The following is a 72,089-nucleotide window of genomic DNA, read 5'->3' as shown; positions in this document are numbered from 1 at the left end:
ACTACCAAAGATTACGATAAAGAAGTTGAAGAGTTTTGCCAGACTCTTAAATCTGAAATCGATCCAACATGTCATCAAGATGCATTAATGATTAGTAGTTGGAATGTAAAGCTGAAAACAAAGAGGAAGAATAATAGTTTGTAACTGACCTTGGTGATAGAAAAGGAATTGCAGGGTTGAATGACAGAATTTGTAAGACCAACAACCTCTTCATCAAAAATACCTTTTTCCAACCACATAAAAATACAGGAAAGAAAGAAAAGATCAAAGTGGATGTCAAAGAAACTTATTCTAAATCATAGAGGAGCTAAGGCACATGGAAGAAATGATGAAGTCAAAGCGTTGAATAGAAAATTTCAAAGGGCTGCTTGAGAAGACAAAGTAAAATAATATAATGAAATGAACAAAAACCCAGAGTTCCATAATCAAAAAAGAATAATACACTCAGCATATCATAAACTGAAAGAACTCAAAAAAAAATTCAAGTCTCAAGTTGCAATATGAAAAACTCTCTGGGCAAAATATTAAGTGATACAGGAAGTATCACAAGGAGATGGAAAGAATATTCAGAGTCACTGCATCACTGTATCACAAAGAACTGGTCAACACTGAGAACCTTTGTCTTACAAAATGGTAGTGTAGGAAGAAGTCCAAGCTGCACCGAAAGCCTTAGCCAAAAACAAGGCTTCAAGAATTGATGGAATACCAACAGAAATATTTCAATTAGCTGATGAAGCACTGGAAGCACTCACTCGTCAAGGCCAGGAAATTTGGAAGACAGCCACTTGGCCAACTGACTGGAAGTGATCCATGTTTGCACCCATTCCAAAGAAAGGTGACCTAGCATAAGGCTCAAGTTATAGAACAATATCATTGATATCACATGCAAGTAAAATTGTGCTGAAAATCATCCAGCCGTGGTTGTAGCAGTACATTGACAGGGATTCAGAAGAGAATGTGGAACACAGTATATCATTGCTGATGTCATACAGATCTTGTCTGAAAGCAGAGAAAACCAGAAAGATATTTACTTGTGTTTTCTTGACCATGCTAAATCATTTAACTGTGTGGGCTATAACAACACTGGATATCCTTACGAGGAACCCTACATTGTTCTGCAGAACCCTTGCATGGAACAAGAAGTCGTTGTGCAAACAGAAGAAGGGACTACTGCATGGTTTAAAAGGAAAAGTTGCAGCCTCTCACCGTACTTATTCAATCTGTATGCTGAGCAAATCATCATGGATTATACAAGGAATAACTCAGCATCAGAATTAACGGGAGATTTATAAAAAACCTGGGATATGCAGATGACACAACCTTGCTTGCTAAAAGTGAGGGTACTCGAAGCACGTGAAGATCAGAGATCGCAGCTTTTAGTGTGGATTACACCTCAGTACCAAGAAGATTAAATCCTCACAACTAGACCACTAGGTAACATGTGATAAACACACAAAAGATTGAAATTGTCACGGATTTTGTTATGCTTGGATCGACAGTCTATGCTCATGGAAACAGCAGATAAGAGATCAAACGACACAGTGCATTGGGTAAATCTGCTACACAAGACCTCTTTGAAGTGTTAAAAAGTAATGAAATTACTTTAATTACGAAGGTGCACTCAAGTCATAGTATTTTCAATTGCCTCATATGGATGTGAAAGTTACACATAGATTAAGAATGACAAAGAAGAACTGATGCATATTAACTATGGTTCTGGCAAAGAATATTGAAGGTACTATGGACTGCCAAAAGAACAAACAAATCTGTTTTAGAAGTATTCCAAAATGCTCCTTGGAGGGAAGGCTGGCAAGACATCCTCTCATATCTGTGGACATGTTGTCAGGAGAGACCAATCCATGGAGACAGACATCATGCTTGGTAAAATAGAAAACCCAAAACAAAACTCACTGCCATGGAGTCAATGATGACTCAGAGATCCTATAGGACAGCGTAGAATTGCCCCTGTGAGTTTCTGAGACAAACTTTTTACAGGAGTAGAAAACCTGGTAAAGCAGAGGGGCAGTGAAAAAGAAGAAAATCTTCAACAAGACGGACTAACACAGTGGCTATATCGATGGGCTCACACGTAAAAACAAATTCGAGGATGGCACAGGACCAGGGAGAGTTTCATTCTGTTGTACATAGGATTGCTATGAATCAGAACTAGAGATAGCCAATGAGACTTCTGTGGGCATGGTCTTCTCCTGAGAATTCTGGGGAATCTGGTACTTCTTCCCTGGAGGTGGAAGACCCCTCTCTCTCTCTCTGCAACTCCCTGGAGACATTGCAGAAGACAAGCCACATGGACCCAACCAGACCTCTAAAGCCGGAGAAGCCACAGAGACCCCTGCCAGCACTGAGATGCTTACAACGCCACTGGACCCAAAAACTTTCTACCCACTGGCTTGTGATCGTCCTGCATTTGGCTTCATTGGATGTGTTTTGTGAGTCTGAAGAAGACATTATAGATTGGTATCAGACATATTGGGCTAATATCAGACTTATGGCCTTGGACTGGATTGGGTTGGGATGTTTTCTCACTGTTCAGTTGCTCTTGTATATAGGTCTCTTTCTTATACACATGTGTCTATGGATTTGTTTCTCTAGTCTACCCAGATACCAAGAATGGGATACTGGAAAGTAGATGTTTGTTTGACTTCTGCCTCATAGTAGTGTTTCTTCTTTGGCTAGCCAGAAGTCAGATATATCCTTGCAGTTTTCTAGAAATAATTGGGAAGATAAAGCATTGATTATTTTGTTAGTTTGTAGTTTTGTATGAAATGGCAAAAATGAATGTTTTAATATGTTTTGAGCTCAGGTATAGAGACCGCCATTTGAATTTCTCAGAAACCATACTGCTTAAGGAAAATGGCTAACAGAAGGTCAATCTGACTGACTGAAAGCATGGATCTGTTTTGATGCCTTCAGAGATCTAATCCCATATTTTTGTATGCATAGAAGTGTTTAGATAAGGATTTAGATAAGCAAAATAAGGATTGAACTTGATTGTTTTAAGAATTGAGTTTAGTATCTGTAAGGAAGTCCAGAGGCGCTAGAGACCAAATCAGTCGAATTAGAGCAAACAGACTTTATTGGGGAGAAAGACCCAGCCTGGGAGAAGTCCCAAGGTCCACAGTGTTTGGGCCGGAGGAGTCGCACTGCAGGCTACAGGGGTGATGTTTATATATGGACAGGTATGTCCGGGTTTCTGGAATGTAACGTGTCTTCCTGGTTCCGGATGTATTCGTGCTGGGTGCAGAGCAGTGGGCAAGAACAAAGCAGGCACTGAGCTAAACGGGCCCTGCTGGTGCCGGGTGCAGAGTGGTGGCCTGCGAACAAAGCGGGCACTGAGTCAAATGGGCCGTGAACAAAACGGGCCATGAGTAAAAGAAGGGAAAAAACTTGCAGAGCTGCTGACAGGTTACATAGCCAGCTCTGGTCAGCTCCGCAGGTGTGTGTGGGAGAGTCAAGGCCACGTGCTGCTAGTTGTGTCAGCCAGCTCTGGTCAGCTCCACAGGTGTGTGTGGGAGAGTCAAGGCCACGTGCTGCTAGTTGTGTCAGCCAGCTCTGGTCAGCTCCGCAGGTGTGTGTGGGAGAGTCAAGGCCACGTGCTGCTAGTTGTGTCAGCCAGCTCTGTCAGCTCCACAGGTGTGTGTGGGAGATTCAAGGCCACTTGCTGCTAGAAGCCAGCCTGGCATTGATGCAGCGATACAGTATTTGATTCTATGTTGTTTATACTGCTTTCTTATGCTTATTATTGTAGATAGAAGGATGTATTCAAATGATTTGGGGCAAGTATGAAAATAGGGCTGTCAGTCCACTTGCCTGGAGCCATTAATAATCATTAGGTGGATTTAGGACCCACCAGCAGGGAAGTCTCTGAAAAGATAAGCCCCACCCAGTACTTCTGAGTACTCAGGGCATTTGCATTCCAAGAGACTTGCCTGGGGGCTAGCTTGACAGATTAAAGATAAAAAGAAACCCTTTGGAGGTGAAGTTTGAACTCTAGTGGTCTTTTGTCAGAAGCTGGAAAAAACCTGGAACCATGAAGAAAAGTCCTCTCTGGGACTGAATGTTAAAGGGAGCCTGTGGGCAGGCTGATACTTGCTAGGTGACCACCTGGCTCTACTTGTTGAGTGGAAGTGGGAGAAATGCAGCGATAAAGAGATGGGTTGAAAAAAAAAAAAAAGAGATGGGTTGAGTCTGGCCACTGACACCCGTGGACTTGGTCCACAGTAGCTACAGGAGAAAATGAGAATGGGTTGACTGGTCTGAAGTTCATGACCTAGCCCAAGGGGGCTAGGGTTGTTGAGAATTTGTGATGGGGCCATGGTCTAAGGCAGGCAACCAATGGACACCCTGGTGAAGCTAAGAGAGGCAGCCTACATTAAGTTGACCAGAGCCGGACCAGATGAAGAGATTTTTGTGAACTGGAGCATATTGCTGTTGATTTTATGGATGGCCTGTTCTGATTTGACTTTGGTTATGGATACAGATTTCACAAGGTTCCAACTGGAAAGAAGATTCTTCATGTTGTAGAGTATGATTGTCTCCTGAGAGCACTGGGTTGATGTAAGTGGGTAATTTAGAAATTGGAGGCACCGGGAGGGAAGAGAAGGGAAAAATAAAAAAGAAATTGGATACCCAAAATTGGGGGAATAAAGACATGAAGTGGTTGGCTTACAAACTTTCATAGGTGGGGGAATATATTCATAGGATTATAGGACTAAGGGATAGGTGTCACTTCACTGCAATTGTTAGGCATAGATATTTGTGTTTTGTTCACTTATAGAATATTATGTTTAACTCCGGATAGGGCAAGATATGACAAAATAACGAGGTATAAATTACCAAGGGCACATGAGGGAGGGGGGAAAGGGGAGGGAGGGGAAAAAAAAGAGGACCTGATGCAAGGGGCTTAAGTGGGGAGCAAGTGCTTTGAGAATGATTGGGGCAGGGAATGTATGGATGTGCTTTATACAATTGATGTATGTATATGTATGGATGGTGATAAGAGTTGTATGGGTCCCTAATAAAATGTAAAAAAAGAAAAGAGGAGAAAAAAATGATTAGGGCAGGGACTGTACAGATGTGCTTTATACAATTGATGTATATATATGTATGAACTGTGATAAGAATTGTATGAGCCCCTAATAAATTGTTTAAATTAAAAAAAAAAGAATATTATGTTTAAATGAGGGTGGCACATACTGAATTGTAAGCATTTTAGTTTTATCCTGTTAGGTACAGATACGATTTTATTATTGTTTGGAAATGATATATGGCTAAAGAGTTATGTGAAAGTGTTAAGTTGACAAGGGGTGGCTGTGGTAGTCACCTAATCTGGTGTCAATTTAAGGATTAAGAGAGGCTGTCAATCTGGAGATAGCCAATGAGACTTCGTGTGGGCATGGCCTTCTCCTGGGAAATCTGGTACTTTCTCCTTGGAGGCGGCAGACACCTCTCTCTCTCTCTCTCTCTCTCTCTCTCTCTCTCTCTCTCTCTCTCTCTCTCTCTGCTACTCCCTGGGAGACATTGCAGAAGACAAGTCACATGAACTCAACTAGACCTCTAAAGCAGAGAAGCCACAGAGAGACCCCTGCCAGCACTGAGATGCTTACAATGCCACTGGACCCAAAGACTTCCTACCCACTGGCTTGTGATCGTCCTGCATTTGGCTTCATTGCTGACTCTGTTTTGTGAGTCTGAAGAGGACTTTATAGATTGGTATTGGACATATGGGCTAATATCAGACTTATGGCCTTGGACTGGACTGGGTTGGGATGTTTTCTCAATGTTCAGTTACTCTTGTATATAAATCTCTTTCTTATACACATATGTGTGTCTATGGATTTGTTTCTCCAGTCTACCCAGACTAACACACTGGTACAATAACAAATACATGGATCAACAGAACAAAATTGAAAACCTAGTAATAAATCCATTCATCTACACACAGCTGATATTTGACAAAGGGCCAAAACACATGAAAAGGGGAAGAAAATAGGCTCTTTAAAAAATGATGCTGGCAAAACTGGATTTCCATTTACACAAGATTGAAGCAAGACCTATATCTCACACCATATTAAAAAAAACAAACCTCAAAATGACTAGAAGACATAAATCTGTGGTTCTCAATCCTCCTAATGCTGCGACCCTTTAATACAGTTCCTCACGTTGTGGTGACCCCCTAACCATAAAATTATTTTTGTTGCTACTTCATAACTGTAATTTTGCTACTGTTTTGAATCATCATGTAAATCATAAAGTATTTTCTGATGATCTTAGGCAGCCCCTGTGAAAGGCTTGTTCGACCCCCAAAGGGGTCGCGACCCATAGGTTGAGAACTGCTGGACTAGAGGAAAGTTGTGTTTTGTTGGTGCTATACTGCACCCTGACTGGCTGTCTCTTCCTCATGACCCTTCTGCAAAGGGAAGTCCAATTGTCTATAGATTGGCTTTGGAAGACATCTCACTCTGCCCTCCCCCTCATTCACATGGACATGATGTTTTTGTTTTGGGTCTTTGATGCTTGATACTTGATCCCATCAACACCAGTTATGGTTACACAGGCTGGTGTGCTTCTTCCATATGGGCTTTGCTGCTTCTTAACTAGATGGCCGCTTGTTTATCTTCAAGCCTTTAAGACCCCAGATGCTCTATCTTTTGATAGCTGGACACCATCAACTTTCTTTTGCTTCGCCACATTTGCTTATGTCCCCATTTTGTCTTTGGCAATCATGTCAGGGAAGGTGAGCAACATGGAATGCCAGATTATTAGAACAAAGTATTGTGTTGAGAGAGTGCTTGAGTGGAGGCCCAGTGTTTGTCTGCTGCCTTAATACTTAACAAATAAATATGTGTACATAGATCTATTTCCCTATCGTTGTATATGAATGTATTTACATATGTGCATGCCTGCACTGAGACCTGTAGGGATGTTGTTTGCCTCCTAATTCATTCCTCGATTTCCTTTTCCTTTCCTCTTGTCCCACTCTCATGTTCGGCCTTCATTCGGGTTTCAGTCATTTGTCTTGATTACATTGCCCTTGATCAAGGCCCAACAGGTATCCTATGCCCTTCTCACCATTGATTTTTAGACCACGTGTTCCCTTGTCCCTGGATTTGTTGGCACATCCCTTCCTTTCCTCTGCCTCTCCCCCTCACATGTCCCCCTGGAACAGCTGGTCCCATTGTTGTCTCCTCCAGACTGTCTATCCCACCTATCTTATCTAGATAGACCATAAATGTACCATTAAATATAATTTTTAAAATATACAAGCACAGAAGACAAAGTAGAGTAACTGAGTACTCCTGAATATTAGACACTTGTGTACATCAAGAGATTTTACAAAAAAAAAATTAAATAAAAGTGTTTACCAAAAGAATGAACAAAAGAGCGCACAGACTAAGTAAAAAAATTTTGGCAATGACATATCAGACAAGGGGCTAATCTAAAAACTGTATAGAAAAACTCAATACCTGAACAGGAAAAGACAAATAATCCAATTTGAAAAATAGACAGAGGTCATGAACAGACCATCAAAGAAGATGATGTTCAGGTAGTCAATAAACATAAGGCATGTGCAAGATCATGCAAATCAAAACAACAATGAAATATTATGTCACCCCAGTATTAATAGCAAAATTCAAAAAACTTCAGAAAACATCTTGCAGTAGACACCGAAGTCAATTGGCATAATTTGGTTCACTAAGACAATGTTCTCCATCCTACTTTGGTGAGTAGCAACTGGGGTCTTAAAAGTTTGTGAGCCTCTCCCGACACAACGGCTGGAGCCAAAGTGGGTGAACAAGTAAATGTGGTGAAGAAAGCTGATGGTGCCCGGCTATCAAAAGAGATAGTGACTGGGGTCTTAAAGGCTTGAAGATAAACAAGCGGCCATCTAGCTCAGAAGCAACAAAGTCCACATGGAAGAACACACCAGCCTGTGTGATCGAGTGGTCCAAAGGGATCAGTTACCAGGCATCAAAGAACAAAAAATCATATCATTGACTGCACACCTCCATGATAGGATCGCTGAAGACAAATGGGTGCATAAGCAAATGTGGTGAAGAAAGCTGATGGTGCCCGGCTATCAAAAGAGATAGTGTCTGGGGTCTTAAAGGCTTGAAGGTGAACAAGCGGCCATCTAGCTCAGAAGCAAAAAAGCCCACATGGAAGAAGCACACCGGCCAGTGCGATCACGAGGTGCCAAGGGACCAGGTATAAGGCATCATGCAAAAAAAAAAACAACAACGATATAAGTGTGTGTATGTATGTGTATATATGTGTATACGTATATGTATATATATACCATTATTAAATGAAGGGGGAAGTGCAGAGTGGAGACCCAAGGCCCAAGTGTCGGCCAATGGAGATCCCTTCATAGAGGCGTTTAGGAGAGGAGATGGGTTAATTAGGGTGCGAGGTAGTACCGATGAAGAACACAGCTTTCCCCCAGATCCTGGATGCTTCCTCCCCCCAACTACCATGATCCGAATTCTACCTTGCAGGCCTGGATAGGACAGAGGCTGTACACTGGTACATATGAGGGCTGGAGGTACAGGGAATCCAGGGTGGATGATACCTTCAGGACCAAGGGTGTGAGGGACGATGCTGGGAGAGTGGAGGGTGAGTGGGTTGGAAAGGGGGAACTGATTACAAGGATCCACATGTGACCTCTTCCCTGGGAGAGGGACAGCAGAGAAGGGGGGAAGGGAGACTCCGGATAGGGCAAGATATGACAAAATAATGAGGTATAAATTACCAAGGGCACATGAGGGAGGGGGGAAAGGGGAGGGAGGGGAAAAAAAAAAGAGGACCTGATGCAAGGGGCTTAAGTGGAGAGCAAATGCCTTGAGAATGATTGGGGCAGGGAATGTATGGATGTGCTTTATACAATTGATGTACATATATGTATGGATGGTGATAAGAGTTGTATGAGTCCCTAATAAAATGTAAAAATGAAAAGAGGAGAAAAAAATAATTAGGGCAAAGACTGTACAGATGTGCTTTATACAATTGATGTATGTATATGTATGAACTGTGATAAGAATTGTATGAGCCCCTAATAAATTGTTAAAATTAAAAAAAAAAACTCCAAAAAAAAAAAGTTTGTGAGCAGCCAGCTAAGGTACAACTTAGACGACCACTCTTCATTCGGAATCCACAAAACACCTCCTACGATGGATGAACCAGAGGACATGACACGGAGTGAAATCAGTCAATCACAAAAGGACAAATATTGTCTGAGACCACTATTATGCAAAGCCAAGAAAAGGTTTTCACGCGCATTTTCAAATGATTAATAGTGACAGGAATGAAAGGGAGTCAGGACTAGTGTGTAGACTCTAGTTACACTCTAGAAATGTTAACTTGGATGAAAGAAAACCATGATACAATCAGATGGAGGTCGGGAAGACAGGGAGAGGTTCTAAGGGACACTACCAAATTCAAATATAACCACACTTAGGAAGACACATTTCGTAAGAAACACGTCAACCAGATGAGGGAGCCCATCAACAGGAGGCCACAAAGGTGTGCAGAAGCTCAGCCACATAAATAGGATATGGGGAACAAAGGAAGCCGTCATAAGATCATCATTGGTGGCAAACACATCCTGAGCACAGATGGAGAGCAAGCAGGCTTACGAGCCAATAGAAACTAGTTGAACCCCTAAGACTAAGGCTCTGTGTCACCCTTCAGGGCTGGAACTGAACTCCCCTCCGTGTTAGAAAAATCAACCACGAAAAATCATAAGGGCAGTGTTTATCCAGGGACAACCTTTAGAGGATTAGGAAAGTTGGAGGGTTGGAAACAGGAAACCCAAGGAGGAAGGGGGATGAGTGATGGAACATTGAGGTATTGAATGAGTGGATTGAAACAAAATGTGTATGAATTGTTAAATGTAAAACTCTACCCTGCTCTGTAAATATTCACCTCATTCATAATAAAAAGTTTAAAAATAAAAGGCAGTGGAAAATGTTTCAAGTCCTGACTTAGGCCAAGTTTGCTTATTTGTATGTCACACAAAAGAAAAAAAATCACAAAGCATACATAGAGCTACAGTTCTTTCAAAGACACTGCTGTAAGGTGACCAGACGTCCTGCTTTTGGTGGGACAGTCCCAATTTTTAGCAATTTGTCCTGTGTCCGGCGTTTTTAAAAAGTCCCGATTTTTGGAAAGAATGCACGACAAGCTAGGGAACGGCGGGAGAACGGGAAGGGAATAGACGGTTTTTGGCTGCCATGTGGCGATTTCGCCTGGATATGAGTTTTATATTATTTTTGTTAATTTTATAATGTTAAACTTTAATAATAAGAAATAATTATTGAGAACTGATTATCAAAGTTTGCATTGTTGATCAGTTGTTAGAATTCGACCACCATTGTTTGGACTTAATGGACAATGGCATTTTTTGGCATTGGCAACAACGAAACATTTTGTAACTGTCTCTCAGACGATACACATTGTACTGCGTGCTAGTGCTAGTTAAACAAGTGATGCCAACAAATCAGCTATTCAGATCATTTAGGTTGTTTATTTATTTCATAAATACATAAATTTTCTTGAATTTAGCAGACAGTACTCTTATTATTTATATTTTATAGTGGCGGCAAAAAGTCTAGGGCCGGCCTTGAAAGTGACAGTACTTACGTTATGGCAAATTCAGAGAAAAAATAATACAAGTTAGTATTGTTTATTATTTAGAAAGAAATATAGGATTAAATTGATATAATTTTAAATATATAGTTACTTTATAACAATTTAATTTATAAACTAACAATAAAATATGTTCATGTAATTTTGTACCTATTTGCTGTGTTTTTAAACAATATGTATAAAATAATTTATAATATAATTTTAAATTATTTTCTTTAGATTTTTAACATAATAAGTAAGAAAAGAGGATGCAAAATGATGATCTAAGAAGTGAATTTCCTTTTATTAAAAAAACCAAAAGTGATTACATGGTAAAATGTGAAAAATGTAACGGTGAACTTTCTATTTCACATGGCGGGAATAATGATATTTCAAAGCACTTGGGGACACAGAAGCATAAAAGACATTCAAATACTGCTGCATCTTCGTCCTAAATACAGGAATTTTTTCGGAAAACAACTTATGGAGATGAAGAAAATAAATTAGCATTAACAGAAGGACTTATAGGTCTTTTCATGCTATTAATCACAATCTTTCCTTCGGATCTATGGACTGTATATCATAAGTTGTCAAAAAGTTAATCAACCAAAAATTTGCCTGTGCTAGCACAAAATCCGAGGCAATTGTGTGTAATGTGCTTTCCCCTTAAGCATTTTCAGAATTAAACATCTAGAAAAAAATTAAGTTTATATCCATATATTCTGACTTATCTAATCATAAGTATATAAAGTTATTTCCAACCATTATTAGATTTTTTGATTCGGAAACTGGAATAAAAATTAGAATTTTAGATTTCGTTTCTGTGCCTGGCGAAACTTCTGAAATAATTTTCAGGTCCATTATTAATATTTTGGAAAAAAACAATTTAAAACATAAAATGATTGCATATTGTGCAGACAACACGAATGCAAATTTTGGAGGGAAAGCAAGAAGAGGTACAAATAATATTTTTTATAAATTAAACAAAAACCTTAATCAAAACATCATTGGTGTTGGTTGTGCAGCACAAATAATACATAACGCCATTCAAACAGCTGCTGATTTGTTGCCTATGGATGTGGAAAATATTGTTATTAAAATATATTCTTATTTCTATATATACACAGTGCGCGTTGAAATGCTTAAAGAATTTTGTGAAACTGCGGAAGTCGAATATCAGAAAATACTTGGATACAGTAAAACGCGCTGGTTAGCTCTTTTGCCAGCTGTTGAAAGAATTTTGAAAATATACGATGCTTTGAAATCCTACTTTCTATCACAGGATAAATGTCCTAGAATTTTGGACGAGTTTTTTGAAAAAGAATCTTCAAAAATTTGGCTAGAGTTTGTACACAATCAGGCAGCAATTTTTCAAAATGCTATAAAACTTATTGAAGGTGAAAAAAAATACTTATTGAAGGTGACAAAATTTCTGTAATCAAAGTAGCAAATGAAGTTAACAATTTAAAATTTCAGTGTCAAGAGCAGTTAGAAAATAATTTTCTTCTGTTAACTATCCGTAATAGTATAAGCCAGCTAGAAGAACAAGGTGCAATAAATCAAGAAGATATCATGAATCATGTTAAAAATTTCTATAGTAACTGCATAGATTATATAGAAGTTTGGATGGTACATTACAATGATATTGAACATTTTCATTGGGTTACATTAAAACAAGAACTTAATTGGAATGATTTGCAAAAATCATTCGATCATATTACTCAAAATGTCCCATATAGTAATATTTCTGAAAATGATCTTATTAATGAGGTATCATTATTTAAAAAATATATTGCTGGGTCCCCCTCGGAACCTCTCAAATAACTGAGTCCCGCTGGTCCGGGGCAGATAAGGAAAAGGTTAAATCTTGGGCATCAGCAAAAATCACAATAGAGAACAAATGGTTAGAAATATTTCATCATTTTGAAACAAACCATGTTCTCCATACAATAATGCACTAAAAATGGTGGAATATGCGTTGTCCTTACCAGGAACTAATGCTGCAACTGAATGCATTTTTCTATGGTAAATAAAGTGTGGATATCAGAAAAATCACAATTATATGTTGAGAATTTGAAAGCCATTTTATGTGTGAAATATAATTTAACAAATTCTTGTGAAAATTGTCATGACCTTTTAAACGACAGCAATCTACTAAAAAAATTCACTCAAATGAGAAATATGCCAAAGAATAAAATAATACTATACATAATTTAATGTATTATATTTGTAAATTATACTTATGTTGAAATTAAAAAATATATTGCAATACTATTTTTGCAGTCTGAAAATTTTTGTTGCTCCATGTAGACCAAATTTTTAATCAAGAACGCCCCCCCACCCCCAGTCAATGGTGTCCCGCTTTACCAATGTTAAAATCTGGTCACCGTACACTACTGCTACATGGAAGAAAAAGAGAAGTCATAGGATGTAAGAAAAGGTTAATAAGTTATCTATCATAGAATGCATAAACACACACACAACTGAATCATTAGGCAGATGACTCAGTGAGAGAGAATGTGGACAGCAGAGCTGAACTCCCGAGGAAGGTATCCTAATGGCAAGCAAGTCTGAGGAAAGAGATTCAAAATTATTAGTATATGGAAGTGAAAAATTAAACACGATAGTACTTTTTGGAGTCGCTAAAATTAAGATTGGCTACATCAGGTGTTGCTGAAGTTTAAGTCTCTTAGACTGCTTGTGAGGGTGTAGAGTGGAATAAGCACTTTCAAACATAGTTTAGAATTATTTAAAATACTTAACACGTACCTACCAGCCAATTTCACACTAAGAGAAATGAAAGCGAATATCCCTATAATTTTGTGTACGTGAGGATTCATAGCAGTTTTATTTGTAATAACGAGAGAAAGAGAGAAACAACCCAAATGTCCATGCCAAAGAAAATTACTCAGCAACACAAAGGAACGTATTGAAAATAAAATGCCCAGTCAAAAAGCAAGAGAAAGAAAGTAGATATGTATGAACCCATTGCCGCTGGATCCGAAGGCAGAGTGGAACTGTGCCAGCAATTTCCAAGACTGTAATAGTTACAAATGCACGTCCTTCACTGGAGGAGTGGGTCAGTGAAAACCACCAATCTTAAAACGAGCAACTGAGCACCTTTAAACACGATGCTACCAGGGCTCCTAAGCTACAGTATGGTTCATTTGCTTAAAATTTTAGGCAATGCAAGCTAATCTGTACTGGCAGAATGCAGATTGGTGGTGGGGTGGGGTTGGGAAGGTGAGGAAGGATGCGCATATTATAAGAGGGCATGGAGAAACTTTGGGGAGTGATGGATAGGTTTATTCCTTTGAGAAGGTTCAACTGGTATATGTAAAAACTAATACACTTTGAACACGTGTAACTTCCCAGCCTCCACAACCCACCAGCAAGAACTAGATGGGCCCAGCTGCTAGTACCAACTTCTCTGAAAAGAATCACAAAGTGATGAATTTAAAAATATTCTTTTTTCTAAAGTATCACATTTGAAGGTAGGTCCTAGATAGAGTGGGAGAAAAATGTGGAACAGAATTCAAAATCATTAAGAAGTATTATTGGACCAAGGGCTCAAGTGGAAAGCAAATGCTTTGAGCATGATGATGGCAACAAAGGTACAAACATGCTTGACACAATGGATGGATGGATGGATTGTGATAAGAGTTGTACGAACCCCAATAAAATGACTTTTTAATACAAAGTACTCTTGGTTGATAAACACCAAGACAAAGGCAGGCTTCTGGTCATGTGCTTTTCTGATCTGGTCTCCCGTGCAAGGAGGTAGAGAGCCTCTGTAGCGCCCATGAGCCATATATCACCCACTTCATACCTACCTCCTAAAAACCACTGCACCATTGGAGACCTCACCTCAACTGTGCTCAGTTTCTTAAGATGTGGGGAGAGGGAGAAGGCTATTTGGTTCCTGACATACAGCATCGTGCCAAGCTCACCCCAAGTTAACAGACAGTCCTACAAGAGCAATAAGCAAAACGCACCAAAAATTCAAGGCAAGATGTGGGGAGCGAGGCATGTATGTTTCAGAGAAGATGATTGTATTTCTGTTGGTAGGTAAATTTAGGGGAGGAAAAACTTCCCATCGAGGAAGAACGCTTAACAATACTTCTAAAGAATCCAAGGGGAGAGCATGCCCGGGACTATTGGACACTTTTGACCTAGTTTTGACCCAGCCCTTGGGTACTCAGGTCCTATTCTGTAGACTCCTCTGGTCTTTCGAGGTGCACAGCATCCTTCACAGGCCATGCTAGAAGGATGCAGATGTGGAAACTCTATTAAATAAACTGGACTTTACCTCAAACCCACATGTAGTAGAATTAAGGAACTGACATTACTCCCTTGGATTTAAGGCTGAAACACTCTAATGAGAAGAAGCAGAGAACTGCTGTCCCAAGGTTATGAACTTGGTGGTCATTGGACTTTGGCTTAGGTCTCTTTGTTTCGAGGGTGCCCAATGAATGATTTACTCTTTTAATTTCCCCTTTGTTTTCTTATGACATATATTAATCTGGTAGGCATTATTCTGCCTCTGTGAATGAGTGTTATAGAAAATTGTGCCCTACCGCCAACCCCAATTGTTGGTGTAAATGATGTTCAGTCACTTAGGAGTTTAATTTGTGCAAGTCAACAATTTATGTATTGCAATCTGAAGTTGGCCTACATTTGTATAATTTCCTTTTCTAAACAGAGTTTTAAATGCTACATTATGCCCAAAAGCTATGATATGCAAGATTCTCTAACATAAAATGATAATGGTGCATCTACAATGAACCAGAAACATATGTGAAACATAGATCTATGAATGGAATTTGGGCTTGCACTTAATTCAAGTCCCAATCTAAGAAAAATTAGTTCTTTTGACATGGTCTTGCTTGCTGCTTGCCTTTGTGAAGAGATCACTGAAGACATGAGGCTATAGCAAAGTGTGGTGAAGAAGCCAGATGGCACTGGCCTATTAGAAAGAATGGTGTCTGCGATCTGAAAGGCTTGTCTTCAAACAAGCAGCCATCTAAGTGAGGCATCAACCAAGTCCACATGGTAGAAGCACACCAGCCTGTGTGATCCAAGGATGGTAAATAATAAACTCCAAGCCCCCAATAAAATGATTTAAAATAATAATAATAATAAAATCCGAAGGAGGGAATGGTACCAGGGCTTAAGTTGTGAACACCTGGTTTGCAGGAGGCTATGGGTAACACTGGAAGTTCAAAATCCATTTGCGGGGTTCCCTCATGGATTAAACCTCTGGTGAATTTTCGCAGACCATAGTTGAGCGATGTGAAAGGAATTGCTATCAGACAGGGCGTTGTGAAGTCAATTTTGGCAGAAGTAGTTAGGTTAAAAAGTAATATCTTATCATTTGATCTTCCCTTTTGACTCATTCTAAATTTGCTTCAGTTTTTAATACTTCTGCTTTCTTTTTGATTGGGGTTTTACTCTATTTTGTCTAATCATTGTTGTCATCTTCTTGTTTGTTTGTCTCCTGTGTTTTTTCTGTATATGAAATTCAGGATAGGTAGATCTGTAAAGACATACCTGGACTGACAATTGCCTAGAGACGTGGCAGCGGAGGATGGGGGACAGGAGCTCACAACGAGGAGTACGAGCAGAAGATGTTCTGAACTTTCGGTGATGATTGCACAGATCTTCTTAATATGCTTGAGTGATTACATTATATGCTATGTGAAGAACAATTGAGGTCTCATTGATTAGATGGAGACTGGTGAGACCCCCTAAGACTACGGCTCTTCCCTTCAGGGCTGGAATCGAACTCACCTCCATGTTAAAATAATCACCTCTTCATGATAAAAAAAGGCAGCGTTTCCCCAAGGACAAAACTGAGAGGGTTAGGAAAGAGGGAGAAATGGAAACATGAAATGCAGGGAGAGGTAGGGTAAGCGGTGGTGCATGAGGGGATTGCAATGGAGGAGATGAACCAGAATGTATATGAGCTATGATCTGTTCTGTAAACCTGCACCTTATTCAAGGTCATAGGTTTTTTTCTTTAAAAGTAAATAAAATAAAATATAGAAAAGCATGGAAAAGAAAACCTTCACCCAATTCACAATGAAAAATGTTTAATATGCAGTTTATCGAATGCTAATTATAGCTCAATAAAGCTGCTAAAAGAGCATCGTTATGGTTGCTAGCTGTGGGGAGTTGGGGTCAGGTAAGTCTGTGGGGAGAGTGAGATAATATCAGTATATTTCAACTCCATAAGCATAGGAAAGTAATTCACCTTAATTGCTCCTAACCTTATTGGTTTCCTGTTTTCTTACTGTTGAGAGAATAGAATGCTGTATTGCCTCAATTGTTTGGGGTCTATTTGATTGCTACATAAGTTGAGGCCTTTGTTTATTGTTGCTTTTACCCATGGTATTCAAGTCCTGGTGATGTCAATAAATGCCTCTCTAATGAAGTGTCCTGAAGAAATAAAAAGAACTAGAATTTGAGGTACTCCATAGATATATTTTTAATCATTTTATTAGGGGTTCATACAACTCTTATCACACTCCATACACATATCAATTGTATAAAGCACATTTGTACATTCATTGCCCTCATCATTCTCAAAACATTTGCTCTCCACCTAAGCCCCTGGCATCAGCTCCTTATTTTTCCCTCATTGCTCCCCCATCCCTCATGAATCCTTGATAATTTATAAATTATTATTTTGTCATATCTTACACTGTCTGACGTCTCCCTTCACCCACTTTTTTGTTGTCTGTACCCAAGGGAGGAGGTCATATGTAGATCCTTGTAATCAGTTCCCCCTTTCCAACCCGCCCTCTTTTCATATATTTTTTAAAAACATAGCTGTCCCTCTGTTGATCCATTTAACAGTTATATCAGTTTAAAAAAAAAGGAAAGGGGAAATACACGTGGGTTAGGCTTCTACCATGCAGTTCCTTAGAAGTGGCATACATCAGATGTAGTTGGGTGAAAATGTAATACTTTAACATCTTATCTCCCTTTGGATCCATTTTAAAGTTGTTTATAATATTTTCAAGTTTTTAATATTTTCTGCTTTCTTTTGATTAAGGCTTTTCTCTACTTTATTTTGTTATTGTCGTTGGCTCTTTTGTTATTTCTTTGGTTTTGGATATTTTTGGGTGTACGAAATCCAGGATGGGTGAATCTACACAGAGAGTGGCTTTTGGTAATAGTGTCTCGGGAGTATGGCAGGGGAGGTTGGGGGAAAAAGACAACTAATAACAAGAAGTAGAAGAAAAAAGAAAATGTTCTAAAATTGATTGTGGTGATGATTGTGTAACTCTTCTTGATATGATCGAACTATTGAATTGTATTATGGATGGATTATGCCCCAGTAGAACTATTTTAAAAAAACATAGTTGTTTAATAAAAGCTCAGTAGGAAATGATTGGAAACACTTGGCTAATATTAGATATTGCTGTGAGCTGTGGATAAAATTTTTTTTCTATCCCCATTAATAGCATGTGTAGTTTATTTCTTAAATGGCCTGAATGATTACTTCTGATAGTCAAGTGAGAGAGATTTATATCAAATTTTAGCATACACTACTTGATACTTGAGTTACATTGGCTAAGTTTTCAGATGAAATTATCATTGAAGTCAAAGTTATCCAAATACAGTCAAGTGTCACGAAAGTACAGCTAGTTCTAATAAAAATATTGCTAGTGATGAAGAGAAAAAGCTGCAAACTATAAGCTTCTTGTCTACCACCTACCTTTCTGGCTCGAGAAAGCTGCGCTTGATTAATTTTAGAGATGACTTTCTGCGTTGAGAATGGGATTTCGAGCGTAGGGATTGCTGGAGAATTAAAGGCTTTTGGGGGTTCTCTTGAGATGATGGTAAAGGGTCCCTTTTCTGAATCAGATTCACTGTCTGTCTCATGCACCTTGATCAACATTTTGAAGAGTTGGGTGGTTTTCTATTATTTCTTCTTTTTTGCAGAATATAGACAAATGAAAATAAAGGTATCCACTAGGAAGCTAGAAAAAGTCTGTCCTGTTCCCAGAGATTGTGGTTTACCTTGCTATGAACTTGTTACCCACGGAATTCTAGGCCTGGTGATGTCATAAGAGAAGAATTGTGACGTTACCCTGGACTGAAAGTTTTGAAGAGTGCTTACTCTATGTGGAGAAATAGGCCCTCTTTGTGCTGCCAGGGTAGAAGGGGGAAGTGGGGAGGGAGGGAGGGAGGGAGGGAATAATAGGTAACAGGAAAGCTAAAAGACATAGACGATAATTAGTTTAATAATTACCAATAAGTTTTAAATTTAAGTCATAGAATTCAAGATCCAGTGTAGCAAGACATAACTCCTGGTCGGTCCTTCTCTCTTCTGAGATTGTGCCTAAGTATTTTCATGCCTGTAGTGAAATGATGATTACAGTTTCTTCAGCCGTCCTTTACATTTCCAAGACATGTAATAATTTGGAAGATATTATTTGAAGACCACACTCTTTGCATTGCTCAATTACTTGTTGTTGTTTTTTCCAACGAACCTAACTGAAGAAGGCTTGACGTTCCATAGTTGGTTCAAGAAACTGAAGCAAACGATAGAGGAGGCTCCATTTGAACGGAAGGAGGAAGAGTGCTTTGGGCAGCTCCTTTGCAGTGGAGGTGAAAGGGTTTAGTAGACTGAAGCAATTGAAAGAATAAAAGGGTGGTTTTGTTGGCTATGTAGGTAGTATGGTTTTTTTAATTTAAAAAATTTCTGTTGAAAGCATAGAAAATTGGGGGAGCGGGGAGGGAGTGGGGGAAAAAAAGAGGACCTGATGCAGAGGGCTTAAAAGTGGAGAGCAAATGCTTTGAAAATGACGAGGGCAATGAATGTACAGATGTGCTTTACACAATTGATGTATGTATGGATTGTGATCAGAGTTGTATGAGCCCCTAATAAAACATTTTAAAAAAGAAAACAAAAACAAACAGAAAAGGATAGAACATTATAATACAAATAGACATGTGCCCACCACATAGAAAGAACGGATTCTAACGTTTTGTCATCTTAGCAGCAGATAGAAGAATATATTACACACAGAGCTGAAGTCTCTGTTCTCTTCCTCTGGGTCCTCCTTGTCCTTCTCTCCCTGTCCAGAGACAGTGACAATCATGAATGTGATGTATTTATATATACTCCATATGTTCTATAGGAGTATCTGCTCATAAACATTATACAATATTTTATAGGTTTTAAATTTTATACAGATTGTCAGTAGCTTCATTTCTCTGCAAGAATTTCCCATATTGAATCCTTATAAACCGATGTCAATTTTTATGCTTTAATCTTCCAGAGAAAAGAAGGCAGGGAGCCACCAATAAGGTAACTTTTAGATATATCAATATAAAGAGAACAAATTCCATATTTTCCCTTTCATTGTCTAAATTCCTGTTCTGTATTCCTAAGGCACTTCATGGAATTTCTTTTATGGTATGTATCTCATTGACATGTATCTATTTCTTAATGGATCTACTTACTAGTTGTTAAACCTCTCAAGACTAAATGCTGGACTTTCCCCTTTTTCTAATGTCTCCTATGTTATTCTTCAATTATTCCTTAGAAATGATCTAAAATTTGTGATCCAGTGTAGTCTCAGACTCTTTTTCTTATGGAAATTTTTCAAAGCTTTGGAAGATCTTCCTTATTAAATACTGGACCTCTGTTAAAAAGTATGATCCCTCCTTTCCTTTTAACCATAGTTGTCTATTTACTCTAAGACATTCATAATGGGTTGGTTCTCAAGGGATCGTGATGAAAGAGAATTATTTATTTTTATACAAGTATGAGGTTTGCATAAAATATTCATCACTATCCAATATTTCCATAGTCTATTGAAATACTGTTGGTAAATAATATTAAAGTATGTGATATTTAAATAATTCCCATTTCTCTTGATTTCTTTAAACTGCTTACCCCAGGCAGGACTTCACAAAATAGGCTAATTTAAATGCTTGAGGACTAAGCTGAGTGTCATTGCTCCCTTTGTGTCTCCTATTTTGCATACAGCACGAATTCATCAGCAACTGAAATGAAGACTTTTTAAAGCAAACTTTTAAATCCCTCTCCTTCCCTTTCAATTGGACAAGCATATGTTGAGACATTGCTGTGTGGCTACAATGATCCTAAATGATAAAGAACACATGATGGGATTCCTGTGAAGAAAAAGAAGAAAAAAATAGGATACAATATAATTATCAAGGGCTAACAAGGGACATGAAGAAGGGAGCAGTGGAAAGTGAAGTTTTTGAGAAAGCCGTATGGAGAGACAAGGCTGACTGGCAAATGAAGGCATTCCAGATAAGAAAGACAGACACCTTCAGCCATGGCTTTAGAGGTGAGCGTTCATTCCTTTGTATCTCAGTGAAAGGGAGGAGATGGGTTTAATGGAGAGGAAATAATGGGAGAGGTGTTTCGTTTAGTTCACACACTAGCATTTTGAAGATAGGATGGATTTGTTATTTAAATCAGGTGAAGAGATTATGTAGGATCAGAAAAAGAATGTCTTGAACGAGGGTTCCTGAGGGAAGAGGTGGGAGGGGAAAATGAGCTGATACCAAGGGCTCAAGTAGAAAGAAAATGGTTGGAGAATGATGAGGGCAACACATGTACAAATGTGCTTGACACAGTGGATGTCTGTATGTATTTTGAAAAGAGCTGTATGAGCCCCAATAAAATTATTTTTTTAAAAAAGGTCTTGAATGAAAACAAGTGCAGTTTGGTGAAAATGAGACCTTTAGGAAGACTTTTGAACGAATACAATGGGGTTGGGGGAGCACTTGCTGGCAATGATCAAGTTGAGGTTCATGGCAGTAGAGAAAGGAGTGAACCCTGGAACAGAACCTTGTAGAGAATTAAAATGTTTTCGTTCTTCTTGAGTTTGATTTGAATTGGTGAAAGGACATCAAGGCTGAGGTTTGTAAAGAAGGTCTTACTAAGTAGCACATTATTATTAAGCGGAGATGTGGGTATCTGATTCTAGCAAATATGGGGCAAAGTTCAAAAGGTGCGTCTATGGGCACCCCGTCTTCCTAAGAGGGCGCCCTCAACTGTAAATGGGGTAATGTTATCCAGGATTGTTTTGCGATTAACCCACGTGAAAAGCGTACTACAGTGAAAGTAAACTTTCAATACACAGTGGCTGTAATTAGTATACCGGTATTCTGCTTGTGCTAGATACTTTCTCCTGCTTCCCCACCTCCCCGCAAGCTACCACGTTTTGTGCAGAGTTGGGCTTTCGGTTCAGTACACGTTGCACAAGCTAAGGAGCAGCATTAGACGTGAACTGCGAGACCTGTGCTATTGGGGCTCTGTGGGAGGTGTCCGTTTGCGAAGGGCCACACCGCGCCCACCGGCTTGGCGCACCTCCTCGGGGCGCAGAATGGTGCGGTCCTGCCGCATCCCGCTCCACGCCCCCCCCCGCAGGACAGGAGTGGTACAGCCCTAGGGGAACCGTCTGCACGCCGAGCGCTCGGAGGGCGTCTCGGGTCCCGGAAGCAGTTTCGCGGCACCGGAAGTAGTTTCTGCTTCCCAGAGCGGTGGGACAGAGCGAGTCAGGCCGCAGCGGCTGACGGCGGAGGAGGAGCCGCGTCTTTTGCCGGGTGGAGGAGCCAGGCGAGTGTCCTCATCCCAGCGCTTGGGGCTCGGGCCTGTGAGCCAGACGGAGTCGCGGCGGCGGGAAGGATTGAGCGGAACGGAGGCAGTCATGTTGCTCTTCGTGGAGGTGAGTAGACTTAGTCATCGCGTGCTGCCCCGAGGGAGGCGGGCGTGTGGAGGCGCCGGCCGGTCCCCCCGCCATGTGACTTTCCAGGCCATCCATGCGGTGGCACCGAGAGACAGACTGACACAGCACCTGGGCCAGGCGGGCCTGCGGCTCCGCTGCGCGACCTCGCCGCACTTGGCGAAACTGGGAGCGTCGAGGGCCGTGGGAGCGGGGCATTGGGAGCCTGTCTGGCGTGGCGACGCAGACAGGAAGGCGACAGAGTCCCATACGGACCTCCGAAAGGGGTCCCGCTGGCAGAGGTGAGGGGGGCGGCTCGGGGCAGGGGCGGCCGCGGAGCGCTGATCGGCCGGGCGAGTCCGGAGGGGGGGGAAGCCGGGCCGCACGGAGCCCTCCGGGAGGGAGGCGAGCAACATGTGGGGCCGCGGAGGGAAGACCGTGAAATTCAGTACAAGTATTTCGGAAAGAAAATGGGAAGCTTCTTTTTTAGCCACTTCCACTAGATTGTGTCGGGTCCCGGACTCTGGATCGGTAGCTGGGTGGGGAGCGAGTTACTGTTACTGCGGGAGAAGCCGGTAGGATTTGGAGCCTTGAAAGGCACCGCTTTGACCTTTTGTAAAAGTTATTCAGGCAGCGTCTGCGTGATGAAGGGTTGGTTTTGTGTACAGATAAAGCCCTTTACAGGAAAATTCCAGGCATGAGAGAAACTTCGTGTGGGGAAAACCATTTTTAGTGTCATTTGAACGGTCGAAGTAGTTCCTTTGCTTTAAGTGGAACGAATGGTATTGGCCTGTTTTAGTTTTGAAGATAGTAGGTACCTGCTGTACTCAAACGGGGATTTAATTTCTCTCAATTCTGCCGTTCTCTTGTGCAGTGTGCATCAGCTGACCCCCTGGCTAATGCTTTCAGTAGATTCCAGTTTGTGTTGTTGTTGCACTGTGAAAACGTCAAACTAGCAAAGCACCAACTTCATAACTTGGCACTTGTTAACTATGTCCATAAAAATAATCTTTTCATTAAAGCAGGGGATTTGCTGGTTGTATGATGGATCGAGTGAGCAGGGACTGCTCTGTGGCCGGTTTTTTGTTGTTTTTTGGAGTGGGGTGGGAGACTGGCTGTAGGCGGAGGGTGAGGGTTAACGCTGCCATAAAATAAATGAATGGTTTTACTTGAGAAGAAAAATCTAGTCAACAATGTATAGTTGACAAATTTGAGATTTTTCGATTTAGTTTAGAAAAGACAACAGGGTATGGCTAGCTTTCATCATAAACATGAGAGCATTCCAATTAAATCATGAAAGGATTTTAGATGACTGAGCAAGCCCCTTCTGTTTACCTTTAAAAAAATCCTCATTGTTTTCCTTCCGATAGGCAAAACAGATTTTGAAGTTTGATTGTGTAGACATAAATTCCGAAGTAAACGTTTGAGTTCCAAACGATTCCCTTGGCTTTGTAAAAATGTGATCTTTAAATGTAGCCCAATTTATCGATCTCCTGCCCCTAAAGCAACTTTTGTAGCATTTTGCAAATGAGAAAACTGACAATGAGAGAGTAAGTAACTTTTCTAAAGTTCATACAGCTAATAAAGTAGTTGAACTGGGAGACAGACCCAGGGCATTCTAATATCAAGCCACAGTTAGGTTTGGGTTTTTAAAAAAAGTTATATATATATATTATATTAAATGAAGGGGGAAGTGCAGAGTGGAGACCCAAGGCCCAAGTGTCGGCCAATGGAGATCCCTTCATAGAGGCGTTTAGGAGAGCAGATGGGTTAATTAGGGTGCGAGGTAGTACCGATGAAGAACACAGCTTTCCCCCAGATCCTGGATGCTTCCTCCCCACAACTACCATGATCCGAATTCTACCTTGCAGGGCTGGATAGGACAGAGGCTGTACACTGGTACATATGAGGGTTGGAGATACAGGGAATCCAGGGTGGATGATACCTCCAGGACCAAGGGCGTGAGGGACGATGCTGGGAGAGTGGAGGGTGAGTGGGTTGGAAGGGGGGAACTGATTACAAGGAGCCACATGTGACCTCTTCCCTGGGAGAGGGACAGCAGAGAAGGGGGGAAGGGAGACCCCGAATAGGGCAAGATATGACAAAATAACGAGGTATAAATTACCAAGGGCATATGAGGGAGGGGGGAAAAGGGAGGGAGGGGGGGAAAAAAAAGAGGACCTGATGCAAGGGGCTTAAGTGGAGAGCAAATGCCTTGAGAATGATTGGGACAGGGAATGTATGGGTGTGCTTTATACAATTGATGTATGTATATGTATGAACTGTGAAAAGAATTGTATCAGCCCCAATAAATTGTTAAAAAAAACAACAACAACAAAAAAAAGTTAGACCAGTCTTACTTCCCAGTTAAGGCAAATTCAACTAATATGCAAATTTATTATCTTCATTATTTTATTTGTGAATCGAGATTTTGGTGTTAAAGTTGGATTACTATTATTTTCTAATTATTTTTCTCATGTCCTGAGTTTTACTGAAAGACTAGTAATGCCACTTAGGATTTGAAACTGAATATACATTTCTTATTTGACATTTTGTTAACTCATGCTATACAGTATTTGTTCTAAGGTCATTCAGGTATAAATAGAATGGAGACTAAAGTCTGAAATCTGCCTTCTAGAACACAAGCCTTTGGCACCAAAACTTATTATTTTTTCCCCCAAAACTTATTCTTACACTTTGCCCTAAGCACCAAGGGTTCTTACTCTGGGTCACTGTAGAATTCAGGAAATCTAGGAACTTGGTAGAGTTAAGAGTGTGGGGGGAGGAGTCATGTATTATTTTCACTAGCGTCTAATTTAAATTTGTAGCTTTCATTGTAGTCCACAATATTTATGACATTCACCAGGAAAAACTACAGTAGATAATATCTTATAGTTAGTACAAGTATTTTGAAATATTTTTGTAGGTCCACCATTTCTTGTTACTAAATCAAGAACATCTTTTAGTCAATGATTAAAGAAACAATTACTAGATTAGGAATTTTTAAATAAAGTAGTTGATAAACGTAAACTAGTTATACTAGACTCCAGTTCATAACTCTTATTAGTGGGCTAGATAATGATAGTAGCAGCAATAATATAATAAAAACAGTATACATGTATGGCACTTACTGAGTGCTTTTGTATATATGTGTATGTATGAGGGGACTTCTAAAAATTTAAAGAAAAATAATTTTAAAATGAATGGAATTTTTCTATTAACTTTCTAAAGCCTGTATTTTTATGTATAGAACCCTGATGGTGCTGTGGTTTATGCATCGGGCTGCCCCCGGAAAAGTTAGTGGTTCAAGCCCATCAGTCCCACAGTTGGGAGGTTGTGCTTTTCCCTACCATACAGATTTGCAGTCTTGTAACCTTTACATGGGGTCATGTGAGTCAGAATCAACTCAATGGCAGTGACTTTAGTTTTATGTATGTGTAAATATGAATATGGATACACACATACAAGCAAGAAAAATATACTCAAGTTTCAAGCTGTACATTAGTTTTGTGAGGTAGGGTACCATTATTAATCCCATTATAGAGATAAGAAAATTATAGCTCAATGAATTAAATGAATTTGCCAAAAATGATACAGCTAGTGAATGAGTATTGTTGTTTATCAGCTTTGCCGTCATTGGTCTTTGTCTTGTCTTTGTTGTTGGGTGCCCTTGAGTCCATTCTGACTCATAGTGATTCAATGTGACAGACTCAAACTGGCCCTTAGGGTTTTCTTGGGGGCAGGTGACCTGTAAAGCTGAAGTTGCTAGGTGGGTTCAAGCCGCCAATCTTACACTTAGCTGCTGAGTGCTTAACCGTTTGTACATCTTACTCTAGCTACATCCTGCAGTAGCATTTGCAAGAAAACAAGGAATTCTGGTTTAAGTACTGTATGTGCTCGAGTATAAGCTGACCCAAATATCAGCCGAGGCACCTAATCTTACCACAAAAACTGCATTAAAAATGTGCTGGAAAACTCTGCTTATATACTAGTATATATGGTAATACATAGGTGTCTTTTTTTGTAACCTGATCTGACTGACAAAATAGTTCAGTAGTTAATTTTTTTTCAGTAGTTAATTTTTAACTTTTTCTACCTGTTTTTTGAAAGCTCTTTGGGAAGTGATGGAAAGTTATTTTTTCATGTTTTGTCAAATATTTTGTTCAATATTTGCTCATCATTTTCAGATCCTTTTTCCATTTTAGTATTTTCAGCTAATTATGCCTGTTGTTTGGCAGTGTTTTAATAACTACTAAAATTGGGTTTCTGTTTGATTTTTTTTTTCTCCTTGAAAACAATTTTTGACCACTCATGGAACACCCTTATACATTCTTTTTAAAAAAAATCATTTTGTTGGGGGCTCATAAAAACCTTATGACAATACAGTCCTAGTATGTTCTGATAACTTTCTTGACTTCTAAAACTGCTTTTTTTAAGGTGGTAGCAATTGGCTATTTTAATAGTTTTTCATTAATTTTATATTGCAGTCATCATTGGTAGTATTGTGCCTCTCACCCCAAGTACAGTACTCAAACAGCTATCCTCATACATTTGAATGAACATTTATTTGTACAGAATAATTAGATATCATTGATTGAAAATATTTTTTTTTAAGACAAAGGAACAGAATACGCAAGTTGTGAAGTGATTGACCAAAAAATGTTATAAGGGAACAAGTAACCAGTGTTTGAACAGATTCTGGAAAATTTATTGGAGCTTGGACTGTTGCAGAATTTTAAAATGAATAAAAGCTACCAGATACAATGGGTTAAATGCAGTAGATTGTGTGCACGAGTGAAATGTAGAATAAAGTACTCAAAGTAAAAGTTAGAAATGTAAAAACACCTCCTAAAAAAATACACAAACCCAAAAGCCAAACTCAGTAGTCTATGCTGACTCATAGTGACCAACCTTATAAGACAGGGTAGAACTGCCCTGTGGGCTTCTCAGCCATAGATCAGTCTTTATAGGAGGGAGAAACCTCTTTCTCCCACTGATTCAAATTGATGGCCTTGTACTTAGCCCAAAGGCGGAACCCATCAAACTATCCAGACTTCCTGTATCTTAAGGTGCTTTAAATGTATCCTCAAACCAAAAAACCAGACCTCGACTCTCTGAGTTTATAGAACAGGATAGAACTGCCTCTATGTTTCTCTGAGGCTTTAAATTTTTTAGGAGCAGACAACCTCATCTTTCTCTTGCGGAGCAGCTGGTGTGTTTGAACCAGTGGTTCCCAGTTCAGTGCATAACCCACTATGCCATTATTGTTTCCTGTTTCTCAAGTGCTTTAAATGAAAACAACCAAACCAAATCCACATTAGCATCCCTGTATGGGGCTTCTGCAACTGTAATCTTTATGAGAGCAGGACAGCCTATCTTTCTTCCAAGTCATACCTGGTGAGGTTAACCCACCGACCTTGTTAGCAGTGCAGTGCTTACCCACTAACACCACTTGAGCTCCTAGCTTTGAATGAATAGTGTATGAGAAATCAGTATCTAGTGATTGGGATACTGTTGTATTTTGATCAGTTTGGTTTTAGTGGGGACTATCTGCCAACCCCCATGTTACCTCTGTGCAGATGGGAGTGCTAATACTAGACAGTAGCATTTCAAATCCAAAGTGTGGGCCTTCTGTTGTAGAGTGAAATAAAATTGTTGACTGTAGTTAGAAATGTGGTCTGAGTCAGTGTTGCAGGGGAGTGGAAAGTAAAGGAAGATGTAGCTTTCAGTAATACATTTAATGTGAAATTGTAAAAAAAGATTTATAATCATCTCTTCAAGTATCATTTAGTTTAAAAGTATAATGACTTTCTAGATGATAGTATTTACAGCATTTTGATTTAGGTATTTACTTTTTCTATGCTTAAGAGTTTTTGGTTTTTGTTTTCTTTAAATTTTATTATTTTGGTCAGATTCCCAGTCTTGAAAATAAATTGTAAATATATTTTGCCCTATGATTTTCCGTGTTGGAACTTTGGTTCAAATGTTAACTGTGTGAACTGAGCTAAGTGACTTTTTATAAATTATTTTATTAGGGGCTCGTACAACTCTTATCACAATCCATATATCCATCCATTGAGTCAAGCACATTTGTTGCCATCATTCTCAAAAGATTTGTTTTCTACTTGAGCCCTTGGTGTCAGCTCCTCATTTTCCCCCTTCCTCCCCATTCCCCTTCCCTCATGAACCCTTGATAATTTATAAATCATTATTATTTTGTCATGTCTTACACTGTCTGACGTCCCCCTTCACCAACTTTTCTGTTGTCTGTCCCCCCGGAAGGGGTTATATGGAGAGCCTTGTAATCTGTTGCCCCTTTCTACCCCAGCTTTCTACCACCCTCCCAGTATCGCCACTCTCACCCCTGTCCTGAAGGAGTCATCTATCCTGGATTCCCTGTGTTTCCAGTTCCTTTCTGTACCAGTGTACATCTTCTGGTCTAGCCGGATTTGTAAGGTAGAATTGGGATCATGATAGTGGGGGTGGGGAAGAAGCATTAAAGAACTAGAGGAAAGATGTATGTTTCATCCTTGCTACACTGCACCCTGGCTGGCTGGTCTCCTCCCCGCAACCCTTCTGTAAGGAGATATCCACTAAATGACTTTTTTGAGCTCCCTATTCCTATCAGTAATTTGAGAATAATTCTCGCAGAGTTGTGTGTTTGTGGAAGGAGCCCTGGCGACAGAGGTTAGCCTGCTGACTTTAAGGTCCTGCAGTTTTAAACCACCAACCACCCTGAGGGAGACGGGTGAGGCTACTCCTATAACAAGTTAGTCTCAGAAACCCACAAGGGCAGTTATGACCAATAGCCTGGAGATGAGTTGAAACCAACTTGATGTCAGTGAGTTGGAGTTTGAATATACTTTGGCTACATTCTAAGTTAGGGCCTGATTAATGCTGTCATCTAAGCCTCACAATTGTATTGTGCTATGAATTGTCCAGAAGAGTTACAGTCTTTGCACCTCACAAGTGCATTTCTAACGTCCTGTGGGGTCACTATGAATTGGCATTGACTTGATGGCAGTAAATTTATAAATTACCTAGTATATAGTAGTTACTAAGTCGCCTTTCAAATAGAAATATTCCTGGAAAATTGATTGAAACTGCATAATAATAGTAACCACAAAAATACTGTAGCTAATGCTACTAAAGAGATTTTTTTCCTCCTCAAATTTTTAATTTTCTTAGTTCTATCCTAACCTTGTTATTATTTGCCTAGATTCTGGACAAGACAAACAAGTTAATAATCTTCTTTAAGATGGTACGGTTTTATTGGGCAAAGAATAAAAAATGTATGTTCAAAGAATCTTAATGATTGCACTTATAATCTCTTGTCAGTTTACTGGAAACAAGGTTGGTTCAGAAAAATACCTGTTTATAAATGATTGGCATTAAGCCATTGGCAAAGGAGTACTTTCGAAGACTGTAACTTGGGCTTCCGGTATGAAGTCCAAGCATGAAGCTAAACTTCAGGGCTAAGAAGTTAAATACTATGTTTGCACACATTGAGGGGGGAAATGGATTTTCTGTTAGGGAAGAAGGGAGCAATCCAGGATTTCTGTATCTCAAAAACAAACAAGCACAAAACAAGCCAGCTGCAATTGATTCCAACTCATAGAATCTATACCTGACAAAGTGAAATTGCCGCGTGTGTTTTCGAGGATCATCGTGTAGTCGAGGGTCGGTGAAGTGGAGGAAGGCAGACCCTCAGTGAAATGGAGTGAGAGTGGCTGTCACGTTGGGGTCAAACATAGCAGCCGTGGTTTGGGCCGTGTTTGGTTATGTGGTACTTAGGGTTGCTACGAGTCGAAACAGACTGACTGATACCTGAGAACAAGAAAACAAGTCTTCGTGGAAGCAGATTGCCCTAGCTCTTCTCCTGCGGCTCACACGTTACCCCTACACCTCCTGCACTCCTTTCTGTACTATGCCCAAAGGCAGACACTTGCAGCCGTTGAGTTGATTCTGACTCAGAGAACCTGTAGGGCAGAGTATAACTACCCTTTTGGATAACTCTTTACAGATGTAGAAAGCCTTATCTTTTTCCCAGTCGCTGGTGGTTTTGAACTGTTGACTGAATACATAGATACCCACTGTGAGCCACTGAATGTGTAACCACTATACCTGTCACCTGGGCTCTTGTACCACAAGGTCAGCCAGGATTTCACATTATGGCAAATTGCAAAATACCTCCCATTTTGTCCACAGTAGTACAGTCAGTCAATAACTAGATTCTTCTCATTCTCAAAAATCCTGGTCTATGTTGTATGATTCATTTTTTTTAAAAGAATGATCAGGGATTCATTGTATGATTGTTGTCCAGAGTTTTTAATTATTGCTTTTAAACCATATCATTACCAAGCCGCCTAATATATCGGATTTGATAGTAAAATAGTTGTCTTTCACTTGATTTTTATGTACATGTTTTTTATATTACAAAAAACATTATTGTCCCCCAATTAAAATAGTATCCAAATGTGCTTTTTTACATAATTACTATGAAATAGGATTACTGATGTCAAATAAAAGTTTCTTCTGATCAGGTCTTCATTTTTCCTTCCCAGAATGTTATATATACACTACATATGAGGCCATGAATTCAGTCAAGGACTTGAATAGCATCCACAGCTACCTATAGGATCTAATTTTTGGTTCCACTGATAGCAGCAGTTGTGGCCCTAGTAGTTTTTCTGTGGCTATCATTTGGTGCATTTTTGGAAGACATTTATTTTGATTACATTTATACATCTTCATTATCTCGGGCTTTTTTGTATCTTGAGTGGCCTGGCTATCAGGCTGCCCACCTGTATGGCAGGCGGTGGTCTCCTGTGCCCTTGTTGCTAAAGCTGGAACCATGTAAATTTATAGGACAAAAAGTTGACTAAGGTAAAGGAAGCCTTGTTATTTTAGCCTTTTGAGTTGAGGGAAGAAACACAATAGGGTAGTGGTTGAGTAATAACATTTATATACAAGATTGCATAAATTCGTTAAGGCCATGGGTTCTGGAGCCAGGCTGCTGGGTCTGAATCTCAGCAGGTTAGACTACTTTCTAGTCCTATGACCTAGGGCAAGTTGTTTAACTTCTTTCTCGATGACTTAATCGTTACATAAAACCAAACCAAACTCATTGCCATCCAGTTGAGGCTGACTCTTGGCGACCCTATAGGACAGGGTTGGATTACCCGTGCAAGGTTTGAGACTAATTATCGGAGTAGAAAACCTTGTCTTTCACCCAGGGAGCTTGGCTGGTGGTTCTGAACTTCTAACCTAGCAGTTAGTATCTCAAAGCATAACCACTATGCCACTGGAGCTCTCCTCATCGATAAATACTGAAAGTGAGGATGAAATTATTGCTCCCTCATAGGGTCAAGAGGATTCACTGAGTTACTGTTTAGAAAGTGCTTAGTAGTGTCTGGTGTATAAGACGCACTTAGGAGTTGCTGCTTTCAGCTATACACACAAAAGATAAATTCTCTCCATTTTCTGATCATTTACATTTGAATATGAGTTTGCTGACTTGACTAGCACAGCTTCAAATTAAAAAACCTATAGACAATGGAATTAAAAGATAATAGAATTTTTACATGCATGTTTGAAGCTATATACGTACAAAGAACTTAAAAGCTTGTGGAAAACATCTCTCATTTCCATTTTCTACAAAGTTTTCAAATTTGAAGCTCAGGGTGTGTATATACACACACATGCACAAGAAATAAGAAGATGATTCTTTCCTGAAAGGAATGAAAACAGTATTTAATATTTTTTTAACGTTTTATTAGGGGCTCATACAACTCTTATCACAGTCCATACATCTACATACATCAATTGTGTAAAGCACATCTGTACATTCTTTGCCCTAAAGTATTTAATATTTTGAAGGCACCTTGGTAGTGCAGTAGTTAAAACATCCAACTAACTGAAAGTTCAGTGATTCAAGCTTATCAACCATTTCGCTTTAGAAGATGTACCAGACTGCTTACATGCAGACTTCACTTAGACACACCCTATGGGAAAACCTACTCTGTTAGAGAAGTTAATATTCTAATCTTGGGAGCTTGTGGGTCTTATGTAAGAACTTTAGGGGAGAACTCTATAACTGATTTTTTTCAGAGCGGTCCATGGCTCTGACAAAAGTTAGTAGTTCCTAATCATTGGAGCCCTGGTGGCATAGTGGTTACACAGGTGGCTGCTTACTGTAGGGTCCACAGTTGGAAATTAGCATTCTGGGAGAGATGAGGGTTTCTACTCCCATAAAGAGTTAGAGTTTTAGAGACCCACCTGGGCATTTGTATCCTATGCTGTAGAGTTGCTAGGAGTTGCTATGCTATATGATTGTAGTGAGTTTGTCTCCCTCTCCGCCTCTGGAGACTTCAGTTTTCAGATATTGTCTGCCAAAGGTAGTGGGGACTTTAGAATAGTAGTCTTTTTCTATCTGGTACGAGAAATAGCTTTTTTGTTTTGTTTTGCACAGTAGCAGGAAAATAGATACTGGTTCATGACTATTTTGCAGGAAAATACTAGGGTGGGTCCAAGACTGGGTGCAAGTTCTTTCACTTAGGGGCTTGTTTAGAATACAATCTGACCCTATCACTGAATATTACTGACTCTTCTTAGCTAGCTATGTTTTTTAAAAAAATCATTTTATTGGGGGCTTGTATAACTCTTGCCACAACCTATACGTACATCCATTGTGTCGAGCACATTTGTACATTTGTTGCTATCTTCATTCTCAAAGCATTTGCTTTCTGCTTGAGCCCTTGGTTTTAGCTCCTCATTTCTCCCATCCCTCTCTGCTCTCCCTCCCTCATGAATCCTTTGATAAATTATTATTATTTTGTCATATCTTACCCACTCTCATCACCCACTTTTCTGTTGTCCACCCCCCAGGGAGGAGGTTATATGTAGAGCCTTGTAATCCGATCCTTTATCTAGATTGCTAGGCATTTCTTAAGCCCATTGACCTTTGAGAAACCAACTTTCATTCTTCCAGTTTTATATGACTTCCTGTATGTTAATCATCAAGGTGCTACAAAGACTTAACCATAGTTAAAGTCACTGCTATTATGCAGTTTGCAAACAAAATAATTTCAGATTAGGTTAAATGTTTGGTGTTAGGGGATGCATTTTTATTGCCTAAACTACCATGAAGAAGTCCTGATAGAGACCACTAAGTGTCTGAAAGGTGAGGACAGTTCAAACCTACCAGCCTCTTTAAGGGAGAAAGATCAACAGCCTGCTTCTTTAAAATGGGAAACCCGATGAGGCAGTTCTACTCTGGCCTGAAACTACTTAGTTGTGGGTTTGATTTAGTTTAAGTTTCCATGAAGATTACCTTTTTTAAAAAAATAAAATGAAAATTAACTGTGCCTTGGCCCTAGCAGTCTTCTAGATCATTAGCCACTCTAGGTAAAACTGGGGCCAAGAATCATTTGGCTTATAAGGGAAATTTATAATTATCTTTTAATTTAGAGGCCTGAGCTACTAACAAGATTTGAGGTTCAGACCCATCAGCTACTCAAGGGGAGACAGATGAGGTTGCCTACTCCAATAAACATTTAAATTCTCAGAAACTCATATAGGATCTCATATATAGAAACTCAGAGAGTTTCTGAGAATGTAAATTTTACTCTGTGGTAGTTATATAATTGGCAGTTTGAGAGAATTATGAGTGAAGGGGTGGAGTCTTGTCTGTCAATCAGATCATAGCCTGAGACTTCTGGGAAATCTGGTATTTCCTCCTTGGATGTGGGAGACTGCATACACCCTGGGAGATATGGCAGCTGACAAGACACATCGACCCACCCTGATGCAGAGACACCTGCCAGCGCTGAGATGTTTCCACTGACACTGGATCCAAAGACTTTCTACCCACTGCTGTGCGATCTTCTACATTTGGCGTCATTATGCATGTGTTTCATGGGTCTGAAGAGGACTTTATAGATTGGTATCGGGCATATGGGCTAATATCAGCTTTATGGACTTGATCTGGACAGGGTGGGATATTTTCTTAATGTTCAGTTGCTCTTGTATATAAATCTCTTTCTTACACACATGTGTGTCCGTGGATTTGTTTCTCTAGTCCACCCAGACTAACACACCCGAGTAGATAGCCTCCTCTTACATGAAACGACTGCTGGGTTAGTAGCCCAGTGGAATGAGAGAAAGATTAGGCTTTCTACTCTGCTAAAGACACTCAGTTTCAGAAACCCAGAGGAGCAGTTCTTTAGAGTCACGATGAGTTGGAATCGACTCTTATTAGCAGGGAAGTTTTTTTGGTGATTTTTAGTTTTGAAGAGTGGAACGAGGGATATTATTGTTTACATTAGGTAGATCTTAATATGGAATGCTATGTAAAAGAGATGCCTCCTCACATATTAAAGAGATACCGCATTGGGCTGCTAACCACAAAATCAGCAGTTGGAAACCACCAGCTGCTCCTTGGGAGAAAGATGAGGCTTTTTAATCCCATAAGAAGTTAATGTTTTGCATGCCGACTCATAGCAACCCTATAGGACAGGGTAGAACTGGCCCCGTGAGTTTCTGAGACTGTAACTGTTCATGGGAGTTGAAAACCCCATTTTACGAGACATCAAATGACGCATTGCATTGGGTAAATCTATATAGGCTCTTGGACTATATATTTTCTACCCAAGGATTTTATTTATTAACTGTATTTCATGCCCTTTTTCTATGCATCTTTATTCAGAATAAATAAATACTTATTCAGAAATTTAGTTTCTGATATTGAATACTGTTCCCAGTTTTGCAGGGGAAGGGATAGGGAGATAGGTGATATTTCTTAAAATTGAAAGAAAGGAAAAAAAATTGAAAGAAAGGAAAGGTAAATATGAAGATACATACCGTAGGTTTTCTACTATTGAATCCTTAATAATGTAATAAACAATAAGGGGACCTCAAAGAGTTCTTGAAAAATCCCATCATGTTTTCATCCCAATTTTAATGAACTTTGTGAAGCCCCTTGTACTGTTCACCTGACATGGCACCTAATACCCACCTTGCACTTGCTAGTCGGCTCTAAAGGCTTAGTGAGGGCTGGGGTGGTGGTGGGGCGAGGTGTAGCAGGATATTTTCTGATGCAGGCAGCAAGCACATTTTTTTTTAATTCTTGATGTTTTAATATCGAGAAGTCAATCGATAATTCATGCAAAATATATCCTGGGTGAGGTTGACGCTAATATTCTTTTTTTTTAAATTTTAACAATTTATTAGGGGCTCATACAATTCTTATCACAGTTCATACATATACATACATCAATTGTATAAAGCACATCTGTATAGTCTTTGCCCTAATCATTTTTTTCTCCTCTTTTCTTTTTTTACATTTTATTAGGGACTCATACAACTCTTATCACCATCCATACATATACATACATCAATTGTATAAAGCACATCTATACATTCCCTGCCCCAATCATTCTCAAGGCATTTGCTCTCCACTTAAGCCCCTTGCATCAGGTCCTCTTTTTTTTTTTCTTCCCCTCCCTCCCCTTTCCCCCCTCCCTCAAGCACATCTTTTGTTTGTTGTTGGTATTGTGTGCTGTTGAGTCAGTTCTGCCTTTTAGGTTTTCCAAAGCTGTACTCTTTACCAGGTCTCCCCACCCTCCCCGCCCCCCCCCCACGCTGGGGGTAAGTTTGACTTGCCAACGATTTGGTTAGCAGCAGAGTGCTTAACCACTGCAATTCCAGGGCTCCTTGTATTCTTTATAGTAGAATTGACTACATGTCCTGTGCTGTTTATTGATCTGTCCCTGGCCATTCTAAACAGTATCAGTTGATAAAATACTTCCAAGATAAGAAGAAACCTGGACATAAGCTGCTCACAATATGGAAATTTATGGAAAACATTGTGGTGTCTAATCCATCTCGTCCCAAATTTCCATTCAAACCTTTTGTTGATAATAATAAAAGGATAGCAAGTTGTTAGCTGCCTTTGAGTTGGCTCCCAGTTTTGGTGACCCCCTGTGGGCACAAGATGAAACACTAAGTTCTATGCTACTCCTTCCATCAATTGCAAGTGTGATGATTGTGACACATCATCAGTAAGTGTTTTCATAACTGGTAACCATTTTTGAAAGTAGTTCTCCAGACCTTCCTTGCAGTGCATCTGTAAGCGCTGCCGAAACCTATTGAGCACCACAGCAACACAGTTAAGCCTCCACTGACAGAAAGGATGCTGGCTCCACATTGGTCTCTCACATAGATGGCCAGAATTTCACTGCTGAACTATCAGTGCCTCATATAGACAAGCAGTAGAGGGTAAATAACAGTATTGTTTCCTTGGTTCATACATATCCTGTAAGTGAGGTTAGCTGCATAATGTGGGCACTTAGAGAAAGAAGTTCAAGAAGCTGGTTTCTTAGAAGGGGTGCAGGGAGTCCAGGGGACACAAAAATCAGAGGAAGTATAAATGGATCTCCTAGAAGCTGAATATTTAGTCCACAGCTCAGGGTGGGGTGGGGGTGGTGGCTCTGCAGTTCTTCCTAGAGTCCTGAGCATATTTGGATGCTAATAATATATTTTAAGGATTGGGGTTGCTTTGTTTATTAAAACTTCTGCGCCAGTGGTAAGAGCCCCCCTCCAGATGGTTCAGTGGGTACCAGTCATTTTTTTCTTGAAAGCTTAGTTCTCTGCATGTCATAAGCGTGAATTAATTTTCTGTTCTCTGAATCTGATGTCTCTCTGGTACGGTCTACCATCTTGTGGAGGAGTTTGTGGCTAAGAAGACAGTAAAAGTTTCTGGAGAAGGAGTAGACTTTTCAAAGTTATATTAACATACTTAAGAAGGATCAATACATAATATATGTATTTTATGTATGTATGTTTATTATGTAGGTATTAGTCTATTGCATCATTTATTACTATAAAAATTGATTTAAGTGTAATGTAAACATGCACACAGTATTTACTGACTTGCGTGACAAGTGGCAGTAGGAAGAAATGCAAACAAAGATGCTATATTGAATCATAATGAGAAAATAATTAGCTGAGGACCTACTGTACGGCTATAACAATTTTATAGCCACCACCTCATGAGTTCAAGTGTTCCCAATATCCAAGTGAAAGTGATCATCTCCATGTGGCCGGTTTACCTCTCCAATGAATTATGTCACACATAAAAATGGTCACAAGGTATTTGTGTGTTTTATCATGTTTACCACAATTCAGTAAACATTGAATAACACCACTGACCCATATGAAGTACCTCTAGTGATGCTGAAAGTGCTCTCAAGAAGCAAAATCATGTCAGTACAAAAGGAAATATGTATTTTTAATTTAATTTTTATTGTATTGGGGCCCTTACAACTAAGAAGAAATCTTAATTGCTTGATATGACCCCTAGATGGGGGCCTGCAACTGCATACAATTGGAAGATAGATTAATCCATTGTAAGGGCCCTTTTTAAAAAAAATAAATTTATGAAGCTCTTGCTGCTGTTGGGCCATTTTATCTCATATTTAAATTCCAGCTTTTATGTGGGTACAGGATTGCTATGAGAAAGGCATACCTGTCTAGACTAATGTGATTTGAGAAAAGCCAGGCCATTATATGAAAGCTTATAGCAAAAGGAAAATTTAAGGCCAGCAAAGTATGGTTTGATAATTTTAGAAAGAGGTTTGTAAAAGGTAAAATGTCAAGCCAAGAGAAGCAGCTTCTGTTGACCAAGAGGGAGCAGATGAGTTCCCAGCTGCCATTAACAAACAAAACCTGGAGGGTTAAAGATCTGCCTGAAGATGTTTATGAAACCTACTACAGTGCTCTGTTCTGGGGAAGAGAATGCTGCGGGGGACATTGGTTAGTGGAGACGAGAAGCAAACCACCAGGGTTTAAGATAGGAAGGGTAGGCTAACTGGCGGGTTGTGCAGTGTAGTCCATGTTTATATACAGACTGCCCTGATCTATAAAGCTATTAATCCCAAAACTTGAAGGAAAAAATATACATACACCAGCTGCCTGCCAATCTATTGATGCACAGGAAAGGCCTGGACTGTAAGAACCCCTTTTCTGGGTTAGTTACCTCTATGCTTTGTCACTGAGTCCATAAGTACCTTTTCAGGAAGGGTATTGGATAGTGCTCCTGGCTACCCAGGGCCCCATGAGTTCTCTTAGACTAAGGATAACAAAGTCGTCTAAGCACAGTACGTTTCAAGACCGTTAGGACTCATTCCTCCTAGTACTTTGTGTCAGTGCTGAGGGAGGGAGCCACAAAATCTTGAAGGATTACCCCATAGACAGTGTCGTCATGGTGATGACAAGCCCCAAACCATAAATTCATGCCAGAGAAAATTGTCTAGATAGTTTGCATGACTCACAGGATTTGTAACAGGGCCCATCAAGAAAAGCATGTAAGAGATTGTGGATGTGAACCAAAAGGGTGACGTGTTTCGAGATCTTGAAGCAGTTCAGGACTTAGTAGACACTCAATCATGGCTTTCACAGATAAGCACTTGTGTAGTGAGTGCTTCCAAACCAGTGTCAGGATACAAATGGGCATTAAGAGCATGTGGCAGAGGGTTCTAGTGATTGACAACTGCTTGGGACTTCTTTTACAACATGGTCCTTCTGGGACTCAGGGATTGAAACTAAAGCAAAAGGTTTTTTTTAAAAAAAGGAATGATACCATATGGAAACGTTCTTAGAGAAGGGAAAAAGCAAAAAAGCTAAGCAGATATGGAAATGTATTTGAGTAAAATTAACAAGCTGCCTGCCTTTCCTGTCTCACCTTCTCATCGTCACCTGTTTCCCACTGCCTCCAGCCCTGTCTTCTTCAGCCTCTTGAGCGTGAAGATGGTTTAACATAAGAGTAGACAGTATAAGCTCAGACCGGGTCGATATATACAGTCCAGTACTGTAAATGTGTTTTCCTTAGGATTGTCTTCACATTTCCTTTACCTGAGCTTATTAGCTTGTAAGACTACACTACATAATACAGCAATCATTATCAGCTGTTATTGGCAAGGCATCTGGCCAAAAGTCTATTTCTGACTACACAGAATTGGCACCCCAAACCCTGCCCACTACATTATTCACGAATACCCTACTTTTTCCCCATACTGTGCTTCATTTCTCTTTTTCACCTCCATAAGTACCTGTGAATATATAATGTATGCAAAATAAATGAATACGCATTCAAATATAAGACAATTGCAACTGTTTTTGACCAGGGATGATATTTCCTGTGATGAGATCCTTTAGCGATTCAGTCTGTCACAGCTCAGATTTATTGGCATATAATTTATAATTCACAATTTGGTAGTCAATCATTAAATACAGTTTTTATTATACTTGTCAGTAAGCTGGAGGAAAGCAGTATTTCTATAGTAAATCTGTGAGGTGTAGGTTATATAGGGGTTTATGTTTAAATGTATAAATTAAATTTTATATTTCAAGTTATCTAAGATTTGAATTTCAGGTTGGTCACATAAACTTTAAAAAAATCTTAGTGAACGAATTGGAGGTATCACCTACCTTGGTAGTCTTAATATGATAGTTAATGCTCTCTTTAATTTTTTCATACTTAAGGGTATATTTTTAATGCATAGATTTTTTTTTAAATGCACAAATAATCCTCTGATTATTTAGCAGGTAACATCTAAAGGAACTGGTTTAAATCCCAATGCCAAAGTATGGCAAGAAATTCCTCCTGGAAATACTGGTGCCACTCCAGGCACTCATGGAATGGAAAGCTCTTGGCATGAAACAGCAGCCTCGTCTGGATCTCATCCTGAGGGTAAGTTCCAAATATTTCATCAGAGCAAATCACGTTTCAGTTAAATGCATGGATAAACAACTTTACAGAACTTTGGAATATAGTCTTTGATTAGTAATCAAATAACCAGTATAAGTTGCATGTGAATTTTATGTAAACATTTATATATGTTTATATGTAGTTCATATACAATTCTCATTTGTACCTAACATGATTTGACACGGATTTAAGTGTCTAGCAAAAAATCGTTGGTTTACATGGTCTTGTAGGTGAATTTTAATCTACCCTTAAGGACTCTTGCTGGTACTCATTGGTACTAACCTAAGACAGGGCTGTCAAACTGGTGGCCCACAGGGTCACATGAAAATTTAAAAAGTTAAGAAGAAATAGCGCTTAGGGAAGATCGAGGCAATACTTACTGTACACACAATTCCCTTGCTACATTTTATTTCAGAGCATTATTGGCCAAAAAAAATTACCTCGGGAGCCACCAATTTGACACCCCTGACCTAAGGCAAGTTAATTAAACTTCTAGGTGCTTGTTACTTCATCTGTAAAGTAGAAAAGACAGTAGTTACCCACATTGCACAATTTCCTAAAATTAAGTGGATAAAGTGTTTAGAGCATCCTGATACTTGGTGCTGTGTCAGTTTAGCTTTGATGCTCCAGGCTTATCTAGAAGATAAGTCCTTAAAAAAAATGGAAGTCCATGTGGATACTTTGTCAACAGGTAGAATATCTTAAAATCTTGTTAGAGAAGACGTGCTATCTTTCCCAGAATTACTGCACATAAGATTTAAAGAACTTCTATGTTTTCTTAATACAGGCAATTCAGAGCTTTCAGATGATATGAGTAAGGAGTATGAAGTAATGTATTCTTCATCTTGTGAAACTACAAGAAACACTGCTTGCATTGAAGAATCGACTGATGGAATGATTTTAGGACCAGAAGATCTGAATTACCAAATATATGATGTTTCTGGTAAGCTCTAATGGTTTTATGGGTAAAATGAGAAATCAGTGTTCTAGTCTCCCTTCCTCAAGTCTCTGTCACTGCACTGAGCCAGAGAATCCGAGTCCTTTTAGGTGCTCAGTTGGTTATTTTCACGTTAAAAAAAGAAGCTTAATACAAAATGATTGTTGTAAATATTATTTTAAGTGCCCATCCATGGGATTTATAATTTAAGAAGAATGTTTATTTTAAAGAGGATATTAACAGAAAGCGTGACTTTAAAGATAAAGGGGGGGGGGGACAATCATAATCAATGAGAGACCTAATTTATTTATAAATGTGAAATTGCAAGTATTACTATTAAGAAAAAGGCTGTATTGAAATAATGAATTCTATACTTCAACTTGTGAACTGTATCAGTACTTAATTAGCAGCCACATTGGTTTAAATAGATGACATTTAAATGAAAGTAACTTAAATATCACCTCACCATTACATTTCACTGCCATAGTTGATTGTGACTCAACTCATAATGACCTTATAGAGCAGGGTAGAACTGCCTCTGTGGGTTTCCAAGACATTTCCCTCTTTACAGGGGTAGAAAATTTCTTTTTTATCTTGAAGAGTGCCTGGTGGATTTGAACTGCTGACCTTGAGTTTAGCAGAGCAGTGTGTAACCTGCTACTCTATTAGGGCTCCTGTTACTTAATAATAAAGTAAATATTTGTATCTCTGCTTATAAATAGCTAATGACTTATATTAAATACATAAATTTCATTTGTTCTCAATTTCCTCATAGATGTTCAGACAAGATTTCTGAGGCCTGCTGATTGATAAATTAATTTCTGAACTAGAGGGAGATTATGTTACCATACAATAACTTAAGGGAGTAAGCTTTACATTCATACCTAACTACTGGCTACTTTGTGTACAAGTGATTTTAATGATTAGCCTGGTGGTCTAGTGGTTTAGGTGATACAGCAAGTGTTTGTATTTTAATGTGTTTGCCCTAAGTTACATTGAAAGGGCAAATGAATTTATTGCTTATTTAGCCAGCATTTTGGTGAATGGATTTTCTGAGACAAATTACCTATATATAGCAATAGAATCCATTTTTATTCGTTTCAATTAAATTAATGTATATCACCACCATTCTTGAGTTAATGGTAAAATTATGAACAAATGTTATTTAGCTTTGCATCTATCCAATTGTGTATTTAAAAGAAATTTGGCCCGTATCTTCATTAACACTTTTCAAAAAGAGGACAGGTTTTATAATTTTGATCTATAATGTTCTGTGTTTCATTGATTGATAACTTTGTTCTTGGAGTTATCATTGCAGGGACAAGTAGTTACCGTAGAGCCAAGTGAGCACAGCGATATGTAAGGCTCAATATTTGTGGCAACTTGGTATTGACTTTTTCTCCTCTTTTCTATTTTTAGGAGAAAGCAATTCAGCAATTTCTACAGAAGACCTGAAAGAATGTTTGAAGAAACAATTGGAGTTCTGTTTTTCACGGTATACTTTATTTTGAAACTGATCTTTTCCTTTTTGAATTGTTTCGTCAGTTAGACAAAATATATCCATGACATGGATTGGGAAAATGGTGATCATCATTTTGTCTGGTGATGTATTTTGGCATTATTTTAATGTATTTATTAACTAAAAAAAGGGACTTCAAAAAGTTCATGACAGTTCATGAAAAAATTCCAATAGCTGCCTTCCCCGCCCCCCAACTATTATGATCCTAGTTCTATCTTACAAATATGGCTAGAACAGAGGATGCACACTGGTACAGATAGGAACTGGAAACACAGGGAATCCAGGACAGATGAATCCTTCAGGACCATCGGCGATAGTGCGAGGGTGGGCTGGAAAGGGGGAATTGATTATACGGCTTTACATATAACCCCCTCCCTGTGGGACAGACAACAGAAAAGTGGGTAAAAGGGAGACATTGGACAGTGAAAGATATGACAACATAATAATAATAATAATTTATAAATTATCAAGGGTTCATTAGGGAGGGGGCAGCGGGGAGTGAGGGGGAAAATGAGCTGATACCAAGGCTTCAAGCAGAAAGCAAATGTTTTGAGAATGATGATGGCAACAGATGTAAAAATGTGCTTGACACGATGGATGTATGGATTATGGTAAGAGTTGTATGAGCCCCCAGTAAAATGATTTTTTAAAAAAAGAATTCCATTAGTTTTGAATTACATTTTCCCACAAATCCTATGTTTGTATATTTAACTGTGTAGACTTCAAATATATATAGTCTAGTAGAAAGGTGTTGAATTTAACGTGGGATATTCTCCCTATTACTTTAGACCAGGGGTCCTCAAACTTTTTAAACAGGAGGCCAGTTCACTGTTCCTCAGACCCATTCGAGGGCCAGATGATAGTTAAAAAACAAACTATGAATAAATTTCTATGCACACTGAAGTGGGAAAAAAAAAAACAGGTCAAAAACACCCAGCGGGCTGGATAAGTGCCCTTGGCGGGCCGCATGTGGCCTATGGGCCATAGTTTGAGGATCCCTGCTTTAGACAATTTTAGGTAAGTGTTTTGAAACACCTACAGAAAGTCAGAATTGATTCCAGCTAAAGCTTTTTGTGTAAATATTTTTAAAATTTTCTGGTCTTAGTCACTCTTTGGGCACATATTAACATAATTCTTTTATGTTGGTGAGTTCTAATCTTCCCTGGTATATTCTGTAATTGCCCCTCCAATCCCCCAAAATCAAACCTAAACAAAAAACCCTCTTGTTGACATTAGTAAAACAAACTTGCTGCTGAGGTGTCGATGCCGACTCCAAGTAGCCCCCTGGGCCAGGACAGAACTGCTGTGGTGAGCGTCTGAGGCCGTACCTACTGATGGGAGCATACCTACTGATGGGAGCATGGGAGCGGAGAGTCCAGGCTTTCCTCCCGGGACAGCTGGACGTTTTCAGCTGCTCATTACATCCCAACTTGGAATCACTGCACCAGCAGAACAACTTGGCGTTAAAATTGGGGGTGGAGAGGAGGGGACATGCTTACTCTCAGTATAATTTGAATGTAAAGTCTTTTGTGCCTACTCTTTGCCAAGCACTATAGGACTTTAAAATTAATCCATAGACATGGATTAACACAGTGGCTGCAACAATGGGCTCAAACATAGCAGCCACTGTGAGGATGGAAACAGGGCCTCCGAAGATGTCATCAATTAAAGGTTAACTGATGCGAGTCTTAATCTGCACTTACCTGTGATCACTATGAGTTGAATTGATTTGATTGACAGCAGTTAACAAAACAGGCCTTTGAAATGCATCATTGAACAAAACAACAATTTCTTCTGGAACCTGCATTCAGGTTGAGGGAAAAAACAGTAACAGTAACTAAGTATCAGGAGGTAAGTGCTGCGGAACATTTACTGGAGCAAGCAGATGAGAGAACACAAACTAGAGGTTCCTAAGTGCTGGAAAGTGAAGAAATCCCTTTGTTCTGTGATTCCATTTTTCCCATTCACTTTTTGAAACTCCCTCGTATGGTGCTGAAAGTATGGAGAAGGCAGCTTTTTTTTGGGGGGGGGGGCCTAGAGGTAACTTTTAAGGAAAGGTTTCCAGAAAAATTTTGATATGAATAACAGAATAGGTGTATAATTTTACAACAGGCTTTCAATGTTATGACTTTATTTACATAATTTGATAAGATTTCTTTTTCCAAAAATTATTGATCCAGATGCATTTAGTGATTCAGAAATTTTCAGAATGTTCTTAGATTATATTTGACTTATTTTTTAAAAATTAAAATATCATTTTATTGAGGGCTCTACATCGCTTATAACAATCCATACATCAATTGTACATATGTTGCCATTTTTTTAAACAACGCATTTATTTTTAATTGAACATTTCTTGTAACATAATTTTGTTTTTTATGGACTTTGTTGTACTCGTGATGAAGTCACTTTTGTTTTTTAAGTTGCTTGTTTTAGAAGACTTTTTTTATAAATCATTTTATTAGCGGCTCATATGATTCCTATCACAATCCATACATCCATCAACTGTGTTAAGCATATCCGTACATTTATTGCCCTCATTGTTATCAAGAGGACTGTTCTATCTTGTTTATTTCTTTTAGAGAAAATTTGTCAAAGGATCTTTATTTGATATCACAAATGGACAGTGATCAATTCATCCCAATTTGGACAGTTGCCAACATGGAACAGATAAAAAAGTTGACCACAGACCTCGATCTCATTCTTGAAGTATTAAGATGTATGTAAAACAATGCCTTTTACCTGCTTTGGAATATTAGACATTAAATATTTCTTATCATGCATGGAATTGTTTTAACTGCCTATTTGTGTTTGCTACTCTGCTGTATCTATCAAGATTACCCTTTGGATATTGATCCTAATTTCCACTTACTAGTACTAATACTTAATGTTAATGAGTACTGTATGACTCATAATGACACTGTAGGACAGGATAGAATTGCTTCTGGATTTCTAAGACCCGAACTCTTTAAAATGGAAAGCCTCATCTTTGTCCCATGGAATGGCTGGTGGCTTTAAAATGCTGAACTTGTGAATCACTAAGCCGCTGATATATATAATCAGATCTGTTTCCTGGGACATTAGGAAGGCTTGTGTGTCATTTTTACACACATTTAGTTCAAACTTTTAAATTAAGTAAGAATTGTTGTATGCATCAATTATGAAAATTTTTTCATTTGTGCAGAAATCATTTCATAAAATGATGCAGTCTAGTCATCATAAAAATTGACAAACAGAAAATTCCCCATCTCTTTAGTTTGGGAACCAAAGCGTTTCCCCCAACTGCTGCTTTTACTATTTTTATCTGCATAGCGAGATAGATTTTTAAAGTGCTACTTCTCTGATAACAACCTACTGTTTTGAGTAGATTCTATCTCCAAGCAACGTTTTACTGGACAGCACAGAATCTTATTAATCTATAAGGGAACAAATAGTGTCATCTTCTCCCACAAAGTCTAGTGGGTTTGAACTGCTGATTGTGGTTGGCAGTTCAACTTTTAACCCACTGTACAACCAAGGCTGGTAATGAGAGTTTTGACTTTATGGTAGATGTTTTAATGATCTGGGTAGATCATTTGTGTATAGTTATTTGTCTAAGGACTTTTTGACATTTTAACCTCTGGCTCCTTCCTCCAAAGTAGTGTTGGGTTAATGTAAATCTGTTATCTCTAGGATGAACAGTTTGGTTATTTACAGAGAAAATGCCTTATTAAAGTAAACATTGTATGCTCCCTGAAGGCTTCTCTTTGTCATCAACACAGTGCCAAGACACAGACTGGGTACTGTGAATGTGAATACAGGTTCATTGAACAAACATTTAGTAATGTCTTTGCAAATAAGTCTTGAAAAGGAAGTCTTATCTGAACCATAATCTTTAATTCTATAATTTCATATTTAGGATTTTGATGTAATCTTGGGTAATTTATTCAGAAGTAGAGTTTTAATGACTCTTTTTAGATTTCATTTTGTCACTTGACATGAAATCCTTTCTTTTTTACATTTCAGCTTCCCCCATGGTTCAAGTTGATGAGAAGGGTGAGAAAGTGAGACCCAGTCATAAACGTTGTATTGTTATTCTTAGAGAAGTCCCTGAAACAACACCAATTGAAGTAAGTTACTAAGCATTATTGAAGCTAAACGTTTTAAGTTGGAACAGAAATGCAAATCTGCATATCAGTTGCTTTGAATAGGATATTTAATAATCATTAGACTATCAATTATTTTATAAACACAATATTTTATAAATAGTATATTTTGTTTAATAATCACTAGAGTTCACACTAAGTTGTAATGTTAAGCATCAGAATTTTTTATTACATTTTCTTTTAATTTAAATAGATGTTAGAACTGACTTTGGAACTATACAAATCTGGGTTTGAGTTTCACTTTGTGGTAGTCTAATTGAATCAGATTAAACCATCATTTCTTTAGCTGTAAAATCCACATAGTGAAATTTTCCATCCAAGTAAGTCACAGTATCTGATCCCTGATGATATTTCAATGTGTTTGTTTTCTATAACATTTTAGGCATGCTCAACCACTAATATTTACTTTTAGTTGCTCTTGTTTCATTAACTAGCTTTTATTGGTTGCTTTAAGGTTTTTTTTAATCAGTTGTAGGGAAGATATTTTGGACACATTTCATGTCTCACTGAAGGCAAAGCATTCAGGTTCAATGACAATGCACGGGGTACTTAGGTTCCATAAACTGTTAGTAGAGGGTGTGTCATTTCTTGTGGATCATGGCGGGGAAAGGATCGCGATTTTCCACTGTAAGGATACAGCTCACCAACCACCATGAGCAGAGCAATTCGGTTGTACTGTTCCAACCCAAAGCCGTATGCAGAATTTATATTCTCACTATGCATGCTTCTATTTCAGAACATAAGCTAACTTTCGCTAGAAAAATGGGCTGAAGTCATAAACAATTTAACCAAGGGAGAAATTTTAGAGACTTGAAGATAAGAGATGCCCAGTTTTTCCAGTAAACAAAAACACAATGATTGTGTTTTTTAAATGTTAACTAAAGTTTGTGTTTTCCTTTTTTAGGAAGTGAAAGCTTTGTTCAAAAATGAAAACTGCCCCAAAGTGATAAGCTGTGAATTTGCGCACAACAGTAACTGGTATATCACTTTCCAGTCTGACACAGATGCGCAGCAGGTGAGCGAGAAAAGACACAGCTCCTCTCCAGTCGAGTCCCAGTAATACAGGGAACAGTGCATTTTAATTGAGGAAATGTTTGCGTACAGTATTTTTGTAGACTTCTATGAACCTCAGTCACTAATTCATTTTAGATTATAAGAACATTTTGTTCCATCAAATCTCTGATAAAAAATTTTTTTAAGTTCAGATCCTATTTAGATTCTTGAACATTTTCTGTCCACAGTAAAATACATGGTAGCCATTGTGGAATAGCTGGGAATTGTAGCTGAAGGGTTCTTAAATTTTGGCAGACTTGTCACCTGCGTAATAGGATTTTAGAATTTTGAATTTTCCCCCCCGATTGTTTGATTAAGATTAATCTTGCTAGATTAAAGATGGTTTCCTTGAAATGCTTGAATATCAATAAAGTTTCCCTTTTTTCCAGGCTTTTAGATATTTAAGAGAAGAAGTAAAAACATTTCAGGGCAAGCCAATAATGGTAAGAAACTTTAAAAAATTAGAAGCCAGTGTGAAAAAGTCTTTTGTGGTGCTTCTGGTCTATAAAAATTGAAAAGTACCGTATTTTTAAAACCCATAGTAATGTTAAATTTCTGGCTCATGTGATATTGTGCTACCTTAGAAAATCCTAGAGTAACAAAATACTCTGTCCACACACACAGGTTTCATTCAGTATTATTTTAATCATCTGGATAGTACTGCTCACGTTGTTAAATTACTCTTTATTTTCTTCATATTCACAAATATTAAGTAGTTTACCAGAAATAACCTGTATAGCTCTGAACATCATGCCGTTTTTGTAAATATGTGCAAACATGCTTCTAGGAAAAGACCCCTGAAAGTGTATTCTGATTTTTTTCCCTTTTTCTTACTGATTTATATATTCTAAGAGAGTGGTCTTGTTGAAGGTTAGTATTACTTTGATGATATTTCTGCAGAAATATGTTTTCTCTGTAGCAAGATTATGAGACCGACAAATCCGGAATGAACCTTAAAGATGTTCTGAGTGAAATAAACTAATTTCAAAAGGCTAGATGCTACATCTAGTTTTTATCTCACTCACATGAAATAAGCAATTATGTAGAAGCTACAGATGGTGGTGTTTGAAGGGAGAGTTTTTGCTTAGAAGGCACTGAGGTGATGTTAATATGTTAGAGTGATTTGGAAAAGGGTATCTAGAATGACTATGCAACTCTGAAATTATGTAATCTGTGGTACTGATTTGTACATGGAGAAATTGTTGAAAGTATATGTTTTATGTATCTTTTCATCATAAAAATTGAGAACAGTTAAACACCTATTCACTATTTACATTTTCCTGTTTTTAATCACCTTTATCTTATTTAAATTTATCATCTCTTCTTCTACCTCTAGTTTCCCGCTCTCCCCTTGCAAGTGTACCTTGGCAAATAAAAAATATAGTTATTGGGGTTCTAGTTCAACAAGCTTATCTCAAAAAATACATGCTTAAAGTTCTCTGGAATCCGTGAGTGGCTGCAGACAATTCTCTCAATGATACACTTATCTTCATCTCATTAGATTGCCTTCAAAAGACTATTTAGTTGAGTTGGATCAGATACAGTGCTTCCTTGTCTGCGAAGTCATCATTATTTAATACTTCAGCTTTGTTCATTTTACAGTTTACTGTGGTTTTTGCCATGCAAGAGCCTTCTTAAAAAAAAACAACTACCAGTTATTTTATTTGTGCTTATTGTATACTATGAAGAAATAATCGTGTAATTCCTGTAAAAAGTATAAAAAATATTTGTAAAAGTGCACAGTCAGAGACTTTTTGTTATACTCTTCCTTCTAGGCACGGATAAAAGCCATCAATACCTTTTTTGCTAAGAATGGTTATCGGTTAATGGATTCTAGTATGTATAGCCAGCCCATTCAACCTCAAACACAGTATGCACCAGTCTTTATGCAGCCTGTATATAATCCTCACCAATATTCGGTCTATAGTCTTGTGCCTCAACCTTGGTCTCCAAATCCTGCACCTTACTTTGAAACACCACTGGTAAGTACGATCCTTCTAAAATAATAACAATTTCAATATCAGCTGAAACTTGAAGGGATTGTTGGGTTCTTTTGCTTTGGTTTATATTGGTATTCATTACTCTCTAGTCTTTAAATGGTGATGCGGGAATATTATGCCCCATCAGATATATGCCTATAATTGAATGGGTCTCTATAATTTTATGCTCTAAAATTTGTCAAGTGAATTGAAAGAAAAGATTAGATAAACCCTGGGAAAAATCTAAAATGCTTTTAGTGTTATGATACATTTTCGAAGAGACCTGTTTCTCATGAGTAAACAATGATGCAGTGGTGTTTGAAGCAAATATTTATTGTAAGAATGAACAATAAGCAAATTGTTGAACTTGCTAACTTGGGAGAAAAATTGATGCTAGTTTATTAGCTCATTAGAATCTTTATGATTCTCACACCAAATGACTGCTTTTGCCATTCATACTGTTCAAACTTTAAAATTTTCTTCTAGGCTCCCTTTCCCAATGGTAGTTTTGTGAATAGCTTTAATTCACCGGGATCTTATAAAACAAATGCTGCTGCTATGAGTTTGGGTCGACCATTCCCCAAAAATCGGTAAGATAAAAAGTCTTAGCTAGAGTTTATTTTGAAGATTCACAATGGTTCCTAAAGAGTTAATGTGTTGATAGCACAATATTTGTTTGTAGGTCAGTGGGAAATAGTTTTGTGGTAGTTCACAAGGATGTGAATGATGGAGTCCAGAATTCATAAGCACATGAGTCTCAATACTGCAAGAGGAATTGGGACTCTGTTATAAATATTGACCTTTATTGAATAGTGATAATAAAGTAGAAGGAAAAACTCTGTTAACCATCCCACCAAATCTGATAACCAACAGCTAGTTAGTGTGTTAAATGGGCAATATTGGGAGAATGAGAGTTCTTGGGCATAGAATAGTAAATTTCTTCTTTTTTTTAAACCATTAGGAGCTCTTACAACTCTTATCACAATCCAAGTGAATTCTCTTTTTACTTGGATACAATTTCACCATTCCCACTCAATCTTGATGCTTTATGAAGTTTGAAGTAAAGTCTCTTGCTATTAAATCAAATGTCATATTGTTAAACAGAAAGAATCTTTATAGGCTAAAAAAAGTGTTCCTTTAGAAGGTTAGTAGCTATTGATAGAAGTGACCTTTTGCTCTCCAACGGCTACCTTGTCATTAAAAAAATCACTTAATTTTCATGGAGCACATAGAGATACTACTGCGTACAACTGGAAGGCCCCTTGTTCTGGTGTAGTTTTAGAGATGAAAGTGAAGTCAAGAGAAGACAGAGATCTGTTATTTTATATACATTTCTTTAAAGCGGGGAACTTTGCTTTAAACAGTTAAGTGTGGAATGGTGTCTTTGGTATGGAGTAGACTAGAACATATTAGATGGGTTTATGAATATTCATTTTGTCTCTTGCTGGAAGGGGTCACTGTACCAGGAAAGCCAGGAATAGCAGTCAAGTCATCTTTGTTTCCAAGAGACAGAACCAGTTTAGTATAATTGTCTGTCTTCAAACCATTTATATACAGTTCTCCAAATATTTGTCCATCTAGAGCATCACTTCCAATTATTTTATGACAGAGAGAATAGGACTAACTTTCAAACGTCTGGGCATTTTTCTCTCTCTCTTTTTTTTTTTTTCTTTTTTCTTTTTTTTTTTTGCATTTTTCTCTCTTATCTTCTACCACTTTACATCTTCCTTTCTATCTCTTACCAGTTCTCTATGTTTCCTTCTTTTGCCTGGACTGAGATTGCAAGTCCTCTCAATGAAGGGTTAAGATTATGAGATCTGAGGGCTTTTTAACTCTTAGTAACTTGTAAATTTTCAGGTATATGATAATTTCTGAACGGATATGTCACCAGTATATCTATTATTTTGAGATGGATAATATAAGTATCTTTGAAATTTTGCTTTGTGATAGATAGAATGTTGTAATTTTGTTGCTACTAAACATCTACTTTATGACATAATATAATTGTCTGGGAATGTATTGTTGTATATGAATTTCAGCCCAGATCTGTAACCTGAATTTTCCTGTAGTTTTAGAAGTAGCAATCCAGAACATAAAAAAGTGCTAGGATGGCAGAAATACAAATTTCAAAAGCTTCAGATTTTTACAAAAAGTATCTCTCCAAACATTGCATTTTTCAACGTTGAAAAAAACAAACTATGCTGTGCTCATGAAAGGAGTTATACTTTGCCAATTTGATTTTAAATTTAAGTTGGCGTGTGTAGCAGAAGGTGACTTTGAAAATTGAACTATTAAAGAGTTTCTACCATTAAGCAGAAAAGTTTTCCTGATGTCTTGATTTAACCTATCTTGTATGCAATAATCCTATATTTCTTACAGCGTGAAGCCTCATTTTAGGCCACCCAGTGGTTCAGAACACTCAACAGAAGGCTCTGTATCATTGGGAGATGGACCTTTGAGTAGATCTAATTCAAGAAACTTCCCAAGTGAACGGCATAACCTAACAGTCACCGGACATCAGGAGCAAACTTTCCTTCAAAAAGATCCTCCCTGTTTGCAAATGGAACAGAATGGAGACTATGGTAGGGGCAGGTAAGGATATTCGGTTATATAAAAATTTCTTTGATCATAATGTGATCATTCTGAATATTTGAAGACCATGATTTGGTTGACTTTTGGTTTTGTTTTTTTAACTTAATGGTACATGGAAATGCTAAATGCTAATAGACAGACAGTACACATAGAATATTTCTCTCAATCAGAGGTTTATACTAGTATTCTGAAGTTTTTTACAGTTCACTGAGGAAAAACCAGCTTAGATAAGATAGCCCTTCTACATTATTGTTAAATATCTTCAACTTTCTGAACAATGGGCATGAGATTACATATTGCCAAGCCTTCCAAAATAGTATGCTCCTTTAGTGACAGGAGCACACTACCGATTAAAAAAATGGCCCCGTTTACTGGATGGTGGTGAATATGCTTGATATATTAAAATGCTTGGGATCTCTTCAGGAGAACTTATGTAGTATTTACCTTTAAATAGTCAAATCCAAGAGCCTGAAAGTTTAAGCATGAAATTTAAAGCTTCAGATTCAGGTATGGGATGCCAAGATGTAGTTTTATTTAGTGGCTTTGATAGAAGAGTGTAAGTTTGAAAGAAATTCTAGTTGTTCCCCTCCACTTTGTTTCATTTTGTTAAAAGGCGAACTCTTTTCAGAGGTCGAAGACGACGAGAAGATGACAGGATCCCAGTAAGTATTTGATTTTTTTTACCCTTAATTTTATATCTCTTCTGGTATTTTCTTTCATTTGTAATTTACTCTAGAGTTCACTTGTAGTCTGTCTTTCCAAGTGCTGGGTGTTTTTGTTTATAGTGTTTGAAGAAGTTTTACCCCAAAATATCTATTACTAATCCACCTGCCCATTTGAAAGCAAGAATTATTTGAATATCAAAATATGCCTTAGAAATCGTTCTGAGACAAAGAGAAATAAATCATTCTGAGATTAGTACTTATATGCATTTTTAAATAGTTTTATACTTTATATTTGTAATGACACTAATTTACTAATGACTATAAACATTGAAGTATTTCCAATTTTTTTATTGTTCAGAGGCAGAGACGGTGGTAAACCTCATGCAATTTCCCATGTGTGCAATTATATCCGAAGAATGACCAGAAGTAGGGTTATGTAACAACAACAAAAACCACCAAACCATTGCCATCCAGTTACTCCAGCTCATGTGAACCCCATAGGACAGAGTAGAGTGCCGCAGCTTTGTTCCATGAAACAGCTGATAGATTTGAACTGCTGACCTCTAGGTTAACAGAATTGGTCAGTGTTTAACCTGCTAGCTACCTTGCCAGTCAACTGGAAGAGGTCCATATTTGTGTCCATTCCAATAGAATATGGAGGTTATCAAACAATACCATTAATATCACATACAAGTAAACTGTTGCTACAGATAATTTACAGATGGTTGCAACAACACAGGCAGCATCTGAAACTTCAAGCAGATTCAGAAGAGGATATGGAACAAAGGGAAACATTGGGGATGTCCAGTCGAATTTCAGAAAGATGCATACCTATGTTTCATTGACTGTGCAAAGGTAGTCAACTGTGTGACATAATAAATTATGAATGACATTTTGAAGAACACCAGCTTATACTCATAGAACCCTGTGTGTAGACCAAGAGACTCATTTTCAAACAGTACTTCAAACTCAGGAAGTGTGTGCATTTCAGTTTTGTCCTTTCTTTATACTTACACAGTCTGTGTTCTTAGCAAATAACCTGAGAACCTAGACTATCCAAAAAAGAGCTTGGCTTTAGGAATGAAAGAAGGATCCATTAACTTTTCCTACTGTTAAAGATAGAAGACAAAAGCCTTCGATATGGATTACGCCTCAGTGTAATGAAGACAGACCCACAAAAAATTAACCTGTAAGCAACCGCAGATAAACAGGGAAAGATTGAAGTTGCCAAAGATTACATTTTACTTGGATTGCTGTGAACAACCATGAACGCAGCATCCAGGAAACCAAATAAGCTTATTGCATTGGACAAGTCTGTTGCCCAAAATCATAGGCATCACTTTGAAGCTTGAGATACAGCTGACCCCAAGCCATAGGATTGTCACTTGACTGGAAGCATGTGAAAGCTTGCGCATGAATCAGGAAGACTGAAGAGAAGGCAACACATTCTAATTACTGTGTTGGTGTAGATTATTAAATAACCGATGCGCCAGAAGGACAGACACGTCTGTGTTGGAAGAAATCTTTGTTGTTGTGAGGTGCCATTGAGTTGGTTCTGACCCGTAGTGACCCTGGCACAACAGGACAGAAAACACCACAAGGCCCTGCCTGCCCCCGCCCTTTCCATGAAATCGTTCCTGTGCCTGAGTCCATTGTTGCAGCCACGGTGTCCACAAAAGCAACCCACAGCAGTGTTGGTGTCGATCCTGTGCTATACCGAGGGCAGGCGCAAGACCGTAACAACCGTTCTTATCAATCCTTTGCAGCCGTCTACAATAGTCCTCAAGTGGCCATAAGCACTTGGGGAGAAGGAAGGTTAGATTTGGGGATTCTTTAATAGTATATGGATTGAGAGTAACACTTTAGATGAAGGAAAACGAGGCGAGCATGCTGTCTGACAGGAAGGGCTGGTTGGGTAGCCCCTTTTACATGAAAGAGATCTTTGGACTTAGTGTCTTACATAATCATGCATAAGAAACCCCGAATCTGCTTAGGTTAGTCATTAGATGGTTCGAACCCACCACCTGTTCCATAGGAGAGAAATAATACTGCATGTTCCCATACAGGTTTATATGTAGTCTCAGAAACCCAATATTGAGTTGCTGTTTGTCTGAGTTGATTCAATAAGCAATGAATTGGGTGTTTGGGTGTCTGTTAATAATTAAATCTTAAGAGTAGGTGAGTTTATGCAGGACTCTGTAGAATAAGCGATAGGGCCAACTTAGGAACCTTGAGCAGATCAGCTTTGGGCTGAAAAATGAGAATGCTCAGTATGTTTGAAATATCTAAGAGAAATCTGATCAGAGATGTCTTAAGACAAACGGATTTCAGGTAAAGGTCTGGAGTATTGTTAATACTCCAAAAGCAAAAATAATAATTATTTTTAGGATTGTTTTAATGAAGACAATAAGTGAAGGTGTGGGTAGTGGGTTTCATCCATGGAGAATATGGAAAGTCAAAGGAGCAGTAATCAAGTAGAGGCCAGAACCATCAAAATGAAAGAAGCGTGCTAGGGGGAGAGTGTTTCACTTTCTTCTGCATCTGCTATGGGTGACTTCGGAGAGCAGTGAGTACTGAGAGAGAAGCTGAAGGGCTCGGTGTGAGACTGGTCAGTAGATGTGTAGGGGAGGAGGAGGAAAAGGAGGAAGAGTACTGAGACGAAAGAAGGAGAAACGGTAACAGACATTTAGGTGAGAAGGAGGGTCCCATTTTTCGTATGGCCAGGTATTGCGAAGTTTGACACCTAGGAATAGTGGAGATTGTCCAGAAGACTTGAGGTGGCAAGATTTGCAAAGGGAGCACGAGAGGGAGGGGCCCTGCTTGAGCTGGAGTCTAAGAATGCAGAGTGGGATAATGCTGTGCGTTTGTGGTGCGGGGTGGGTGTGCTCTTGGTGTCTTTGTCCAGTTTTGCACTTGTGTTAATGAATGCGAGAGGCTTGCAATCTGTTTTGTGATTTGTCTTTTAGAGACCTCATCCTTCAACAGCTGAAGCAAAGACTCCAACACCAAAGTTTGACCTATTAGCCTCAAATTTTCCTCCTTTACCTGGAAGTTCATCAAGAAACCCCGGTGAACTCTCCTTAGAGAGTAGGTTGTCTGATGTTGTTAAAGGTGTCTACAAAGAAAAGGCAAGTAGGGAGGAATTTGAGATGGTTACTCTAATTGCTTACCTTAACCTGCTGCCAAAGAGTCGAGTCTATCTCATAGCAACCCTAATATACAAAGGACATAGTAAAAAAATAATAAATTTTTTGAAAAAGGGACATAGTCGAACTACTCCATAGGATTCCAAGACTATAATCCTGATGGAAGCTCCTCCCACAGAGCAGATTGTGGATTAGCAGGCAGACGGATTAACCACTGAATCACCGAGCTTCTTGTTCTCTCTCTTTATGACAGTGATTCTCAACCTTCCTGATGCTGTGACCCTGTAATACAGTTCCTCATGTTTTGACCCCCAACCATAAAATTATTTTTGTTGCTACATCATAACTATAATTTTGCTACTGTTATGAATCGGGTGACCCTTGTGATAGGGTCGTTTGACCCCCAAAGTGGTTCAACCCCCAAAGAGTTAATAGTTTAACTTATTTTCATTTTAATGTGTATTTTACTGTTTTTATTCATGAGGCTTTCTGTATGCTTTGAATATTGTGAAAAATGTGTGAAGCTGTATTGCATCAATAAGATGTCAGCTCAGCTTTATAGAATGCTGAAAGCAACCTGAAGAAAGGCTTCATTTTTATAATCACCAAAAAATATAAATGAATTTAAACTACTTTGATGTACTCAATATTCAAAATAATGGAGAATAGATGTCTAAAGGCTGACTTTTTTGAGTTCAGACCTCTCCACATGCTGAATCCTCGTGTCCCATAAGTTTTCTCATCTTTATCCTTTTATTCTAATTGTTTTTATTATAAGAGTATCTTATATATCTAAGCTTGTACAAAACAGCAGCCATTTACAACTCTTGTAGCATTTTTGAGACCTGTATACATTTATTTCTGATTTGAGCATTTGTGTAACAAGTTTCTGTGTTGTTGCACACACACACACACACACTCATCATTTTATTGGGGGCTCATATAACTCATCACAATCCACACATACATCCATTGTGTCAAGCACATTTGTACATTTGTTGCCAACATCATTCTCAAAGTATTTGCTTTGTGCTTGAGCCCTTGGTATCAGTTCGTCATTATTTACCCTCCCTCCTTACGGCATGCTCCTCCCCCCAACCAAACTGGGATATATCTCATGAGTTATAGACCTGGGAGTAGGATGGATGGGCAGCTATTATCTGGGAATTTTTGTTAATTGTTGGTTTTTATTAGCTGTCCTAGTTGATGTGAAGTTGAGGTTTCCATTGTGTTCTTGTTTTTCGTTTCTCAGTATCTAATGATGTTGAATAGCTTTTCATGTCTTTATTAGCCATTTGTATATCTTCTTTGGAGAACTGTCCGTTTAAGGACATTTTTTGTGTTCTCTTTAAGGATAATGAAGAGTTGAAAGTTAGTAGCTGCCCATTGCCTGCGGAGGATGAGCAGACAGACTGCAACACCACTCCGCATTTCAGTGTGAGTGCCAGTCCTCCATCCATGGCTGAGCTTCCTGCATTAAGGTACAAGTTTCAGTATAGAAAATCTTGAGCATTTAACATGCATTTTTCATCTGATAGTTGGCGAACTGTTCCTATGTGTTGCACTGTTTGATTTTAAGCTCTTTTTCACCCCCTTCCCCACTGCTTAGCCCAAGTCAGCAAGAAAAGGATATTATCGAGGAATCTGCTCTGGAGGATGATCCCAACCAGATGACTTTACCAGTTTCTCCTTCAAGTTGTACAAAGCCGTCAATGGCACAGACTCCATCACCGAGTAATAGTAATCTGAATGCAGCGTTAGCTGTGACCCTACAGGTAACATCAAGAGCTAGCTGTGGGGGGGCGGGAGAGAAGCCGTTCTTGTTGTTAGGTGCCATTTTGTTGTGAGGGCGACAGCAGTTCACAGTGACATAAAGTACAGCGGAGCAGAACACTGCCTGATTCGGTGCCATAGGGAAAGTTGTTCTGATGTTTGAGCACATTGTTGCAGCTACTGTGTCAATCCATCTTGCCTCTAAAGATCATTCTGGCTGTACTTCCTTTTAAGACAGATGTGTTTGATCTTTGGTGATCCATGAATGGTACTTTTCAGTATTCTTCACCAGGACCATGTTGCAGATGCATCAATTCTTCTTTGGTTTTCTTTAATCAGTTTTCAACTTTCACATGCATGCATATGAGGTGATAGAAGTTACCATGCCTTGGGTCAGGTGAACAGTCGTCCTCAAAGTAACCTCCTTGCGATCCAACACTGAAGAGGCGTGTGCAACAGATCTACTGAATTCCATGTGTTGCTTCCATGAGCATTTATTGTAGACCAAGGAAGACAAAATTCTTGACATTATCAGTCTTTTTTCCACCTACCATGAGGTTCCCTTTGATCCAGTTGTGAGGCATGGAAATGGGTTTTGTTCATTTCATATTATGGCTAAGTGAAGCATCTATCTTATCCAGTTTATGGTGCTGTTAGTTAGGAATAACTAATAATGAGTGGTAGTCGACTTGGTTTTTTTGCTTACTACTACTTTTATTTCAGTTCTACGATTGTATCTTGATATGTTAATTGGTAAAATATGGAAAAACTGGAGTGGGAAATAGCATTTACCTGTGACTTTCATGTTATGAACATTTTATGTTATGACAATGGCAGCTGCTTATTCTTGGATTGCCTACCGTATGCCGGGAGCTTTTATATTCTTTGGCTCATAGCACCTCTACTACTTTTAAGCTCACGTAACCTAAGTCCTCTTAGAGTTTCATATTACAGAAGCTCTGCAGAGATTCTTGTGCTTTCCCTCTCCAGTTCTTTAAACCTGTCATTTCTTGTTATTGAAATTGTTTGCAGTTCTTGGGTCACTAAACATGCAAGTTATATCAATACTATCTAATAGCATCATATAAAAATATGCTTATTGCCTTTACAAGAAAGTAGATTAAATTGCTGTCCTTGTAGTTAACATGATCCCGTGTTATTTAGAGAATGTGTACCATGAATTTCTTTTTCTTCTGATCACTTCAAAGGAACCTCGAAAATTAAGTTACGCTGAAGTGTGCCAGAAACCCCCTAAAGAGGTGTCTCCGGTTCTCGTACAGCCACTGCGTGAGCTTCGCTCCAATGTCGTGTCTCCCACCAAGAACGAAGAGAATGGAGCTCCTGAAAGGTCTGCTGAGAATCTGCACGAGAAGCCGGAAGCAAGGGCTAGTAAGGATTACTCTGGCTTTCGAGGCAATACCATTTCCAGGGGAGCAGCTGGAAAAATCAGGGAACAGAGACGCCAGTTTGGCCACAGGGCTATACCTCAGGGAGTGACTCGGCGCAATGGCAAAGAGCAATACGTGCCACCCAGATCACCAAAGTAAACAGACAACCCATCCAAAACCTCTCTCCCCATTAAACTTGAGCCGTGGCGATCTTGAACTGTTTTGGAGGGGAGGGAGTAGCCAGGAAAGAAACAAGAGAAAATAAGTCCTGAAATTATGGATTTTGGTGATATAAGCAGTAGAATTCCAAAACTCATCTCTAAAGTGATTTTAAAATGCTGGATGATTCCAATCAGTATAAATATATATATATATACATATATAAAAATATAATTTTTCTATTTTTGTTTCTGATCTTAATTTGCAGATATTTTCTGCCAGGAATCAATTTTGAGGGTTCAGATATAGCTGGGAAAAACGTATTACATATCCTTCAGTATAGGAGATGAGGGAGTGAGAGAAAATATTTTTTGAAGAAGCATTTCTGTAAAATTAGAAATTACTTTTTTTAATCTATTTAAAGTTTGGCTTGGAAAATGCCATCTTTACCTATTTGGCCTTGTGTTTCAAAGCAGATCATTGGCTGGAGTGCCTGTTGTGGGGGGTGGGGGGCATGTGTGCAAGTGTGATTGAGGCCAAATCTGTTGTCATGTTGGTAAATGATTTGAAAACTGAATGTAATACTTAAGTAGAATTTTTTTTTCCAGTTTGGAATTTTGCCTCTTTGATTTTACTGATAATTCATTGAACAAGGCTGTTGAGCTGGATTGTACATCCAATTTGAGATGCCAGGAAAGGGGTTATATGGAAAGTCGAACATTTTATTTTAATCCTCAGTGAATAGGTCAAATGGACTTCAGAGGGTTTTGTTTTGTTGTGTTTTTTTTTACTCCCTTTAATGGGAAATCTATTATTTTATAGTTAATTCATCTGTTGTTCTCAGTACTTTTAGCTGCCCATCCCAAAATAGAATAAACAACCACCGACAGAATTGTTTATAAATGCTTTGACCAGTCTAGTCAAACATATATAACAACTGTAGTAAACTTCTGAATTGAACTTGGAAGTATTTTGACTTTTGTGTTCACATATTTAGAACTCATGGTTTCAGATAGGGCAGGCTGACCCTATAGTAATTTATTTGTGTTAGTGTTAAAGATGAAACATCCTAACTGACTCTTAAAGTGCTATTAAATACTATAGAAGTAAAAAGACACTTTTAAACATTGTGTGTGTGTGGGGCGGGGGGGGGTAATTTGAGTGAACCGTAGATCTGTTTACAGTGTATTTATCACCTTCAAAATGAAAAATATATATATAATTTGGAAATCAGTGACAGAAACAGCAGGTCATTTTTGAAATATGGTGAGAAAGTTGGTTAAGAAAATTAATGCATAATTTCTAAAAGTTGAAGCTTTCATATTAAATAGGCAAGTTTATGTGCTGGTATTTAGAAAATGGCTAAATTATTAAAAACCATGTTGCATTAATCTGTTTTCAGTCATACCATGTTCAGAGTTCTATGTAACGTGGGATTTTTTTAAAGGGGTGGTTTATAATAATAGTAATAACTGTCCCTTATGTTTGTGAATTACATGTGTATAAATTAAAACTGTAAATTGTGAACACTGGAAAGCACCATTGTGACATAAAGTAAACATCCTAGTAATATATTAAAATGAATGTAAATGAGGTTTAAAATTACATTACTGTGAAACTCATCTTCCAACTCCTTAAGTTAAGCTTCGGAGGTTTGTGTTAGTAGGTCTGTTAAGAGCTTTGAAAACACTGCACATTTCTTTTCTGTCTAAGCCAGAATTACTCTTTTGTTGTAACTTATTACACAATTTAGCAATTGCTTTTCATTTGATAGATTGATAACATGACATAATATATTTCAGCTGTTTGAAATTACTCATTTCCACATACTGTTTTTAAATCATCTATTAGATGAAACATGATAAAACTACCTGTGCTGAAATTTGAGGGAGCTTAGGCCCTTTAAAACAAAAGTATTAATAATCATTGATTACATCTATAATAAAAGTGCTTATTTTTGTTTACTTAGATAATTTTGCAGTTGGTGGAAATGATAAGTATTTAACACTCTGTATGCATTGGATTTAAGAGAATAAACCATTTACAAAAATCACTTGGTAAGGATTATAAACTTAATTATTGCACTTAAATGGAACATTACTTTTTCTTCTGTTTTTTAAAATTTGTTTGTTTATTTAATGTGCCACAAATTAGGCTATACCCGTATACTTCTGTGACTTTCAGTCCACTCCCTTCTAGAAACTAACGATCCATTTGAAACACTCAAGAAGACTCCTGCTTTTGAAGAAAGCCAGTGTGTTCTTTCTTTTTCCCAAAATGTCACTGAAGGTATCAATTTAAAGACATGACCACTTTTGATTTATTCTAAAAAAAAGCATGTTTAATTAATTTTTGCTTTATTTGAATCTAATCCTTTTTTAATAGGATGCATAGGGAAAAGTAAATATGTGTTATGTATGTGTGTATGTATATGTAACATATATTCACAGTATGTATTTAGTGTTTATCTTATTGCAACAGATTTATGGTTTGTATCAAAGTGATGTTATGTGTTGTATGAACCTGTTGGCTTATTTTCTTTTCTTTTTTTTTTTTTGCATTACTTGCAATTGATGAGGTTTAGGGAGTTCATTTTAGTTCAGGTATTTATTTTATTTTTCAGACGGAAGAATTTAAATAACAAATTTTTCTCTTCACCCCTGAATTTTTTTGTGTTGGAGCCTAAAAAATAGATACAAATTATATTTCTGAAATGAAGTATATATGGTACCATGTTGTCCTATAGTTTAGTGCATGCCTCAAACAAGAGTTACATGAGTTCTTAGCCATGTGCCTCTTAGAGCAGGTAAGTGGAGACACTGCAGAAAACTCCTCTGATCTCCATTTCTTCTTGGTCATTATGATCATTCCTCCTAGTTTTATTACCTAGGCTGTCTCTAACATTAATAATTTCATTTTTTGCCAATTTTTGACACTAGCATTCAAAGTAGTAGTTGTTCTAATGGTTTTCAACTGAATTTTGGATGCAGACAGGCTCTTTCAGTGGTAGAAGCTTGTCTCACATGCTCCATTTGCATGTCATCAAATGGCATGCTACATTTTATTGATTCTTGATTCCTAAAATTAAGTTGCTAGAGTACTGTTTTACATTCCATTTTCTTTGTAAAGAACCAGGTTGGCTTTGCAGAAAGCTGTAATGGTGGAATGCTAGCATCTGCACTAGTGTAAAGGAAAACAAGGATTTTGCAGCAGCAGAACGTAGTATTTAAGCGTTAATTAACACTTTCTAGTTTAATTAGGTAATAGCCTCAATATGTACTATCTTGGCTTATATGTCCACTGGTTTTTACATTGACATAGTTGAGCAGCCCTGGACCTATGTCTGATGTTTGCGTTGCCAGCATATATTAAGCATATTTTTAAATTACCAGTTTATTTACAGAATACATAAAAGATGGAGCAGTGTATTGCCTCTTGATTGGTTTTTATAAAATCTTAATTATAATCTTTTTCCTAATTTTTATATAATTTGGTGGCCACTAATTCATCTTTAGGATTGTTGAAGTATGTTATGTACCTAGTCTGAGCTTCCAAGAGGATTCATAGTCATTTCAATTTCTGTTAGCTGAATGGACATTTTAAGAGTTTGTTTTCAAATATAATTGAGAATAAATCCTCTTTTAAAATTCATTGGATGATTAAATAGCTTAGTTTACTTTTAAAAGCTGAGAACTTTTTATGACTCTTTGAATAGACAGTTTCTAAAAGTGTAACTCAGTTATCAACAGACTGTGTATAAAGTGGTTTTGTTTTCAGTTTTGCACCATAGCATATATTAGCATCAAAGTTGATTTTTATCTGATTTAAGTGTTCTTTAAATGACATCTCTTAAATGTTGGGGGTGGGCATCCAACCAGTTATCTGGCTTCTATTTTGTCCATTTTCTTTAGAATTGTTCTGTTGTCAACAGTCCCCCCCTCCAAAATGGTGTGACATGCTCATGCATAAAATGTTAATATGAGTATAACCTTGTATTTGTATTTCTGTTTTCATCATTGCCAAGGTGCTATGGGAAATTAAAGTAACACAAAATTAGAAAAAATTAAAAGTATTGAAAAGCCAGACTGATTTCCTTGTCTTCTGGGGTATCTGTCTATTGACTAATGGTTACTTTTTGATAATTTTGGGGTTTTTAAAAAATGCTCTTACATGTCACAATCCATATATTCATCCAGTGTGGCAAGCACATTTTCAAAGCATTCTGTGACCCTGATATCAGCTCCCCATTTCTTCCCCCACGTGCCTTCCCTTGATAAGTTATAGATTATTAGTTCCATATCTTACATCATCCTCCATCGCCCCTCACCCACTTTTCCGTTATTTGGTGACCCTGGGAAGGGAATGCTAGGTTGATCCTTGTGATCAATTCTCCCTTCCCACCGCCCCCCACCCTCCCTTAATCCTACTGGTATCTCTACTCTTCTTGTTGGCCTTGAGGGATTTATCTATCCTGCCTGGATTCCCTGTGCTGCCAGCTCTTATCTATAGCCGTGTACATGCTCTGGTGTAACCCAATTTGTAAGATAGAATTGAAGTCATGATGTTTGGGGTGGGGTGAAAGAAGCACCAAAGCCTAGAGGAAAGCTATATGTTTTCTCAGTGCTGTACTGCACCCTGACTGGCTCATCTCTTCCCTGCCTGTGACCCCTCTGTCAGGGGATGTCCAATTGTCTACAGATGAACATTGGGTTTGGTTTTGTTCTGGGTCTTAGATACCTGATACCTGATCACTTCGACACCTGGTTATCACACAGGCTGGTGTGCTTCTTCCATGAGGGCTTTGTTGCTTCTGAGCTAGATGGCCACTTGTTTATCTTCAAGCCTTTAAGAACGCAGATGATAAATCAAAAATAGCCGGGCACCATCAGCTTTCTTCCTCACATTTGCTTATGCGTCCATTTGTCTTCAGCGATCATGTCTGGAAGGTGAGCATCACAGAATGACGGATTGTTAGAACAAAGTGTTCTGTGTTAGGAAGTATTTGAGTCGAGGCCCAATGTCCATCTGCAACCTTAATTCTTAACATACAGATGAGTACATAGTTATTCTTTGATAATTTTACATGTATCACTCAAACTAGTTCCTTCACCATTATGGTTCTGTTCCCCCCTTCTCCCCCTGAATGGGAGTGGTAATTTGTGTGAGGTGAGAGCAAGCTAAAAGTTTTTTTGGTATTTTATCCCAACAGTTTCATTGTCACACAATTTCCATGTCATACAATTCAGTGTTCAGTCATCCAATCATGTCCAGAAGAATAGTATGATTACCACGTCACTTTTAGAGATTCCGCCCTGCCCTACCACTGCCCTCACCCCACCCCATGGTTAAAATGCCTTTAAAATGAGTTTGGCTATCACAATCAGGTCTAATGTTCCCTCCCACCTTCATTATCTACTCCCCAGATCCCCTCACTCTCCCTGTTACCCATCCCCCACCCCTATAACCTATAACCCCTTGTCTCAGTTATCACTATGCATTCACTTTTGTGCTTCACAACCTGGGAAACCCAATAAAATCCATAAACAAGGAGGTAAGGGCAATCTGGCACCTACATCTGTCACCCCATGGATCGCCAGGGTTGGCATGCTGGTCTGGCTGTCTCTGCAGGTGCCCCCTTCCTCCCTCACCGCTCCACGTGTGCCCCTCCTGAAGCTGCTCACTTGGTGGAAGAGGATGACCTTCCCCGATAGAAAGGAGGACCGACCGTCCTTCAGCCAAGAGTGTACAAGTAGCTGAGCTCCGCTGCTAGAACCTCCAAAAGAGTCTCAAAAACAATCACAACAGGGTGGTATGGACACAATACTATAAAGAAAATTATAAGTAAGAAAGAAAAGACCCCCATGAACATTCACAAAGCCAGGGAATAGATTTCAGTCATGGAACAAGTAAGAGATCCTTGCACCCAGAGCAAATTCAGGTTGGGGTCGATAGGGAGGCCAACTGGGTAAGTATCAGGTCGATCCAGCATGATCTAGATTACAATGGTCTTTGCCTGATAACAAGGCTGTGTGAGACTTGCCTGTGGCTAGAGCGGATCTGCCAGCGCCTCAGTCTGACCAGATCCTCTGCAGATGGGTTTTGGACTCTTGTTCTCCGTAGCGTACAAATTGAGTGCTCATAATTTTAAGTTCTGATATTTTTCCCTTCGTTGTAATTGGACTTTGTTATCTTAGGGTCACACAAGCAGGTATGTGGACTTGGTTGACTCTTTGCTCTGATGGCTGTTTGAATACAAGCTTTTAAGACCTCAGGCATGTCACAGGGATTCTAATTGAAATGTGGGACACAGAACAATGTGACTTCAGGATTTCAGAGATCCTAAGTGGCAGTTCTGTTCGGCCTTTTGGGGAGCTATGAGCTGATGCCAGTGGGTTTGGTAGCTTTTTTGTTTATTTGGAATATGTAAATTCTAGGCTTGGTTTTTGTTTTGTTTTTTAAGACTAGCCATTCTTTGCTATGATTCTATCAAACTGAAGAGAAAGGAAAAGTTTGGGGGGCGGGTTGTGCTTTAAATGGGCCCTAGAGTTAATTCTTTAAGTTTAGATAGATGAAGTCAAGGTAAAAATGCAAAACCTAGAAATCTCTACTTCTCTACAAAGCATGATGTCCTCCAGGGACTGGTGTTTGCTGATCATTTGTCCCAAATATGGACAACCAAGTCTTGTCCTTGCCTCTGAGGAGCAGCCTGGCTTCACTGCCTTCAAAACAAATGCTTGTTCTTTTGCCATTTTCAGTATTCCCCGCACCACAGTTCAAATGCAACAATTTTCCTCTGGTCTTCCTTATTCAATGCCACTTTCTCTCTTTTAAACATTTTATCAGGGGCTCATACAACTCATCACATTCCCTACATACATCAATTGTGTGAAGCACATCTGTACATTCGTTGCCCTCATCATTTTCAAAGCATTTGCTCTCCACATAAGCCCTTTGCATCAGGCCCTCTCAATGTCACTTTACATGCAGTATAAGGCGATCGAAAATACCACGCGGACCCTAGTCCGAAAAGCAAATTCTTTTATTTTTTGTTAAATGAAAAGTAAATTCTTAATATCATTCAACACTTTAAAGAAGTCTTGAGTAGCAGATTTACGTAATGCAGTATGTTGTTTGATGTGATCATGACTGCTCCTTCTGTGAATGCTGGTTGTGGATCCAAGCAAGATGGATCCTTCAACAACCTCAGTCGGTCTCCCTTTATCATGACGTAACCTATTGGTTGTAAGGGTTTTTTAGGTTGTCTTAATGCATATCGAAGACTGTAATCTTCGATCTTCAACAAATACTTCAAGTGTGCCTCACTTTCCAGGAAGCAAGGTTGTGTCATCTGTATATCTCTGGTTGTTAATAAGCCTTCCTCCAGTGATAATCCCCCATTCTTCAGTTAATCTAGCATTTTTTTAGTGTTTGCTCTCCATACGTTTGAATGACTGTGGTGAGAGCATACAGCCCTGATGCACACCGTTGCTGATTTTAAGCCACACCATTTTCCCTCGTTCTATTCGTACAACTGTCTCAATCCATGGACAGGCTCCAGGGGAGCCTGGTGAAGCGTTCTGGAGCTGTCCATAGTTTATGCTCCCCACAGCCAAATGCCTGTGTGTGCAGTGGAGCACAATTAACAGCTTTCTGGTATTCTGTTTTCAGCCAAGATTCATCTGACAACAGCAATGATGTCCCCTGTTCCATGTCCTTTTGAATCTAGCCTGAGCCTCTGGCAGCTCCCTGTCAATGTACTGCTGCAATTGTAGGATGATCGTCAGCACGACTTTATTTGCATAGGTTACCAATGATACTGTTCTACATTTTGAGCATTCTGTGGGTCACCTTTCTTTAGAATTTGTATGGATCACTTCCAGTCAATTGGCCAGGTAGCTAGCTGTCTTCAAATTTCTTTGCATAGATTAACGAGTGCTTTCAGCTTGCTGAAGCATTTCGATTGGTATTCCATCAGTTCCTGGAGCCTTGCAAATGCTCTCAGTGCAGCTTGGACTTCTTCCCTCGGTACTGCTAGTGCTTGATCATATGCTAGTTCTTGAAATGGTCCACTGTCAACTAGATCTCTTGTACAGTGATTCCTTTCCATCTTCATTTGATGCTTCCTGTATCTAAGTATTTTGCCCATAGAATATTTCGATATTGCAACTCGAGGCTTGAATTTTTTCTTGAGTTCTTTCAGTTTAAGGTATGCTATGGTTTTGGTTTCTTAACTCTACGTCTGCACATTTCATTATAGTATTTTACTCTGTTCTCAAACTGCCTTTTGAAATGTTCTGTTAAAAAGAAGAAGAAATGTTCTGTTCAGCTCTTTGGCATAATTTCTTCCATTTGCCTCCGCTCCTCTGAATAAGAGCAAGTTTGAGAGGCTCTTCTGGCAACCACTTTGATCTTTAATTCCCTGTCTTTAAAGATAATTTGCTCTCTTCACGTGTGATGTTCTTGTCATCCCACAACTCATCAACGTTCACATAGCATTTAATGCATCAAATATATCCTTTATGTTCTCAAAATTCAAGTGGGATCTACTCCACAGCATATTTGACACATGTTGGCCTGTTTTAATTTACTTCAACTGTAACTTATATGTAAGCAATTAATAGTCTTTCCTCAGTCAGCCACTAGCCTGGTGTTAGCTGCTGATATTATTGAACTCCATAGTCTCTTCTCACAGATGTAGTCAATTTGATTTAAAAAAAAAATCATTTTATTGGGGGCTCCTAACAGCTCTTATAACAATTCATACATCCATTGTATAAAGCACATTTGTCCATATGTTGCCATCATCCTTTTCAAACATTTCCTTTCTACTTAACCCTTGGTATCAGCTCTTCATTTTTTCCCACCCACCCTCCTGAACCTTTGATAAATTAAAAATTATTATTTTCATATCTTACACCATCCGGCTGTCTCCCTTCACCCATGTTTCTGTGTCACCTTGGGTTGTGGGATGGTTATATGTCAATCATTACAATCAGTTCCCTCTTTCTCCCCCCACCTTCCCCCTACCCAAATGGTATTGCTGCTCTCATTATTGTTCCTAAGGGGTTTATCTGTGCTGGATTCTGTGTACTGAGAGTTCTTTCCTGCACCAGTATATATGTTGTGGTCTATCCGGATTTGTAAGGTAGAACTGGGGTCATGATAGTTGTGAGGAGGAAGCATTAAAGAACTAGAGCGATGTGTGTTTCATCGGTGCTGTACTGCACCCTGGCTGGCTTGTCGCTTCCTTGTGACCCTTCTGTGAGGGGATGTCTAATTGACTACAGATGGGTTTTGGGTCTCCACTCTTCCCTCCCCCACATTTACATTGATATGTTTTTTTTGTTTTGCTTTGGGTCTTTGATACCTGCTCCCATCGACTCCTCATGATCACACAGGCTGATCTGCTGCTTCCATTGTGGGCTTTGTTGCTTCTTCGGTAGATGGCTGCCTGTTTACCTTCAAGCCTTTAAGACCCCAGACGCTATATCTTTTAATAGCTGGGCATCATCAGCTTTCTTTACCACATTTGCTTATGCGTCCATTTTGTCTTCTGTGATCCTGTTGGGAAGTGATCATCACAGAATACCAGGATATTAGAACAAAGTGTTCTTGTGTGGAGAGAGCAATTGAGTAGAGGCCCAATGTCTGTCTGCTACCTTACTAAACATACAATCATGTACATAAATCTAGGTCCCTATCCTTATATAAAAATATATTTACATATGCAAATTCCTGTATTTAGACCTCTAGAAATGTCCTTTGCCTCCTAGTTCTTACCTCTGTTTCCTTTTTCTTTCCTGTTGTCCCTCTATCAAGTTCAACCTTTATTCAGCTTTCAGTAATTCTTAGCTACACTGCACTTGATGAAACCCCACCTGGCATTTAAATATCCCACTTAGAGACCACCTGGATAGTTGCCATATGTGTTGTTGAAAAATGATATTTGCAAGAGAAAAAAATGGTATTCCCCATGAAGAAGCCATTGGTCTTGCAAAATTCTATCATGTAATCAACCAGCTTAAATTCTACCCCAAGACCATATATTCCAACTACTGTTCCTTTCTTTCTCTCCAACTTTTGCATTTCAATCACCAATTGCATGTTTGGTCAATTTCTGACTGAAGTGTTGGTAGAATTTTAAAACTTCTGCACACTAGCTTTAGTGCTGCATAGCCATGAATAATAGCTCTATTGATTTGATTTCCTTAATGGGGATAGTTATTATATCACAGCATTTGTGATATTTGATTAATTCTTTTCGATGAATGCAGCGCCATTCCTCTTCATTACTGACATAATAAACCACATGATTTTCTGCTTCAAAATGTCCAATACCAGTTCATTTCAGCTCATGAATGCCTAGAATATTGATTTTACATATTCCACATCACTTTTAATGACTTCTAATTTTCCTTGAGTCATGCTTTGTACATTTTAAGTTCCAATTATTAATTGATGTTTGCAGTTGTTTCTCCATTTTTGCATCGTACCCCGTCAGCAAATGACGGCCACACAGCTCTCCCTTTGCCCACATCATGTTGGCTGGCTCTACTGTGAGAAGGCAGATCTTCCTCATAATGTGAGTGCCTTTCAGCCTAAGGGGCCCCTCATCTCACACTGTCTCCCAAAATGTTCTCTTCAGTAGGTTTCAGTAACTGACAATGTGTGGATTCTATTTGTATTTTTCAGTGGCTGACTCGTCTGAAATGGAAAGCTTATTCTTTTTTTTGTAGTTTGTTCTTAGTCTGCACACTGTTGAAAAACTGTTCATAGTGGCATTGTTTTCAGCATCACAACAATAAACTACTACATTCAAACAAACATGGTGGAAACTTCTTGCTGCCAAATGGTCAGTGCCAACTCGGGACCCTTATAGGACAGGATAGAACTGCCCCTGGGTTTCTAAGACCTTTTTTTAAAAAAAATGTACTAATGTATTTGGGAATAATACATACCAACTTCAACATGGTGGGTAGCTTTTAAGTAACCATATGAGGAAAGGAGGGAGGGAGGTGAGTAACAGATGCGCATGTCTAAAATATTTGTTCCTTCTGGGTTGTGGGGTGGTACACTTGGAATTACCTTCAAAGAACAATTTTTTCTTTTGAGGTAACAGTACAGAGTTCCCAGAGTATTCTCAATATTTGACTGACTTGTCAGAAAATAAATGCTAAAGAAAGCAAAAGAGAAAATGTCAAAATGTGTGTTCAAAATTTATAAATACCACCGGGATTGGATGGCTGGAAATTCCACGGGATTTGGTAGTTCACTTCTTTGTAACCCTTACCAGATTATCAATAGGCGATGCAATCGTCGTGTGTGGGCATCAGTGGGTCTCATTGAGGGCTTTCCTCTTTCACTGGTCCTCAACTACAATCACAGAAACCTCTACTAAACAAAATGTCAAAGTGTGAAGTTCTTGTTTCTCACCAATGACCTGCACCTAGGTCTATACGCTTCTCTAGGCAGCGGTTCTACCAAACTTCAAAGAAATCGGTGTTGCTTCATTTCAACCATGCCAAAACAGGTCCTGTATCCTTGGAGGATGCAAAAGGTGTTCCTCGAAGTAGTCAGTGGCCTTTGGGAACAAGGATTCTGATGTCTTCTAGGAAGAAAGCACTTGAAATAGAGATGAAGTGTTTCTATCAACCCTCCGTCAGCAGGAAGACGAATAGAAAAAAACAATGAGTTTTGTTGTTTTGAATTTCACACTAGCTAGTACTTTATTTGTTTAAAGCCTAGACAACATCAGTTTGAGAAGAAATTTTCTATGACATGCAGATGGAACTTGCCATTTGAATTCTAGGGTTAAGGGCAGGGGGGCATAGAATAGGTAAGATTTTACCCAAGAAACCTAATAGACATATATATTTAAAAACATAACCCATTAGAGTAGTGGTTCTCAATCTTCTTAATGCAGAGATGCTTTAATACAATTCCTCATAAAATTATTTTCGTTGCTAATTCATAACTCAATTTTGCTAATAAGCCCACAAGTTGAGAACCTCTGCTCTAGTTTTAGTTGTAATGCTTTGTCATTTTCTTTGAGCAGGTATGTTGGTTGGACAGCTATTGTAAATGACACGCTATTTTCCTGATTGCCTTCTCAAAGTTCCATTTGTAAGTTTAAAGAAATCAACAGATTTTTATATGCTGATCTTGTATCCTGCAACTTTGTGCATTTTTCAATTAGCTCCAACAAGTTTCTTTTTTCCCCCACAACTTTCTTGTCAAGTCTTTGAGATTTTTTTTAACATAGCATCATATGATTTGCAAATAGAGTTTTACTACTTTGCCAATTGGTGCCATGTATACTTTTGATGTGTGATCAGGAGAGACCTCATGTTTAGTAAAAGAAGAGGCTCAGTGAAAAAGGAAGCTTCCTAATGAGATGGAGGGACACGGACTGCAACCATAGGCTCAAACATAACAATGTGAGGATATCGCAGGACCGAGCAGTGTTCCATTCTGTTGTAAGCAGGGTCGCCAAGAATGGGAACCAACTCAGGTACCTAACATGAGCAACAACATGGTGATAGGGGACTCTCCAGATAAAATAAGAATGTGGACAAGTAACTTTTCGGAAAGCAACTCCAACTTCA

General features: G+C 38.6%; 1 protein-coding gene across 3 annotated transcripts; it reads left to right on the top strand.

Annotated features, from left to right (window-relative positions):
• Window positions 1–22,164: 22,164 nt before the first annotated feature.
• Window positions 22,165–63,567, top strand: LARP4 (La ribonucleoprotein 4). Of its 3 annotated transcripts, none has more exons than XM_075551698.1 (16): window positions 22,165–22,364; window positions 39,966–40,110; window positions 40,916–41,071; window positions 42,485–42,560; window positions 45,167–45,303; window positions 46,590–46,693; window positions 47,634–47,744; window positions 48,172–48,225; window positions 49,558–49,764; window positions 50,248–50,351; window positions 52,141–52,353; window positions 52,967–53,015; window positions 55,985–56,146; window positions 57,518–57,645; window positions 57,774–57,939; window positions 59,146–63,567. In XM_075551698.1, exons 1-16 carry the CDS (start codon window positions 22,347–22,349, stop codon window positions 59,482–59,484), a joined length of 2,169 nt encoding a protein of 722 aa, XP_075407813.1. In that variant the 5' UTR covers window positions 22,165–22,346; the 3' UTR covers window positions 59,485–63,567. The 3 variants fall into 3 exon arrangements, with proteins under 3 accessions (XP_075407813.1, XP_075407812.1, XP_075407814.1); XM_075551697.1 differs by having other exon boundaries at window positions 39,963–40,110; XM_075551699.1 differs by having other exon boundaries at window positions 22,166–22,364; window positions 39,963–40,110; window positions 52,982–53,015.
• The last annotated feature ends 8,522 nt before the right edge of the window (window positions 63,568–72,089 follow it).

The sequence above is a fragment of the Tenrec ecaudatus genome, chromosome 6, assembly GCF_050624435.1.
Source record: "Tenrec ecaudatus isolate mTenEca1 chromosome 6, mTenEca1.hap1, whole genome shotgun sequence".
Lineage (NCBI taxonomy): Eukaryota > Metazoa > Chordata > Mammalia > Afrosoricida > Tenrecidae > Tenrec > Tenrec ecaudatus.
Note: the sequence above shows the minus strand (reverse complement) of the source record. Positions and strands in the feature narration are given on the sequence as shown.

Excerpts from the sequence above, each read along its gene's own strand:
- LARP4 (XM_075551697.1), top strand. Across the intron at positions 40,111-40,915 it reads GTCTGGATCTCATCCTGAGG|GCAATTCAGAGCTTTCAGAT; the intron begins GTAAGTTCCAAA and ends TTCTTAATACAG. Across the intron at positions 45,304-46,589 it reads CATTCTTGAAGTATTAAGAT|CTTCCCCCATGGTTCAAGTT; the intron begins GTATGTAAAACA and ends TTTACATTTCAG.